Source organism: Somniosus microcephalus, unplaced genomic scaffold (genome assembly GCF_052327205.1).
Source record: "Somniosus microcephalus isolate GS21.2 unplaced genomic scaffold, FLI_Smic_1.0 unresolved_chr2, whole genome shotgun sequence".
NCBI classification, from domain to species: Eukaryota; Metazoa; Chordata; class Chondrichthyes; order Squaliformes; family Somniosidae; genus Somniosus; species Somniosus microcephalus.
The window spans coordinates 73635409-73706894 of NW_028225180.1; the positions used below are offsets into that span (position 1 = coordinate 73635409).

Here is a 71486-nt window from a genome sequence, read left to right on the forward strand (position 1 = left end):
CTGATTGGCTGTCAATGACATTCCCAGTTTGCAAAATCACGACCGGAAACAACTGCACTGAGGCAGATTTTCCAAGCCCGTGAATTCAGATCATACATTTGATCAGGAGTTTTGCACAATGGGAGTGAATGGGAAGGGGATGGGTCCATTGGGATTCTGTACAAGGTGAAGGGGTTGGATCCATTGGGAATTCTGTACAGTGGGAGTGAATGGGAAGGGGATGGATCCATTGGGATTCTGTACAGTGGGAGTGAATGGGAAGGGGTTGGGTCCATTGGGAATTCTGTACAGTGGGAGTGAATGGGAAGGGGATGGGTCCATTGGGATTCTGTAGTGGGAGTGAATGGGAAGGGGATGGTCCATTGGGAATTCTGTACAGTGGGAGTGAATGGGAAGGGGTTGGGTCCATTGAGAATTCAGTACAGTGGGAGTGAATGGGAAGGGGATGGTCCATTGGGAATTCTGTACAGTGGGAGTGAATGGGAAGGGGATGGGTCCATTGGGATTCTGTACAGTGGGAGTGAATGGGAAGGGGTTGGGTCCATTGAGAATTCAGTACAGTGGGAGTGAATGGGAAGGGGATGGGTCCATGAGAATTCAGTACAGTGGGAGTGAATGGGAAGGGGATGGGTCCATTGAGAATTCAGTACAGTGGGAGTGAATGGGAAGGGGATGGGTCCATTGGGAATTCAGTACAGTGGGAGTGAAGGGGATGGGTCCATTGGGAATTCAGTACAGTGGGAGTGAATGGGAAGGGGATGGGTCCATTGAGAATTCAGTAGTCGGAGTGAAGGGGATGGGTCCATTGGGAATTCTGTACAACGTGGAAGAGGTTGGATCCATCGGCAAATCCTGCGTGGGGCTCAGTACCACACCAGGTGAGATCAACTAACACAGCGCAGGTTGGGAATGATCCTGGGCTCTTCCTGCTCGGTGCGTGGGGCTCAGGGTATCTGCCCCCCGCCCCCCACCAGTTATCTGAAAAGCCTTCTATCATCTTGACACTTGCAATTGGCAGCAGACTGGGTCAGGCCTCAGTCCTCAAGAGCATGGTTAAGTGTGCGGTTTGGCTAGGCCCTGGCAGACAAGCTGGGCTGCGATTGGTTAGGTAAGGACAAAAAGATACAAGGGATCCCCCCCCCGCCTCGGTGGGGAATCTCAATCTTGTCGGCTCCCCCGTAATACAAAACCATATTGGATTGGCACAGGCCGGGTATTTGTTTTTAAGGCGGCTTAGCCTTGTAATCTGACTTAAGGCAGCTTTTAATAGCTCGGAGGGATCGTCTTAGTGCTGATCTTCTTATGATGAACCTGAAAGCCGGAATACAATTTAATCAGGACGGATGGGTTTAAATCGGCTGGCGAGAGCCTCTGCCAGTCACAGCCTGCAGGGCGTCTAATAAATAAGTAAAGGAGGAGGGGGAAAAGGTTGCGTCCAGGCCAGACGGAAGGTCACAAGTCAGCCAGGTGGTGACGAGGTGGGTGGAGGGCAACTCCCAGGCGAGGGCTGCCCAGCCTGGCTGGCTGAGTGGGGCAGGAGCGCGCGGAGTGAAGGATTACTCAGCGGGCGGTTCAATAAAAGGAGGGCCCCATGATGGGCGGGGGCAGCCCAGCCCCCCCCCCCCCCTCCACAGACCGGCCGCTCGCCCTCCTCACAGGCTGCTGGGACACTTGAAGAGTTCAGGGACGTCGCTGTCCAGCTTGCTGATCACCTTGTAGATGGGCTTCTTCCAGGAGGGGTCCGAGTCCCTGCCCTTCATGATGGCGTCAAAGAACTCCTGCAGGGTCGTCTGGGAGACCTCCAGAAACTTGTCCGGTACCTGCTAATACAGATCAAAGAATGACGAGAGGGTCCCGCTCTTCCTCTAGACTCTCCTGCACTCCACTCCCCTCCCCGAGGCACAGGCTCCTGCTCGGGGTGGGGGTGCTACACTGCCCCCCCAAAAGGCCTTTCCTTCACGCGAGAGATCTCACTGTTGGGGGGGGGGGCAGGTGTTACAGTCCCACCCAGTTCCTGTCCACGCACACCTTCCCCAGTAGGGGAAATCGCCGGATAGTGATCAGGAGTGGGAAGCCCGACTGACTTTGCCCCCTTGCCAACATCCCCCCCCCCACCCCGGACACTCACTGAGGGATTAGCCAAAGCGGCACAGGCCGGCGATGGAGCCTGGGGAGCCACGGGGTGGGTGTGCTGCTGGACACTTAACCTCGCGACTCCACTCCAGAGACTGGAGCCCCCAATGATCCAGGCCGACACTCCCAGTGCTGCACTGTCGGAGCTTTTCGGAGGAGGCATTAAGCCGACGATAAAAGATCGCACAGGAAGTTCTCCCCAGTGTCCTGGGCCAACATTCCTCCTCCCTCAACCAACGCCACCGAAAAAAAAATTAACTGGGCTTTTTCCTCATTTGCTCTTTGTGGGATCTTCCTGTGCTGCAGATTGGTCTCAATTATTTCAACTTCAGCCCCGCTTCAAGAATCGTAACCTCCTCCGCCAACGCCCGTTTACCGTTACCGCGAGTCTGTTTCAGTAAGGGGGGGGGGGGGTGGTAGGGGCTACACTTGGCCTCAGTGCCCCTGGGTTAGTGACAGTCGATCACCAGAGGTCGCTGCTTGCTCCCCATCCCCTGCCTTTGCTGCTCCCCGGTGCCACCTCAGACAACCTCCGCCTGGTCCCCTGGATGTGTAATTCCGTGACCTGCCACTAGAAGGTGGGCCGGGTCTCCGGTTGAGCGCCGTTGCCCACCGGGAGGACCTCAGAATCATAGAATGGTTACAGCATGGAAAGAGGCCATTCGGCCCGTCCCTCTGCAAGAGCACCTCAGCGAGTCCCACTGCCCCCGTCCTTTCTCCGTAGCCCTGCAAATTTTTTTCCCTTTCAGATACACAGGATTACGTCGGATATACGGCACAGAAACAGGCCATTCGGCCCAACCAGTCCATGCCAGCGTTTATGCTCCACTCGAGCCTCCTCCCGTCTTTCCTCATCTAACTCTATCAGCGTAACCCTCTATTCCCTTCTCCCTTGTCTAGCCTCCCCTTAAATGCATCTGTGCTATTCCACATTCTCACCACTCTCTGGGTAAAGAAGTTTCTCCTGAATTCCCTATTGGATTTCTTGGTGACGATCTTATATTGACGGCCTCTAGTTATACTCTTCCCCACAAGTGGAAACACTCTCTCTGTATCCACTCTATCAACACCTTTCATAATTTTAAAGCCCTCTATTAGGTCACCCCTCAGCCTTCTTTTTTCCAAGAGAAAAGAGCCCCAGCCTGTTCATCCTTTCCTGATATGTATACCCTCGCATTTCTGGTATCATCCTTGTAAATCTTCTCTGCACCCTCTCCAGTGCCTCTATATCCTTTTTATAATATGGCGACCAGAACTGTACGCAGTGCTCCAAGTGTGGTCTAACCAATCCAACTCCCTTTTGAAAGATAAGCTTGAATCTGCCCCCACCACCCTTTCAGGCAGTACATTCCAGATCTCAACCACTCTGAATAAAAAAGTTTTTCCTCACGTCGCCTTTGGTTCTTTTGCCAATCACCTTAAATCTGTGTCCTCTGGTTCTCGACCCTTCCGCCAATGGGAACAGTTTCTCTCTATCTACTCTGTCCAGACCCCTCATGATTTTGAGCACCTCTATCAAATCTCCTTTCAACCTTCTCTGCTCTAAGGAGAACAACCCAGCTTCTCCAGTAACTGAAGTCCCTCATCCCTGGAATAATTCTCGTAAATCTTTTCTGCACCCTTCCTAAGGCCTTCACATCCTTCCTAAAGTGCGGTGCCCAGAATTGGACACAATTCTCCAGTTGAGGCCGAGCCAGTGTTTTATAAAAGTTCATCATAATTTCCATGCTTTTTGTACTCTAAACCTCTATTCATGAAGCCCAGGATCCCGTATGCTTTTTTAGCCACTTTCTCAACCTGCCCTGCCACCTTCAATGATTTGCACACATATACCCCCAGGTCTCTCTGTTCATGCAGCCCTGGAAGATGACAAGAGTCTGGGGCAGGGGGCAGGAGGGTTTGGGGAATGAAAGGAGGGGGCGGCGGCGGAAGAGGGGGGAAATCCAGGGTCATTCGCGCCTCTCCTCCTGACCCAAGGAGGCCATTTGCAGGGTGGCACCCGAAGAGGTTCTCGAAGGGCCAAAAGCCTGACAAGGCCTCGAGCTGCAGTGGGCCGAGGGCTCGGGCCTACCAAATCCAGAGGTCCTGAAGCCTGGTCGCTCGGCAACCGACCGGTCTGTTGAAACGAAGAGGCTGGAAAGCTCCAAGGGAAGGCCCTCATACCTCAAACTCGCTGGACTTGTTGTAGTGTTGGTTCAAGGTGCGGAACAGGTCGGACTCCCGGTTCACGGTGAGCTGCTCTGAGCTGCTGGCCCCGTCGCTCTGCGCCTGGCGGGCAAACTTCTCCACCTGAATGTAGAAGAACTCCCGGAAGTTGCTGAACCATTTGATCAGCTGAGAGGTGATGCAGCGATTAAACTGGGGAAGGAAAGAAAGGAGGAGATGGAGTTGACAGCAGCTCATCGTGACACACCTTCAGCTCCCAGCATTCCCCGTGGATACACGTGGGACAGAGGCCTGGCAACTCTCGGGGACCCTCCCAACCCACACGGGTAGGTACAGCACGGGGTTAGATACAGAGTAAAGCTCCCTCTACACTGTCCCATCAAACACTCCCTGGGCAGGTACAGCACAGGATAGATACAGAGTAAAGCTCCCTCTACACTGTCTTATCACAGTAAAACCCCGCCACATTTTTTTTTTTTTTTTTTTACTGTATTCATTTATGGGATATGGGCATCGCTGGCAAGGCCAGCATTTAATACCTATCGCTAATTGCCCTCGAGAAGGTGGGGGGGGGGGGGGGGGGTGGGAGGGAGCCGCCTTCTTGAACCACTGCAGTCCGTGTGGTGAAGTTGCTCCCATAATGCGGTTAGGGAGGGAGTTCCAGGATTCTGATCCAGCAACGATGAAGGAACGGCCGATATATTTCCAAGTCACAAATGGTGATGTGCCTGCCCCCTTTGCCCTTCTAGGTGGTGGAGTTCACGGGTTTGGGAGGTGCTGCTGAAGAAGCCTTGGCAAGTTGCTGCAGTGCATCTTGTAGATGGTACACACTGCAGCCACGGTGCACCGGTGGTGGAGGGAGTGAATAGTTAAAGGTGGCGGATGGGGTGCCAATCAAGCAGGCTGGATGGTGTCGAGCTTCTTGAGTGTTGTTGGAGCTGCACTCATCCAGGCAAGTGGAGAGTATTCCATCACACTCCTGACTTGTGCCTTGTAGATGGTGGAAAGGCTTTGGGGAGTCAGGAGGCGAGACTCGCCACAGAATACCCAGCCTCTGACCTGCTCTTGTTGCCAGCAGTATTTATGTGGCTGGTCCAGTGGTGACCCCCAGGGTGTTGATGGTGGGGGATTCGGCGATGGCAATGCCATTGTATGTCAAGGGGCGGTAGTTAGACTCTCGCTTGTTGGAGACGGTGACTGCCTGGCACTTGTGTTGGGCGAATGTTACCTGCCACTTATCAACCCAAGCCTGGATGGCGTCCAGGTCGCGCTACATTCAGGCATGGTATGCTTCATTATCTGAGGAGTTGTGAATGGCACTGAACACTGTGCAGTCATCAGCGAACATCCCCATTTCTGACCTTATGATGGAGGGAAGGTCATTGATGGAGCAGCTGAAGATGGTTGGGCCTAGGACACTGTCCTGAGGAACTCCTGCAGCTACTGTCTATCACAGTAGATCCCGTCCCTCTACTGTCTATCACAGTAAAACCACGCCCTCCCCACCCCCCCTGCTCCTCACCTTGACGTCAGGAAAGTAGGTTTTGAGCGTGTTGGAGCTGGGGTACCTGCTGTACAAGAAGATCAGTTTGGCTTTTTTCAGGTGCCCGGGGGACAGCCCGTCCTGACCGTCGGTTAAAGAAAAGCAACGAGAGCAAATGGTACAGAAACAAACTCAATGGGGCTGTGGGGAACAGCCTGCCCCCCCGCTCTATTTCACCCTGCTCCACACAACCATCGTCCTGCCTCAGTGCAGCTCCCTGGCTCCTGCCCACTCCAGCCGGCATAACAGCCCAGCCAACCCACCCCCCCCAAAATCAGGTTCCCATGCCTATACCGAGTGTATCCCAGTGCTGTTCCCAATTTTAGGAGCGTAACGAAGCGAATCACTCGCTACCAGGTATCTGTTATTCGATATATATAACCCCCCCTGAACACCTCGATTAGATTCCAGCCTGTAACTCACTCCCGGATATCTGTTATTCTATATATAAACCCCTGAACCCCTCGATTAGATTCCAGCCTGTAACTCACTCCTGGTTATCCATTATTCTATATATAAAACCCCCAAACCCCTCGATTAGATTCCAGCCTGTAACTCACTCCCGCGTATCTGATATTCTATTTATAAACCAACCCGAACCCCTTCGATTAGATTCCAGCCTATGACTCACTCCCGGGTATCCGTTATTCTATATATAAACCCCCTGAATCCCTCGATTAGATTCCAGCCTGTAATTCACTCCCGGGTTATCCGGAGACCGGGAGGAGCGGACCTGGAGGGAGCACAGCAAGAGCGGAGCAATTAAAAGGAGCGGCAGCAACTCAACAGAGGCAGTTTTTGAAAAAGTGACATCAGAGTAAAAAAAAAGACATCGACACAAGGGAATGAGCTGATTAGTGAGTAGCTGGTGAGTGTATTTAAGTTTAAGTGTTTATTTCTGATAAGTTAGTTAATAGCCTATTAAATAGAGGGAAAGAGCTGATTGGCGAGTAGCTGGAGTGTGTTTTTTGTTAAGTTTTAAGTTTATTTCTGCTGGGTTAGTTCTTCGTCTATTAAATAGAGGCATGGCAGGGCAGCTCAGTCCCGTGGAGTGCACATCCTGTGCCATGTGGGAAGTCCTGGCCGATTCGCGTAGCCTGGACGACCATGTGTGCAGGAAGTGTCACCAGCTACAGCAACTCGGGCGCCGGGTTTCGGAGCTTGAGCGGCGGCTGGAGTCACTGCGGTGCATCCGCGAGGCTGAGAGTTACGTGGATAGCAGGTTTCTAGAGGTGGTCACCCCGCAGCTTAAGAGTGTGCAGGCAGAGAGGGAATGGGTGACCGCCAGGCAGAAGAGGAGGACCAGGCAGGTAGTGCAGGAGTCCCCGGAGTGCATTGTGCTCTCCAACCAGTATTGTGTTCCGAGTACTGGTGAGGGCGATGGTTCTTCTGGGGAGTGCAGCCAGAGTCAAGTCCACGGCATCACGGGTGGCTCAACTGCACGGAGGGGGGAGGGGGCGGGGAGGAAAAAGACTGGAAGAGCAATAGTGGTAGGAGATTCGATAGTTAGGAGAGCAGACAGGCGTTTCTGCGGCCGTAGACGTGACTTCAGGATGGTAGGTTGCCTCCCTGGTGCCAGGATCAAGGATACAGTCAAGCAGAGTCAGCATGGTTTTATGAAAGGGAAATCATGTTTGACAAATTTGCTGGAGTTCTTTGAGGATGTAACAAGCAGGGTGGATAAAGGGGAACCAGTGGATGTGGTGTATTTGGATTTCCAGAAGGCATTCGATAAGGTGCCACATAAAAGGTTACTGCACAAGAGCTCACGGAGTTGGGGGTACTATATTAGCATGGATAGAGGATTGGCTAACTAACAGAAAACAGAGAGTCGGGATAAATGGGTCATTTTCTGGTTGGCAAACGGTAACTATTGGGGTGCCACAGGGATCAGTGCTGGGGCCTCAACTATTTACAATCAACATTAATGACTTGGATGAAGGGATCGAGTGTAATGTAGTCAAGTTTGCGGATGATACAAAGATGGGTGGGAAAGCAAGTTGTGAAGAGGACACAAAGAATCTGCAAAGGGATATAGACAGGCTAAGTGAGTGGGCAAACATTTGGCAGATGGTGTATAATGTGGGAAAGTGTGAGGTTACTTTGGTAAGAAAAATAAAAAATAAAATTATTTAAATGGAGAGAGATTACAAAAATGCTACAGTTCAGAGGGACCTGGGGGTCCTTGTACATGAAACACAAAAGGTTAGCATGCAGGTACAGCAAGTAATCAAAAAGGCAAATGGAATGTTGGCGTTTATTGCAAGGGGGTTGGAGTATAAAAGCAGGGAAGTCCTGCTACAACTGTACAGGGTATTGGTGAGACCACACCTGGAGTACTGCGTACAGTTTTGATCTCCTTATTTAAGGAAGGATATACTTGCATTGGAGGCAGTCCAGAAACGATTCACTAGGTTAATTCCAGAGATGAGGGGGTTGACTTATGAGGAAAGGTTGGGCCTATACTCATTGGAGTTTAGAAGAATGAGAGGTGATCTTATTGAAACCTATAAGATACTGAGGGGGCTCGACAAGGTAGATGCAGAGAGGATGTTTCCCCTCGTGGGGAAATCTAGAACTCGGGGGCATAGTTTCAGAATAAAGGGTCGCCCTTTTAGAACTGAAATGAGGAGGAATTTCATTTCTCAGGGGGTCGTAAATCTGTGGAATTCTCTTCCCCAGAGAGCTGTGGAGGCTGGGTCATTAAATACATTCAAGGTGGAGATAGACAGATTTTTGAACGATAAGGGAGTCCAGGGTTATGGGGAGCGGGCAGGGAAGTGGAGTTGAGCCCGAGATCAGATCAGCCATGATCTCATTGAATGGCGGAGCAGGCTCGAGGGGCCGAATGACCGACTCCTGCTCCTAGTTCTTACGTCACTGAGCGGCTGCAAGACACTCTGAGGGAGGAGGGTGAACAGCCAGAGGTCGCTGTCCATATCGGTACCAACGACATAGGAAGAAAGAGAGATGAGGTCCTGCAGGCAGAGTTTAGGGAGCTAGGAGAGAGATTAAAAAGCAGGACCTCAAATGTAGCAATCTCCGGATCACTCCCGATGCCACGTGCTAGTGACTACAGGAATAGGAGGATAGAACAGATGAATGCGTGGCTAGAGAGATGGTGCAGGAGGGAGGGCTTTAGATTCCTGAGGCATTGGGACTGTTTCTGGGGAAGGTGGGACCTGTACAAGCTGGACGGGTTACACCTCAACAGAGCCGGGACCAATATTCTCGCGGGGAGGTTTGTTAGTGCAGTTCGGGAGGGTTCAAACTAACTTGGCAGGGGGGTGGGCACCAGCATATAGGAGTAGAAAATAGGAATAAGGTGCATATAAGAGTGAGTGTGTTGGATAGTACTAGAGAAGATAGTACTAGAGGCGGTAGTAGTGCCATATTAGATAGGAGCAGGCTAAGACAGACTACGAAAAATTCAAAAATGGGTTTAGAATGCATGTACTTAAACACACAAAATGTGGTGAATAAGGTTGGTGAGCTACAAGAAGCAATTAGCTGTGTGGCAATATGATGTGGCAATAACGGAAACATGGCTTAAAAACAGTGAGGACTGGGCACTTAATATTCAAGGGTACAAGGTGTTCAGAAAAGATAGGGAAGGAAAAAGGGAGGTGGGGTGCCAGTGCTGATTAAGGAAGATATTGTAGTGTTGGAAAGGGAGGATGTTCTTGAGGGGACAAGGACAGAATCCATTTGATTAGAGTCGAGGAGCAAAAAGGGTGCAATCACACTATTGGGGGTATTCTATAGGCCTCCAAATAGTGAGCGGGAGGTAGAGGAGCAAAACTGCAGGGAAATCGCAGAGATATGCAAGAGCATATTGGGGGACTTTAGTTACCCAAATATCGATTGGGATAATGCTAGGGTAAAGGGAAAGGAGGGGGAGGAATTTCTGAAATGTGTTCAGGAGAATTTCCTTGACCAATATGTTCTTGGCCCAACCAGGAAGGAGGCATTGCTGGATCTGGTGCTGGGGAATGAGGTGGGCCAGGTCGACCAAGTGTCTGTGGGAGAACACTTGGGTACGAGTGATCATCGTATCATAAGATTTAGATCAGCAATGGAGAGGAGCAAGGAACAATCTAGAGTGGAACTTCTAAACTGGAATAGGGCTAACTTCAATGGGATGCGAAAGGATCTAGCCAGGGTAAAATGGAACCAAAGACTGACAGGAAAAACTGTGATGGAACAATAGATGATCTTTAAGGAGGAGATGTTCCAAGTACAGGCTAGGTACATTCCAACAAGAGGGAAGGGTAAGGGAACCAAAGTAAGGGCTCCTTGGATGATGAGGGAGATAGAGAAGATGATAAAACAAAAAAACAAAAAAGAGGGTGTATGATGCATGTCAGGTGAATTCTTCAAGGGAGAACCAGACCAAATACAATAAGTTGAGAGGGGATGTGAAGATGAAAATAAGATTGGCAAAGAGAGAATGAGAGTAGAATGGCGGTTAACATAAAAGGGAACCCAAGAATCTTTGTGTAAACAGTAAGCGGGTAGTAAGAGGCGGGGTGGGGCCTATTAGAGACAAAGAAGGTGTTATATGCTTAGAGGCGCAGGGCAAGGCTAGAATACTCAATGAGTACTTTGTATCGGTGTTTACTAAGGAGGTGGATGCTGACAAAATATCGGTAGAAGTGGAAAAGGCAGAAGCAATAGAAGAGATGAAAATTGATAGACAGGATGTATTAGAAAGGCTGGGTATGCTTAGAGTGGACAAGTCGCCTGGTCCAGATGGCTTGCTAAGGGAATTGGGGGAGGAGATAGCGGAAGGGCTTGCCATAATTTTCCAATCTTCCCTAGATGCCGGGGAGGTGCCTGAGGAAAGGAAAGTGGCAACTGTGACACCATTGTTCAAGAAAGTGTGTAAGGACAATCCTAGTAACTACAGGCCAGTCAGTTTAACATCAGTGGTGGGTAAATTTTTGAAACAATAATCAAGGAAAAACTTAACAGGCATTTGGAGAGGTTTAAGCTAATTAAGGAGAGCCAACACAGGTTTGTAAAAGGCAGCTCGTGTTTGACTAATCTAATTGCATTCTTTGATGAAGTAACAGAGAGGATTGATGAAGGGAATGCAATGGATGTTGTCTACATGGATTTTCGGAAGGCGTTTGACAAAGTACCACATAGAAGGCTGGTTAACAAAATTGAGGCTCATGGAATAGGTGGATCAGTGGCAGCTTGGATAAGGAATTGGCTTAAGGACAGAAAACAGTGAGTTGTGGTAAATGGCTGTTTTTTAGACTGGAGGATGGTAGACAGTGGTGTTCCCCAAGGGTCAGTGCTGGGGTCACTGCTTTTTTTGATGTACATAAATGACCTGGATATTGGAATACAGAGTAGAATATCTAAATTTGCCGATGACACCAAACTTGGGGGTGTGGCAACAGTGACGATGATCTCAATCGACTGCAACAGGACATAAAAAAGGCTAACAGAATGGGCAGATGGAATTTAATACAGAGAAATGTGAGGTGATGCATTTTGGCAGAAGGAACAGGGAGAGGCAATATACACATATAATGGCACAGTTTTAAAGAGTGTGCAGAGACAGAGGAACCTGGGAGTTAATGTGCATAGGTCCCTGAAGGTGGCGGGACATATTGAGAGAGTGGTTAACAAAGCATATGGGATCTTGGGCTTCATAAATAGAGGTATTGAGTAGAGGTAGAGAAGTTATGCTGAACCTTTATAAAGTGCTGGTTAGGCCACAACTGGAGATTTGCATCCACTTCTGGTCACCACACTTTAGGAAGGATGTGAAGGCCCTTGAGAGGGTGCAGAGGAGATTTACCAGAATGGTTCCGGGGATGGGGGATCTTAGCTACAAGGACAGGTTGGAGAAGCTGGATTTGTTTTCATTAGAGCAAAAGGAGGTTGAGGGGTGATTTGATAAGAGGTGTACAAGAGTATGACAGGTTTGGATAGGCTAGACTGGGGAAAGGCTGTTCCCAGTAGTTGCTGGTACAAGGACTAGGGGACACAAATTTTGGGCAAAAGATACGGGGGGGGGGGGGGGGGGGGGGGAAATGTGAGGAAAAACTTTTTTTACATAGCGAGTGGCGAGAGTAGACGGAAGTGGTGGAAGCGGAGACACTCAAGTTTTCAAAGCGGGAGACTGGATAGGCACTTGAGGGAAATAAACTTGCAGGGCTACAGGGATCGAGCGGGGGAATGGGACTGACTGGATTGCTCTGCGGAGAGCCGGCACGGACTCAATGGGCCAAATGGCCTCCCTCTGTGCCATTATGACTATGAATGGCCTCTTACTGTGCAGTTATGGCTATGAATGGCCTCTTACTGTGCAGTTATGACTATGCATGGCCTCTTTCTGTGCAGTTATGGCTATGAATGGCCTCTTTCTGTGCCGTTATGACTATGCATGGCCTCTTTCTGTGCAGTTATGACTATGCATGGCCTCTTTCTGTGCAGTTATGACTAGGAATGGCCTCTTTCTGTGCAGTTATGACGATGAATGGCCTCTTTCTGTGCAGTTATGGCTATGAATGGCCTCTTTCTGTGCAGTTATGGCTATGAATGGCCTCTTTCTGTGCAGTTATGGCTCTATATATATATATATAAACCACCCCTGGATTAGATTGAAGGATACCGCACCGGCTCCATACACCTGGCCCTCTTGGAGGTCGAGACTTTCGCTCTTGGTGACGGGCGGGCAGGGCGGCTGGGGCCGGGGGTGAGCGGTGGAGACTTGAGTCCGGAGCCCGGGCCTCTCCCCGGAGGGCAGGGCCGGGCTCGGCTCCCGGCCGACCAGCGCCTGCCAGGGCAGCGGGCGCGGCCAGCCCGGGGTGGCCCCGGCGCCCAGCTCCCCGGGCGAGCTCCTCCGCACGACGAGGGGCAGGGCTTCGACTTGGGCCTGCGGGACGTGCCCGTTCGCGCCCAGCGGGCAAGGCCTGGGGCCCAACATCTTGACCACGGCGTCCACCGCCTGGGCCACCGCCGCGCTCAGCTCGGCCTTCAGGGCACGGCCCAGCTCCTCGGCCCCCGGGCGCCGAGCCCCAAGCCGCATGCCGGCCTCGGCCTCCCGGTGCCAGGCCCGCCCGATCCGGCCCTGCAGCTGCTGGATCCGCCTCCTCATCGCCTCCAGCTGGCGCTTCAGCCGCCGGCGCTCTTCCTCCCGGCGACCGGCGGGCGCTAGGACCCGGCGGCGCCCGCCCGGGCTGGGAGGCCGGAGGACTCCTCCCACCGCCCGCTCCACCCGGCCCCTCTTGACCCGCGGCGGCTCATCATCGTCGTCGTCGAAGAAGAAGCGGCGCTCCGCAAGATGGCGGCTGGCGGGCGACGCACTCTCCCGCTCGGACGAGCTGCTGCTGCTGCTGTCGCCGCCTGCTCCTCCTCCAGCCACCGCCTCCAGGCCAGGGTTCGGGATCCAGCGCGGTTCCCCCAACAACTCCCGCTCGCCGGCTCCAGCCCCGGCCTCCATCGCGCTCTTCCTCAGCAAGCGGCAGATGAGAGAGCCGGCCGGTCCATCCCGGTAACTCTTCCCCCGGCGCAGCAGCTCGCACAGCGCGGCCGGCCCGGACTGTTCCATTATCCACTCCCTGAGATTGGGGGGTGTCCTTCCGTCAGGCGGCGCTGCCGACCGCTGGTTCGGCTGATTTTCCCCCCCTCTCACTTCTGGCAACGAGTAAACTGTGCCTTCGCGGGTCAGATGTCACTGTAACACAAACACTAATTACATTACAGCCTGAAACACAAACTGTGTCCTCATATATAGAGAAACATAGATAGAAGAATAGGAGCAGGAGTCAGCCATTTGGCCCCTCGAGCCTGCTTCACCATTTAATGCGATCATGGCTGATCATCCAAATTCAGTACCCTGTCCCTGCCTTCTCCCCATACCCCTTAATCCCTTTAACCTTAAGAAATATATCTAACTCCTTCTTGAATATATTTAATGAATTGGCCTCAACTGCCTTCTGTGGTAGAGAATTCCACAGGTTCACCACTCTCTGGGTGAAGAAATTCCTCATCTCTGTCCTAAATGGCTTACCCCTTATCCTTAGACTGTGACCCCTGGTTCTGGACTCCCCGACCATCAGGAACATCCTCCCTGCATCTAGTCTGTCCAGTCCTGTCAGAATCTTATAAGTTTCAATGAGATCCCCTCTCATTCTTCTAAACTCCAGCGAGTATAAGCCCAATCGACCCAATCTCTCCTCATACGTCATTCCTGCCATCCCAGGTATCAGTCTGGTGAATCTTCACTGCACTCCCTCCATGGCAAGAACATCCTTCCTCAGATAAGGTGACCAAATCTCTTAGAATCTAGACATTTACAGCACAGAAGGAGGCCATTCAGCCCATCGTGTCTGTGCTGGTCGAGAAAGAGCTACCCTTTAACCTTCTAAATTCCAGGGAATACAACCCTAGTTTGTGTAATCGCTCCTCGTAACTTAACCCTTGGAGTCTGGGAATCATTCTGGTAAATCTAGGGTCTTCACCCTTCCCTCCCTATGACCATGACCCCTGCTCCTCCATATCCAAAATTCCCCTTAGGACTAGTGCCAGGATTCATAAAATCATAGAAATTTACAGCACAGAAGGAGGCCATTCAGCCCATCGTGTCCGTGCTGGTCGAGAAAGAGCTACCCAGCCTAATCCCACTTTCGAGCACTTGGTCCATAGCTTTGTAGGTTACAGCACTTAAAGTACATATCCAAGTACTTTTTAAATGTGATGAGGGTCTCTGCCTCTCCCACCCTTTCAGGAGGGGGTCGTTCGGCCCGATTGCCTGCCTCGCTTCCGCAGCTATGGGTGGCCCTGGAGATGGAGCACGCGGTGTCCGCCGGCACACTTGGGGGCCTTCCGAGACCGGTGGGCGCCACGGGGACTGGAGTGCATCATCACCCCAGCCAATGTAATTTTAATTAAATTTGATAAGTTTTATTTAAAGTTCTATTAATTTACAGTTAATTGGTTCAACAAAAGAGGACCACCCTTTCAGGCAGTGAGTTTCAGAACCCCACCATCCTCTGGATGAAAAAAATTCTCACCTCCAACCAATTACTTTAAATCTGTGCCCCCTGGTTATTGACCTCTACTAAGGGAAATAGGTCCTTCCTATCCACTCTAACTAGGCCCCTCATAATTTTATACACCTCAATTAAATCTCCCCTCAGCCTCCTCTGTTCCAAAGAAAACAGACCCAGCCTATCCAATCTTTCCTCAGAGCTAAGATTCTCTACTCCCGGCAACATCCTTGTAAATCTCCTCTGCAACCTCTCTAGTGCAATCACATCTTTCCTGTACGATAGCAAAATACTGCAGATGTTGGAAGTCCGAAATAACAGAAAATGCTGGAAAAACTCAGCAGGTCAGGCAACATCCGTGGAGAGAAATTTGAGTTGACGTTTCGGGTTTGACCCTTCTTCGGTGACCAGAACTGCACGCAGTACTCTAGCTGTGGCCTAACTAGTGTTTTATACAGTTCAAGCACAACCTCCCTGCTCTTATATTTTATGCCTCGGCTAATAAAGGCAAGTATTCCGTATGCCTTCTTAACCACCTGATCTACCTGTCCTGCTACCTTCAGGGATCTGTGGACATGCACTCCAAGGTCCCTCTGATCCTCTACACTTCTCAGTATCCTACCATTTATTGTGTATTCCCTTGCCTTGTTAGCCCTCCCCAAATGCATTACCTCACACTTCTCCAGATTGAATTCCATTTGCTACTTATCTGCCCACCTGACCAGTCCATTGATAGTTTCCTGCAATCTATAGCTTTTGTCTTCACTATCAACCACACGGCCAATTTTTGTATTATCTACAAACGTCTTAATTATACTCCCTACATTGAAGTCTAAATCACTGATATACAGTATAACAAAAAGCAAGGGACCTGTACTGAGCCCTGCGGAACAGCCTTCCAGTCACAAAAACACCCGGCGACCATTACCCTTTGCTTCCTGCCACTGAGCCAACTTTGGATCCCATGGGCTTTTACTTTTCGGACTAGTCTGCCATGTGTGGCCTTGTCAAAAGATCCATGTAGACTACATCAAACGTGCCGCCCTCATTGACCCTCCTGGTTACCGCCTCAAAAAATTCAATTAAGTTAGTTAGGCACGACCTTCCCTTAAGAAATCCATGCTGACTGTCCTTGATTAATCCGTGCCTTTCTAAAATGATGATTAATACTGTCCCTCAGAATTTTTTCCAACAATTTGCTCCCCACCGAGGTTAGGCTGACTGGCCTGTAATTACTCGGTCTATCCCTTACTCCCTTTTTAAACGATGGTACAACTTTAGCAGTCCTCTGGCTCCACAGCTATAGCTAGAGAGGACTGGAAAATGATGGTCAGAGCCTCCGCCGTTTCCTCCCTTGCTTCTCTTAGCCTTGTGTTACACATTCCACGCTGAGTGTCATCTTGTGCTACACGCTCCAATCTGCATTTGACATGCATGTGACAATATAACCACGGGTCTGTACGACAATGCAGTTTGAAAAATGACAGAGTTTGCCAGCTGAACTGATTGAGATGCTCACGCACTACATTTGGAGTCTCTCTAAAATTAGACCTCCTCTGGGAACATTCCCAGCATTTCTGTTAACCATTGTTACAAACACTGGCAATTTAAGATACTCATAGATATATGAGTATCTATGACACACATTATGATTAATTGATAAATTGGGTTTATATATAAATCTAATGGTGCTCTGTTGCTGTAATTAACACACTACCAGTCTGAAACTGACCACTGCCTCAGGACTGAGTCGGGCTGAAACTGACCACTGCCTCTACTTCTGAAACTGACCAGTGCCTCAGGACTGAGCCGAGCTGAAACTGACCACTGCCTCTGCTGCTGAAACTGACCACTGCCTCTGCTGCTGAAACTGACCACTGCCTAGGATTACATAGGATATACGGCACAGAAACAGGCCATTCGGCCCAACCAGTCCATGCCGGCATTTATGCTCCACTCGAGCCTCCTCCCGTCTTTCCTCATCTAAATCTATCAGCGTAACCCTCTATTCCCTTCTCCCTCTTATGCTTGTCCAGCCTCCCCTTAAATGCATCCATACTATTCGCCTCAACCACTCCCTGTGGTAGCGAGTTCCACATTCTCACCACTCTCTGGGTAAAGAAGTTTCTTCTGAATTCCCTATTGGATTTCTTGGTGACTTTCTTATATTGATGGCCTCTAGTTTTGCTCTTCCCCACAAGTGGAAACATTCTCTCTGTATCCACTCTATCAAAACCTTTCATCATTTTAAAGACCTCTATTAGGTCACCCCTCAGCCTTCTTTCAAAAGAGACCCAGCCTGTTCATCCTTTCCTGATATGTATACCCTCGCATTTCTGGTATCATCCTTGTAAATCTTCTCTGCACCCTCTCCAGTGCCTCTATATCCTCTTTATAATATGGCGACCAGAACTGTACGCAGTACTCCAAGTGTGATCTAACCAAGGTTCGATACAGGTTTAGCATAACTTCACTACTTTTCAATTCTGTACCTCTAGAAATAAACCCTAGTGCTTGGTTTGCTTTTTTTATGGCCTTGCTAACCTGTGTCGCAACTTTTAGTGATTTGTGTATTTGTACTCCCAGATCCCTTTGTTCCTCTACCCCACCTAGACTCGCACCCTCCAAGTGATAAGTGACCTCCCTATTCTTCCCACCAAAATGTAATACCTCACATTTATCTGTGTTGAACTTCATTTGCCAATTATATGCCCATTCTGCAAGTTTATTAATGTCCTCCTGTAACTTGTTGCAGTCCTCCTCAATATTGACTACCCCCCCCTAATTTGGTGTCATCTGCAAATTTAGAAATTGTGTTTTTGATTCCAAAGTCTAAATCATTAATGTAAATTGTGAACAACAGTGGTCGCAGCACTGATCCTTGTGGAACACCACTACCCACCTTCTGCCACTGTGAATAGCTACCCTTTACCCCTGCTCTCTGCTTTCTGTCTTGAAGCCAGCTAGCTATCCATTTGGCTACTTGTCCCGATTCCACATTCTCTGACCTTGTTCATCGGTCTATTATGTGGTACCTTATCGAAGGCCTTTTGAAAATCTAGATAAGTTACATCAACTGCATTACCCTTGTCTACTCACAGAAACCCCACAGTGCAGATAGAGGCCATTTCAGCCCATCGAGTCTGCACCGACACATATCCCACCCGATCCCCGTAACCCCACGTATTTAATCCCCCTAACACTAAGGGTCAATTTATCATAGCCAATCAACCTAACCCGCACATCTTTGGACTCTCTGTTACCTCTTCAAAAAATTAAATTAGGTTGGTCAAGCAAGACTTTCCCTTTTGAAATCTATTATGACTATTCATTATTATATTTTTGGTTTCTAGATGTTTTCTATTTTCTCCTTTAGTAGGGATTCCATTATGTTTCCTACCACCAATGTTAAGCTGACTGCTCGATAGTTCCTTGGACATGTTCTATCCCCCTTAAATATAGTTATTACGTTAGCTATCCGCCAGTCCTCTGGCACTATACCTTTTTCTAACAATAGGCGTAGTCTCAGTATTGAGCCGGGCTGAAACTGACCACTGCCTCAGGACTGAGCGGAGCTGAAACTGACCACTGCCTCTACCGCTGAAACTGACCACTGCCTCAGGACTGAGCTGAGCTGAAACTGACCACTGCCTCGGGACTGAGCTGAGCTGAAACTGACCACTGCCTCGGGACTGAGCTGAGCTGAAACTGACCACTGCCTCGGGACTGAGGCGAGCTGAAACTGACCACTGCCTCTACCGCTGAAACTGACCACTGCCTCGGGACTGAGCTGAGCTGAAACTGACCACTGCCTGGGACTGAGGCGAGCTGAAACTGACCACTGCCTCGGGACTGGGCCGGGCTGAAACTGACCACTGCCTCGGGACTGAGCCGAGCTGAAACTGACCACTGCCTCTACCGCTGAAACTGACCACTGCCTCGGGACTGAGGCGAGCTGAAACTGACCACTGCCTCGGGACTGGGCTGGGCTGAAACTGACCAGTGGCTCGGGACTGAGCCGAGCTGAAACTGACCAGTGGCTCGGGACTGAAACTGACCACTGCCTCGGGACTGGGCCGGGCTGAAACTGACCACTGCCTCGGGACTGGGCCGGGCTGAAACTGACCACTGCCTCGGGACTGAGCGGAGCTGAAACTGACCACTGCCTCTACCGCTGAAACTGACCACTGCCTCTACCGCTGAAACTGACCACTGCCTCGGGACTGAGGCGAGCTGAAACTGACCACTGCCTCGGGACTGAGCCGAGCTGAAACTGACCAGTGGCTCGGGACTGAGCCGGGCTGAAACTGACCAGTGGCTCGGGACTGAGCCGGGCTGAAACTGACCAGTGGCTCGGGACTGGGCCGGGCCGCCGACTGACCAGTGGTTCAGGACTGGGCCGGGCCGCCGACTGACCAGTGGCTCCGGACTGGGCCGGGCCGGGCCGCGGACTGACCAGTGGCTCAGGACTGGGCCGGGCCGCGGACTGACCAGTGGCTCAGGACTGGGCCGGCGCGCGGACTGACCAGTGGCTCAGGACTGGGCCGGGCGCGCGGACTGACCAGTGGCTCAGGACTGGGCCGGGCGCGCGGACTGACCAGTGGCTCAGGACTGGGCCGGGCGCGCGGACTGACCAGTGGCTCAGGACTGGGCCGGGCGCGCGGACTGACCAGTGGCTCAGGACTGGGCCGGGCCGCGGACTGACCAGTGGCTCAGGACTGGGCCGGGCCGCGGACTGACCAGTGGCTCAGGACTGGGTCGGGCCGGGCCGGGCCGCGGACTGACTCTCTCTCTCTCTCTCCCTGCTCCCACCGCCTCCGCTACTCGCAGCTTCCCCCCATCTCATTGCACCATTGCAGAGTTCGCACTCCCCAAAACCTCACCCACCACCCCCAAAAAAATAATCAGGGGGCTTTAGACCCAACAACACCCACCACAAAAAAACCAACCAGCTGGGATGTCTTGCATCAGCCGTCAGTCTGCGCTTTGCATCCGCTGCCTTCCCGCGACTGGGCGGATGCAGAGTGAGCACAACCAGCCCTAGGATCCTGCATCACCCTCCCCGACAGGTTTAAAGATTGCAAAGATTATTTAAATATGCACCTTGTGGGGGCAGTGCCTTTGCTTTGCTCTCCGCTCTGCTCTGGCCGCCGCAATCCCTGCCCTGCGCTGCGGCCGGCGGCCTGTCTCTTTAAGAGATGATTGACATGAGCTCCGCCCCCTAGCAACAGCATCCGCCCGGGCTTCCAACCCTTTGTGACGTCATAATCGCTGGGCACACACTCCACCCCCACGTGGGGGTCATTTCCCACCCCCTCACGCCACATCACCAATCACAGCCAGCCTGGCACAGACCTGCAGCTCTGATTGGGTGACTGCAGCCCAAGAGAGGGAGGGTAGGGGTGGTGCCATGCTGATTGGTGGAAGTGGCTCAGTGGGTATCACTCTCTCCTCTGGAGTAATGTAAGAAGTCACACGACACCAGGTTATAGTCCAACAGCTTTATTTGAAATCACAAGCTTTCGGAGCGCTGCTCCTTCTTCAGGTGAAGTGGAGAAATGCATAAAGACACAGCTTATATAGTCAGAGAATCATGTCAGATGTTTACAGGTAACCTTTCCAACTGCCATTTATCACACCTCGGCAGAGAGATAATCACAGCAGTCAAAGGTGTGAATGGTGTCCAAACAGGTCAGTCAGGGAAACATTACATCAAAGAACAATGAGGTGGGGTCACAAGGGGTCAAATATTGCAGATGCTGGGGTCTGTAAAAACAAAAAAACAGACAAAAAACATTTTTTTTGGCTGGAAATCACAGCAGGTCCGGCCGCATCTGTGTAGAGAGAACAAGCCAATGTCGACTTGAGTCTGGATGACCCTGCGTCAGGTGGGGTGACATGTAGCGTGACATGAACCCAAGATCTCGGTTAAGGCCGTCCTCATGGGTGCGGAACTTGGCTATCAGTTTCTGCTCGACGATTTTGCGTTGTCGTGTGTCTCGAAGGCCACCTTGGAGAATGCTTACCCGAAGATCGGAGGCTGAATGTCCTTGACTGCTGAAGTGTTCCCCGACTGGGAGGGAACACTCCTGCCTGGTGATTGTTGCGCGGTGTCCGTTCATCCGTTGTCGCAGTGTCTGCATGGTCTCGCCGATGTACCATGCTCCGGGGCATCCTTTCCTGCAACGTATGAGGTAGACAACGTTGGCCGAGTCACATGAGTATGTACCATGTACCTGGTGGGTGGTGTCCTCACGTGTGATGATGGTATCTGTGTTGATGATCTGGCATGTCTTGCAGAGGTTGCTGTGGCAGGGTTGTGTGGTGTCGTGGTCGCTGTTCTCCTGAAAGCTGGGTAATTTGCTGCGAACGATGGTCTGTTTGAGGTTAGGCGGCTGTTTGAAAGCGAGTAGTGGAGGCGTGGGGATGGCCTTAGCGAGGTGTTCGTCGTCATCGATGACATGTTGAAGGCTGCGAAGAACATGGCGTAGTTTCTCCGCTCCGGGGAAGTACTGGACGACGAAGGGTACTCTGTTGGTTGTGTCCCGTGTTTGTCTTCTGAGGAGGTCTATGCGATTTTTCGCTGTGGCCCGTCGGAACTGTCGATCGACGAGTCGAGCGTCATATCCCGTTCTTACAAGGGCGTCTTTCAGTGTCTGTAGGTGTCCATCGCGTTCCTCCTCGTCTGAGCAGTTGGAGTTGGAGTTGGGGGGCTTGCCCCCACAACTGTGCTTACTCCTCTGGAGTAAGCACAGTTGTGGGGGCAAGCCCCCCAACTCCAGAGACTTGAGCCCCATAATCCAGGCTGACACTCTACAGCGCCTTTCACAACCTCAGGACGTCCCAAAGCGCTTTACAGCCAATGAAGTACTTTTTGAAGTGTAGTCACTGTTGTAATGTAGGAAACGCGGCAGCCAATTTGCGCACAGCAAGCACCCACAAACAGCAATGTGATAATGACCGGATCATCTGCTTTTACTGTTGTTGATTGAGGTATAAGTACAGGCTCTTCTTCCCGTGGCCGTGGGATCTTTTATGTCCACCTGAGAGGGCAGACGTCTCATCTGAAAGATGGCACCTCCGACAGTGCGGCGCTCCTTCAGTACCGCCCCACCGACAGTGCGGCGCTCCCTCAGTACCGGCCCTCCTACAGTGCGGCGCTCCCTCAGTACTGCCCCTTCGACAGTGCGGCGCTCCCTCAGTACCGCCCCACCGACAGTGCGGCGCTCCCTCAGTACCGGCCCTCCTACAGTGCGGCGCTCCCTCAGTACTGCCCCTTCGACAGTGCGGCACTCCTCAGTACTGACCCTCCGACAGTGTGGCGCTCCCTCAGTACTGCCCCTCCGACAGTCTGGCGCTCCCTCAGTACTGCCCCTCCGACAGTCCGGCGCTCCCTCAGTACTGCCCCTCTGACAGTCCGGCGCTCCCTCAGTACTGCCCTTCCAACAGTGCGGCGCTCCCTCAGTACCGCTCCTCCGACACTGCGGCGCTCCCTCAGTACCACCCCTCCAACAGTGCGGCGCTCCCTCAGTACTGCCCCTCCGACAGTGCAGCGCTCTCTCAGTACTGCCCCTCCGACAGTGCGGCGCTCCCTCAGTACTGCACCTCCGACAGTGCGGTACTCCCTCAGTACTGCCCCTCCGACAGTGCGGCGCTCCCTCAGTACTGCCCCTCCGACAGTGCGGCGCTCCCTCAGTACTGCCCCTCTGACAGTGCAGCGCTCCCTCAGTACTGCCCCTCCAACAGTGCGACGCTCCCTCAGTACTTCCCCTCCGACAGTGCGGCGCACCCTAAGTACTGCCCCTCTGACAGTGCAGCGTTCCCTCAGTACTGACCCTCCGACAGTGCAGCGCTCCCTCAGAACTGGCCCTTCAACAGTGCAGCGCTCCCCCAGTACTGCCCCTCCGACAGTGCGGCGCTCCCTCAGTACTGACCGTCCAACAGTGTGGCGCTCCCTCAGTAATGCCCCTCCGACAGTGCAGTGTTCCCTCAGTACTGCCCCTCCGACAGTGCGGCGCTCCCTCAGTACTGCCCCTCCGACAGTGCGGTGCTCCCTCAGTACTGCCCCTCCGACAGTGCGGCGCTCCCTCAGTACTGCCCCTCCGCCAGTGTGGCGCTCCCTCAGTACTGCCCCTCCGACAGTGTGGTGCTCCCTCAGTACTGCGGAAGGTCTCACTGTGTCGCTTTTAGTTGTTTTGTCACTAAGTACCATTTCCTCGTCTCCCTCACCACCCTCATCCTCCACCCCTCCTTCAACCCCTCTTTTACTATAGAAAAATCTCCGCGCCCCCCAACTTTCTCAAATTCCCAAATCTGCTGCCACTGGTCCTGACACCGCTGCAGATGTGCCCACTTGCTCACCCCCACCGTTGATGCCCTTGTCTCTCTCTCAACCAAGTTATTCCCCCGGTAAACCCCTTGACCATTTATGGCGGACAACTGGTTTAGCCATTCATCGTCAGATCTGGCTGGACCACGTAAAGCACCATCGGGTCCTGCTCTCCACTGCCAAAACCGTCCATTACTCCAGGGTCACCCTGGAATGCAAAGATAACCCACAGCTTGTATTCTCCACTACCAAGCGTCTTCTGAAACCCCTCTCCCCTGTCTCCTCCACCCACACCTCCAACAACAAGTGTGAGGAGCTCATGGACTTCTTTGTCACTAAGATCGAGACCACCTGCCACGTCCTGCCAACCACGAGCACTCAGGAACTGCCCGCCCCCCCCCCCCCACTGGTCCCCACGCCCACTCCAGCCTGCACCCCCCAATTCTTTGATTCTCCCCCATCTCCCCTCATGCCCTCGCCGAGCTCATCTTGTCCGTGAGACCCATCTCCTGCTCACTGGAGACCATTCCTATTAAAATTCTGACCGCCCAACTTCCCTTCCTGGCCCCCATGTTAGCGGATATTGTTTCCTCTGTCCACCTCCCCTTTATATCTGCCATCATCACACCCCTCCTCAAGAGACTTATCCTCAACCCCTCTGTCCTTCCAAACAACCGTCCCATCTCCAACCTCCCATTCCTCTCCAAATTCCTTGAACGTGTTGTCACCTCCCAAATCCGTGCCCATCTTTCCTGCAGTAGCCCCAGTCCAATCCCACCAGCTGCTCCAGCCCAATCCCACCAGCCCAATCCCAGCAGCTCCTCCAGCCCAATCCCACCAGCCCAATCCCAGCAGCTCCGCCAGTCCAATCCCACCAGCTGCTCCAGCCCAATCCCAGCAGTCCAATCCCAGCTCCTCCAGTCCAATCCCACCAGTTTTATCCCAGCAGCTCTTCCAGCCCAATCCCACCAGCCCAATCCCAGCAACTCTTCCAGTCCAATCCCACCAGCTCCTCCAGCCTAATCCCACCAGCCCTATCCTAGCAGCTCCACTAGTCCAATCCCACCAGCTCCTCCAGCCCAATCCCACCAGCCCTATCCTAGCAGCTCTGCCAGTCCAATCCCGCCAGCTCCTCCAGTCCAATCCCACCAGTCTAATCCCAGCAGCTCCTCCGGTCCAATCCCACCAGTCCAATCCCAGCAGCTCTGCCAGTCCAATCCCGCTAGTCCAATCCCACCAGCTCCTCCAGCCCAATCCCACCAGCCCAATCCCAGCAGCTCCTCCAGCCCAATCCCAGCAGCCCAATCCCAGCAGCTCCGCCAGTCCAATCCCGCCAGTCCAATCCCACCAGCTGCTCCAGCCCAATCCCAGCAGTCCATTCCCAGCAGCTCCGCCAGACAATCCCACCAGCTCCTCCAGTCCAATCCCACCAGTCTAATCCCAGCAACTCTTCCAGCCCAATCCCACCAGCCCAATCCCAGCAACTCTACCAGTCCAATCCCACCAGCTCCTCCAGCCCAATCCCACCAGCCCTATCCTAGCAGCTCCAATAGTCCAATCCCACCAGCTCCTCCAGCCCTATCCAAGCAGCTCTGCCAGTCCAATCCCGCCAGCTCCTCCAGTCCAATCCCACCAGTCTAATCCCAGCAGCTCCTCCGGTCCAATCCCACCAGTCCAATCCCACCAGTTCCTCCAGCCCAATCCCAGCAGCTCTGCCAGTCCAATCCCACCAGTCCAATCCCAGCAGCTCCGCCAGTCTAATCCTGCCAGTCCAATCCCACCAGCCCCTCCAGCCCAATCCCAGCAGCTCCGCCAGTCCAATCCCACCAGTCTAACCCCAGCAGCTCCGCCAGTCCAATCCCACCAGCCCAATCCCACCAGCTCCTCCAGCCCAATCCCAGCAGCCCCTCCAGTCCAATCCCACCAGTCCAATCCCAGCAGCTCCGCCAGTCCAATCCCACCAGCCCAATCCCAGCAGCTCCGCCAGTCCAATCCCACCAGCCCAATCCCAACAGCTCCTCCAGCCCAATCCCAGCAGTCCAATCCCAGCAACTCTTCCAGTTCAATCCCACCAGCTCCTCCAGCCCAATCCCAGCAGCTCCGCCAGTCCAATCCCACCAGTCTAACCCCAGCAGCTCCGCCAGCCCAATCCCACCAGCCCAATCCCACCAGCTCATCCAGCCCAATCCCAGCAGCCCCTCCAGTCCAATCCCACCAGCCCAATCCCAGCAGCTCCACCAGTCCAATCCCACCAGCCCAATCCCAACAGCTCGACCAGTCCAATCCCGCCAGCTCCTCCAGTCCAATCCCACCAGTCTAATCCCAGCAGCTCCTCCGGTCCAATCCCACCAGTCCAATCCCAGCAGCTCTGCCAGTCCAATCCCGCCAGTCCAGTCCCACCAGCTCCTCCAGCCCAAGCCCAGCAGCTCCGCCAGTCCAATCCCACCAGTTCCTCCAGCCCAATTCCAGCAGCTCCGCCAGTCCAATCCCACCAGTCCAATCCCAGCAGCTCCGCCAGTCTAATCCTGCCAGTCCAATCCCACCAGCTCCTCCAGACCAATTCCAGCAGCTCTGCCAGTCCAATCCCACCAGCCCAATCCCACCAGCTCCTCCAGCCCAATCCCAGCAGCCCCTCCAGCCCAATCCCAGCAGCCCCTCCAGTCCAATCCCACCAGTCCAATCCCAGCAGCACCGCCAGTCCAATCCCACCAGCCCAATCCCAGCAGCTCCGCCAGTCCAATCCAACCAGCCCAATCCCAACAGCTCCTCCAGCCCAATCCCAGCAGCTCCTCCAGGCCAATCCCACCAGTCCAATCCCAGCAACTCTTCCAGTTCAATCCCACTAGCCCAATCCCAACAGCTCCTCCAGCCCAATCCCACCGGCTGCTCCGGTTCCAGTCTCCTCAGCCAAGGCTCTCCCCAGTGCAGTCCTGAGGGAGTGCCGCCAATTCAGTTTCCACAAATGCTGGCCGCCCCCCCAAACTTCGCCAAGTTGGTCATTCTTGACACATGGGACTAAACGATGTGTCTTCTGGCTATTTGACTCAGAGGGTGTTCAGAGTTAACCCTGATGAGGCCACTCTTCCAGCACGGGTCACTGGATAGTGAGCAGGAGGAGGAACCCCAGTAGCATTTTCCTCTCCCGAGTTCAAAGGCGCTGAGGCCAACTCCAGTGCCACCCACCCCCCGCCCAGCTGCTGCCTCGGCTGAGATCAGTTAACTCATCGCTGACCATTGCCTTGTCCCCCTGGATTGGGTGGGGGAGGGGGGTAACCCCCCTCTGGTAACTGTGGCAGTGACTCCTGCCGGAGGGTGTGTGTGTGTGTGTGTGTGAGGACCGGGTCAGGTCCGGGAGGGGTATGTGTGCCTCCCCTCACGGTCGAATATCCTGCCACCACTCACCGTCTCACTGTGGGGGGTGGGGGATTCACTGGGGCCAGGCTCCGGAGCTCATCATTACCCATGGGGGGAGGGAGGGGGTGCGATTTTAACACAGGTCGGGCACAGCCTGATTGCCGCCGCCTCCCCCACTCCTCCCTCGAGCCCTTTAAAGAGGACAAGCGTCAAAGCTTCTGTTTCCCCACCCCGTTAATCATGTCCCGAAATCCCTGAACGCGAGTTTGGTGGATGGGGAGGAGGGCGGGGCGAGCGAATCAAAATCAAAGACTGTCGGAGGAGCCGTTGAGAAAGGGAAATGCTCGGCTCAGCCACTCGGGAAAGAAAAAAACAACAATATGCGTAAACCAGGCGGGGGTCGGTGGGCGGTTCCCATCGCCACTGAGAGCTCCGATATGGGCCTGCGCCAGTGGAGAGGCTGTGATAGGAGCCGGACTGGATCTTGTTTATACAGGGCTCGGGATATCAATCAGCAATCACTGCCAGATCACAACATCCACACTGTGCCACCCTCAGATAGAAGATTCTGTCTGATTCATTCGCGAGAATAACAAGCCCGGCTTGTTGTGTCAGCCCTGGCTCGGGTGGTGTCTCTCTCGCTCTCTCTCTCACTCGCCTCTGAGTCAGAAGGTTCGAGTCCCCACTGCAGAGACTTGAGTGCAAATTCCAGGCCGACACTCCCAAGGCAGTGCTGAGGGAGCGCCCCTCCGACAGTGCAGCACTCCCTCAGTACTGCCCCTCCGACAGTGCAGCGTTCTCTCAGTCCTGCCCCTCTGACAGTGCAGCGCTCACTCAGCACTGCCCCTCCGACAGTGCGGCGCTCCCTCAGCACTGCCCCTCCGACAGCGCGGCGCTCCCTCAGTACCGCCCCTCCGACAGCACGGCGCTCCCTCAGCACCGCCCCTCCGACAGCGCGGCGCTCCCTCAGTACCGCCCCTCTGACAGCGCGGCGCTCCCTCAGTACCGCCCCTCCGACAGCACGGCGCTCCCTCAGTACTGCCCCTCCTGTAATGTATGTACCTTTAAGGGGGAGAACTACTTTTTACAGCTCATGTATACTGTAGTACCGGCAGTGACCACACCTGTATATAACGTTGAGTAGTAATCTGTACAGTTCAGTTGCAGTCTGAGCCACGTTGAGTAAACACTGTTTGTACCGTTCTCCGCAGTCTGTGTCTGATTATACACGGACATAACAGTGGCGACGAGGCAGATTCGAACCTACCTACAACTCTGCATCACCTCCCAGGGATTCGCTCCTGGAGAACAGTGGAGGAAGGTCGAGTCCAGAAGCACGGGCGTCAACCACGGGCAACTGCCCAGTCATCCAGCGGAGATTTGAGCATCGCTGGGGAGGCTGTCGAGAGCCAGGCTTGGCTTTCCAGTCACGGTGGTCCAGCGAAACGGGCTGGCAACAGGTACTGCGCAGACCCTTCCCGGACAGCGGCGGGCTAGAGCCCGACCGAGCGGCACAGAAAAAGGCCGAGCAGCGACAATGGGGGAGAGAGAGAGGGCAGAGCGCACAGGGCGCAGCCAGTGTTCAGGACTGAGCGGCGTCAACGGGGGAGAGAGACGAGAGAGAGCAGAGCGCAGCCGGTGTTCAAGGGCCGAGCAGCGTCAACGGGGGAGAGAGGCGCGCAGGAAAACGTGAGGCGCTGCCATTGCCATGAGGACCGCAGAGAGCGGCGTTGGCATCAGCGCAGAAGCAGCACGCGAAACCCACAGGGCGTCGCCATTTGCCACGAGGACCGCCGAGAGCGGCGTTGGCAGCAGCGCGGGAGACGCCATTTTAAGCCGCAGCGGGGAAGAAAGGAAAGCGCGGGAGACGCCATTTTAAGCCAGTCTAACCACACCCAAAAATGCCGAAGAGTGGCAGTATCACAGCGTTCGACAATGAAGTCGAAGATTGGACGACATATGTCGAACGCATAGAAGTATACTGCAAGGCGAATGAAGTGCCAGATGACAAGAAAGCGCTGGTATTGTTGAATTCAATGGGTGCAAAAATGTATGGCTTACTACGAAACCTAGTAACCCCAGAGAAGCCAGTAGAAAAGGATTTTGAAAACATAGTGTCAATCCTACAGGACCACTTAAACCCCACACCACTGCTGATAGCAGAAAGATTTAAGTTTCACAAAAGGAACCAGCATAAAGATGAAAGTAATGCTGAGTATTTAACGGAACTGCGCAAGCTATCGAAACACTGCCAGTCTGGAACGGGACTAGCAGATACTTTAAGGGACAAGTTTGTGTGTGGGCTTCAAAGTGAAGGAACCCAGAAACGGCTTTTATCTGAAAAAGACCTTACGCTGGAAAAGGCTTTCAGCATTGCGGTATCATATGAAGCAGCAGCATGGGGCGCTGCAGAGATACAACAGAGACCGCAAGAATATGGCACAAACGAAATGTCATATGGAACAGAGAAGTGCTATCGCTGCAGCAGAACAACACATGACCAGAATGATTGCTGGTTCAAAGACAAAGTGTGCAGACAGTGTGGAAAAGTAGGACACATAGCACGAGTCTGCAGGTCGGGAAAGAAAACCAGCAATAAGAAAGTACAAGAAGGTACATAAGATAACGGAGAATAGTTCAGATGAACAAAAGAGTGATAATGACTCCGAAAGCAGGGAACTGAGTTGTCTGAAACTACATAATGTGATCACAACAGAGGATCACCGAACCATTTGGGTCACTCTCAAGATAGCAGGAGTCCAGGTAAAGATGGAATTGGACACAGGATCAGCCCTAACAGTCATAAACTGACGGGACTACGAGCGGCTATTCTCACACATACCCTTGAGAGACACAAAAATTATTTTGAAAACGTACACGGGGCAAAAAGTCTACCCCAAAGGAAAAATAAGGGTGACCGTTATATATAACGGTAAGGAAACACCAAAACTAGACCTGTATGTATTGCAAGATGGAGGACCACCATTACTGGGAATACAACTGGATTGGCATTCCATACAGGCGCTGACTGTGGCTGACAAAAAGGATGACGACGTCACACCTGGGCGACTGTCAAAGATCCTAACTGACACGAAAGAAGTGTTCCAGCAAGGACTCGGAACACTAAAAGGCATGACAGCGATGATTAAAATTGAAGAAAACGCAAGTCCCAAATTTTTTAAGGCCAGACCGATACCTTATGCGATCCGCCCAGCCGTCGAAGCAGAGCTGGAGAGTCTGGAACGTTCAGGTGTACTGTCCAAGGTAGACTGGAGTGAGTGGGCTACACCCATCGTTCCGGTGATGAAAAAGTCGTTGAGCAGCACGCCTGGGGAACCAAGGAAGGTTCGCATCTGTGGGGACTTTAAGGTAACAGTGAACCCAGTCCTTCACACCGTACAATATCCACTTCCGCGGATTGAAGATATTTTCGCCTCACTATCTGGAGGGAAACGCTTCACTAAGATTGGTCTGGCCCAGGCGTATCTGCAAATGGAGGTAGAAGAAGCATCAAAAAAATACCTCACAATCAACACCCATAAAGGTCTCTACCAATACAACCGGCTGGTATTCGGGGTAGCATCAGCTCCGGCTATTTGGCAGAGGGCAATGGAACAAGTCCTGCAAGGGATCCCAGGGACCCAGTGTTATTTGGACGACATCCTGGTCACGGGCGAAAATGACAGTGATCACCTTGCCAACCTGGAGCAGGTGCTCACTAGATTGCAGGAATATGGGCTCCGAGCTAACCGCCCCAAATGCGAGTTTTTTAGAAAACAGATCTCGTATTGTGGCCACGTTATCGATAAAGAGGGGTTACATAAGTCCCCAGAGAAGATTGAGGCTGTAGTCAAGGCTCCAGCACCGGAAAATGTGTCACAACTGCGGTCGTTCCTCGGGCTGGTAAACTACTACCATAAGTTCTTGCCAAATTTGTCTACAATACTACACCCACTGAACACTCTACTGCAAACTGGGGTGCCATGGAAGTGGAGTGACGAATGTAGACGAGCTTTCCAGAAGAGCAAAACACTAATCACATCGAAAGAGGTATTGGCCCATTACAACCCAGCATTACCAATTCGGTTGGCATGTGATGCGTCATCCTACGGCATTGGAGCGGTGCTGTCGCACAAATTCTCGGATGGCTCAGAGAGGCCAATAGCCTTTGCGTCACGATCACTAACCTCAGCCGAGCGTAACTACGCCCAGATTGACAGGGAGGCCCTCAGCCTAGTGTGGGGAGTGAAAAAGTTCAATCACTATCTGCATGGGCAGAAATTCACCTTGCTGACTGATCACCAGCCTCTTGTCTCCATTTTTAATCCAAAGAAGGGCGTTCCGGTGATGACTGCGCAACGACTACAAAGATGGTCACTTTTTCTAGGGGCGCACCACTATGAGATTGAATATAAGGGCACGAAACAGCATGGAAACGCTGATGGGCTATCACGCCTGCCACTGCCTACTGCGGAGGAAGCACCAGCAGTGGATCCTGTCGAAATATTCCATTCGACTATAGTTGAATACCTACCGGTAACTAACGCTTGTATCGAAAAGGAAACCCGAAATGACCCGACACTGTCTCGGGTATATGATTTGACGGTGAAGGGATGGCCAGCACATGGCAACTCACTGTTGCCAGCATTCTCGACAAGGAGAGAACAGCCGTCAGTGTGCCGGGGGACCTTGATGTGTGGATCCCGAGTGGTAATTCCACCCAAGTTAAGGGGTAGAGTGCTCAATGAGCTTCATGAGGGTCATCTGGGAGGGGTAAAAATGAAAAGCCTAGCCAGGGCTTATGTGTGATGGCCGGGAATCAATAAACAAATCGAGGACCTGACCAAGAGCTGCTCAAGATGCCAGAAAGTCCAAAATGCTCCACCACAGGCCCCTCTACACCCATGGGAGTGGCCCTCATCTCCATGGCAACGGGTGCATATTGATTTTACTGGTCCATTCATGGACTCAATGTTTTTAATAGCCATGGATGCGCACTCGAAATGGCCTGAGGTCATCAAAATGTCCTCCACCACCACGGAGAAAACTATTGCAGTCCTACGGACCATTTTTGCCAGGAATGGCTTGCCAGAACAGATTTGCTCCGACAACGGACCACAGTTTGTGTCCGAAGAGTTCCGGAGGTTCTTGAAAAAGAATGGGGTAAGGCATTACACATCCGCCCCGTATCATCCAGCCACAAATGGATTGGCTGAGAGGTTCGTACAAACCTTTAAGAAGGCAATAAAGGCTATGTACAAGGGGCAGCACAAGGTGGACAATTTCCTGTTCGCATGCAGTCACCAACCAGGCCCCAGCCATGATGTTCTTTAACCGAAGGTTAAGATCTCGCCTGGATTTGCTCAGACCAAACGTACGAAGAGATGTTGAGAGTAAGCAATTCCAGCACATCCATGAGAAGCCAACAAGGAGCTTCAATGTAGGGCAACCAGTCTTGGCCCGCGACTACCAAACAGAAAAATGGCAGCCAGGAACGATATGCACACAGCAGGGCCCACTAATGTACACAGTGGACGTTGGGGAGAGCATCGTGAGACGCCATGCTGACCAGATCCTAGAGTCACAGGAACAAGTCAACCCCATGCCTTGCCCATACATACCTGGCGATGAACCTGATGTACAGGTCGCATCTACCCCAGAAACAGTAGCATCGGAAGCTGATGAACCAACCGACGACAGGGGGCCAGAATCGCCTCCGCACCAAGAGCAAGACAACTCGGGAAAGGCGCTATCCAGAAAGGATCAGGAAGCCTCCCCAAAGACTGAATTTATAAATAGACTATTTTCAGCTAATGTTGCATGTTAAAAGTGTTAATTGTAATTAGTTTGATATTTAATTGTTAAATGAGTGTTATGGTACTGTTAATCTAAAAGGGGAGGAATTGTAATGTATGTACCTTTAAGGGGGAGAACTACTTTTTACAGCTGATGTATACTGTAGTACCGGCAGTGACCACACCTGTATATAACGTTGAGTAGTAATCTGTACAGTTCAGTTGCAGTCTGAGCCACGTTGAGTAAACACCGTTTGTACCGTTCTCCGCAGTCTGTGTCTGATTATACACGGACATAACACCCCCGAAAGTGCGGCGCTCCCTCAGTACTGCCCCTCCGACAATGCGGCGCTCCCTCAGTACTGCCCCTCCGACAATGCGGCGCTCCCTCAGTACTGCCCCTCCGACAGTGCGGCGCTCCCTCAGTACTGCCCCTCCGACAATGCGGCGCTCCCTCAGTACTGCCCCTCCGACAATGCGGCGCTCCCTCAGTACTGCCCCTCCGACAATGCGGCGCTCCCTCAGTACTGCCCCTCCGACAGTGTGGCTCTCCCTCAGTACTGCCCCTCCGACATTGCGGCGCTCCCTCAGTACTGCCCCTCCGACAGTGCGGCGCTCCCTCAGTACTGCCCCTCCAACAATGCGGCGCTCCCTCAGTACTGCCCCTCCGACAATGCGGCGCTCCCTCAGTACTGCCCCTCCGAAAGTGCGGCGCTCCCTCAGTACTGCCCCTCCAACAATGCGGCGCTCCCTCAGTACTGCCCCTCCGACAATGCGGCGCTCCCTCAGTACTGCCCCTCCGACAATGCGGCGCTCCCTCAGTACTGCCCCTCCGACAGTGCAGCGCTCCCTCAGTACTGCCCCTCCGACATTGCGGCGCTCCCTCAGTACTGCCCCTCCGACAGTGCGGCGCTCCCTCAGTACTGCCCCTCCAACAATGCGGCGCTCCCTCAGTACTGCCCCTCCGACAATGCGGCGCTCCCTCAGTACTGCCCCTCCGAAAGTGCGGCGCTCCCTCAGTACTGCCCCTCCGACAATGCGGCGCTCCCTCAGTACTGCCCCTCCGACAGTGCAGCGCTCCCTCAGTACTGCCCCTCCGACATTGCGGCGCTCCCTCAGTACTGCCCCTCCGAAAGTGCGGCGCTCCCTCAGTACTGCCCCTCCAACAATGCGGCGCTCCCTCAGTACTGCCCCTCCGACAATGCGGCGCTCCCTCAGTACTGCCCCTCCGACAATGCGGCGCTCCCTCAGTACTGCCCCTCCGACAGTGCAGCGCTCCCTCAGTACTGCCCCTCCGACATTGCGGCGCTCCCTCAGTACTGCCCCTCCGACAGTGCGGCGCTCCCTCAGTACTGCCCCTCCAACAATGCGGCGCTCCCTCAGTACTGCCCCTCCGACAATGCGGCGCTCCCTCAGTACTGCCCCTCCGAAAGTGCGGCGCTCCCTCAGTACTGCCCCTCCGACAATGCGGCGCTCCCTCAGTACTGCCCCTCCGACAATGCGGCGCTCCCTCAGTACTGCCCCTCCGACAATGCGGCGCTCCCTCAGTACTGCCCCTCCGACAGTGCAGCGCTCCCTCAGTACTGCCCCTCCGACATTGCGGCGCTCCCTCAGTACTGCCCCTCCGACAGTGCGGCGCTCCCTCAGTACTGCCCCTCCAACAATGCGGCGCTCCCTCAGTACTGCCCCTCCGACAATGCGGCGCTCCCTCAGTACTGCCCCTCCGAAAGTGCGGCGCTCCCTCAGTACTGCCCCTCCGACAATGCGGCGCTCCCTCAGTACTGCCCCTCCGACAATGCGGCGCTCCCTCAGTACTGCCCCTCCGACAGTGCGGCGCTCCCTCAGTACAGCACTGGGAGCGTCGGCTTGGATTATGGGCTTGAGTCCCTGGAGTGGGGCTCGAACGCACGACCTTCTAACTCAGAGGCGAGGGAGAGAAAGAGCCAGGCCTGACACCACATTGTACCCTATGCATTGTCTCAATAGTGTTCCTAAAGTGTGGATCCCAATATTGCAGACAGTCCTCTAACTGAGGCCTTATTAAGGTTTTATATCGACTCATCATTGTGGGCATTTATATTCGAAAACCTCGCGTGATAAACCCCAGGATCCATTAGCTTTTTTTTTTACATCCTTATCAATGTGAGATGCTGCCTTTAATGTCAGGTGAACCTGTTGACCCCTATCCCACTGCTCTCTCTCAGCACCGAGCCTCCTGCCATTCAGGGTCTAATTACCGCTGCTATTTTTAACCAAATGCTTCACCTCGCACTTTCTGACAATGAATTCCGCCTTGTCGCGTTCAAACCACTCCCCTGTTGTGATGCAGAGCAGCTTTTCGGAACGGCTTAAAGTCTCACTTCGAGCTATTTGTGAAAATGATCGAAGGGAGCTCTGCCTGCGCTCGAAGGATTTCTCTTGTGCGGTATGAGTGTGCAATGCCACGCCAAAATCCACCCAAAGCGGGGTAGAGACAGGTTTTACAGAGGCCGTTCAGCCCCTCGAGCCTGTTCCGCCATTCAATCACACCATGGCTGGAATACTGCGTACAGTTTTGGTGGCCATACTTAAGAAAAGACATACTTGCTCTCGAGTCAGTACAAAGAAGGTTCACTCGGTTAATCCCGGGGATGAGGGGATGGACATATGAGGAGAGGTTAAGTAGATTGGGACTCTACTCATTGGAGTTCAGAAGAATGAGAGGCGATCTTATTGAAACATATAAGATTGTGAAGGGGTTGGATCGGGTGGATGCAGGGAAGATGTTCCCGATGATGGGTGAAACTAGAACTAGGAGGCATAGTCTTAGAATAAGGGGCTGCTCTTTCAAAACTGAGATGAGGAGGAACTACTTCACTCAGAAGGTGGTAGGTCCATGGAATATGCTGCCCCAAAAAGCTGTAGAAGCTACATCATTACATAAATTTAAAACAGAAATAGACAGTTTCCTAGAAGTAAAGGGAATTAAGGGTTACGGGGAGCGGGCAGGAATTTGGACATGAGTCTAGGTTCGGATCGGTCATGGCCCTGTGGGTAGCGGAGCGGGGCCAGGGGCCATGTAGCCTGATCCTGCTCCTATTTCGTGTGTCTAATTCTGTTCGATTCAGGAGATGGTTCTGTGATAGTGGATTGGCGGTTAGGATCAGATCAGCCATGATCTTATTGAATGGCGGAGCAGGCTCGAGGGGCCGATTGGCCTACTCCTGCTCCTATTCTTATGTTCTTATGATCTGTAGCTCACCTGCTGTTGTTCCGTATCCCTCAGTACCCTAGCCTAGCAAAAATCTGTCGATACCACTCTTGAAGATTTCGATTCACCCCACCCCAGCCTCGACAGCTTTTTGAGGGGGAGAGTTCCAGATTTCCACCACCCTTTGTGTGAAGAAGTGCTTCCTGACATCACCCCTGAACGGCCTGGCTCTAATTTTAAGGTTCCCCCTTGTTCTGGACTCCCTCCACCAGAGAAATAGTTTCTCTCCATCTACCCGATCAACTCCTTTAATCATCTTCAGCACCTCAATTAGATCGCCCCTTAATCTGCTAAACTCGAGGGAATACAAGCCCAGTCTGTCCTCCTAATTTAACCCTTTTAGCCCCCGGTATCATTCTGGTGAATCTGTGCTGATTAAAACATAATTAAAGGGACCTTGAGGAAGACAAACTAGGAGAAGATGCGATCACAAATGTCTCAGCAATTCAGAATCCCATTGAAATGTCTGTTCCCAGGAACAACAGTTAACGGATGTCTGGTCGTCAAAGGTGGGGATGTTCGCATTTCGCAACTCCCCAGATAATGAAGCAGTCTGTGCCCGCATGCAGCAAGGCCTGGCCAACCTTCAGGCTTGGGCTGAAAAGTGACAAGTGGGTAGGTGGGGTTGAGGGATATGGGGAGAAGGTGGGTAGGTGGGATTGAGGGATATGGGGAGAAGGTGGGTAGGTGGGATATGGGGAGAAGGTGGGTAGGTGGGGTTGGGGATATGGGGAGAAGGTGGGTAGGTGGGGTTGAGGGATATGGGGAGAAGGTGGGTAGGTGGGGTTGGGGATATGGGGAGAAGGTGGGTAGGTGGGGTTGAGGGATATGGGGAGAAGGTGGGTAGGTGGGGTTGAGGGATATGGGGAGAAGGTGGGTAGGTGGGGTTGAGGGATATGGGGAGAAGGTGGGTCGGTGGGATTGAGGGTTATGGGGAGAAGGTGGGTAGGTGGGGTTGGGGATATGGGGAGAAGGTGGGGTTGAGGGATATGGGGAGAAGGTGGGTAGGTGGGGTTGAGGGATATGGGGAGAAGGTGGGTAGGTGGGGTTGAGGGATATGGGGAGAAGGTGGGTAGGTGGGGTTGGGGATATGGGGAGAAGGTGGGTAGGTGGGGTTGAGGGATATGGGGAGAAGGTGGGTAGGTGGGGTTGAGGGATATGGGGAGAAGGTGGGTAGGTGGGGTTGAGGGATATGGGGAGAAGGTGGGTCGGTGGGATTGAGGGTTATGGGGAGAAGGTGGGTAGGTGGGGTTGGGGATATGGGGAGAAGGTGGGGTTGAGGGATATGGGGAGAAGGTGGGTAGGTGGGGTTGAGGGATATGGGGAGAAGGTGGGTAGGTGGGGTTGAGGGATATGGGGAGAAGGTGGGTCGGTGGGGTTGAGGGATATGGGGAGAAGGTGGGTAGGTGGGGTTGAGGGATATGGGGAGAAGGTGGGTGGGTGGGGTTGAGGGATATGGGGAGAAGGTGGGTCGGTGGGGTTGAGGGATATGGGGAGAAGGTGGGTAGGTGGGATTGAGGGATATGGGGAGAAGGTGGGTAGATGGGATTGAGGGATATGGGGAGAAGGTGGGTAGGTGGGATTGAGGGATATGGGGAGAAGGTGGGTAGGTGGGGTTGGGGATATGGGGAGAAGGTGGGTCGGTGGGGTTGAGGGATATGGGGAGAAGGTGGGTAGGTGGGGTTGAGGGATATGGGGAGAAGGTGGGTAGGTGGGGTTGAGGGATATGGGGAGAAGGTGGGTAGGTGGGGTTGAGGGATATGGGGAGAAGGTGGGTAGGTGGGGTTGAGGGATATGGGGAGATGGGCGGTAGATGCGATTGAGGGATATGGGGAGAAGGTGGGTAGGTGGGATTGAGGGATATGGGGAGAAGGTGGGTAGATGGGATTGAGGGTTATGGGGAGAAGGTGGGTAGGTGGGGTTGGGGATATGGGGAGAAGGTGGATGGGTGTGATTGAGGGATATGGGGAGAAGGTGGGTAGGTGGGGTTGAGGGATATGGGGAGAAGGTGGATGGGTGTGATTGGGGGATATGGGGAGAAGGTGGGTAGGTGGGGTTGAGGGGTATGGGGAGAAGATGGGTCGGTGGGGTTGAGGGATATGGGGAGAAGGTGGGTAGGTGGGGTTGGGGATATGGGGAGAAGGTGGGTAGGTGGGGTTGAGGGATATGCGGAGAAGGTGGGTAGGTGGGGTTGAGGGATATGGGGAGAAGGTGGGTAGGTGGGGTTGAGGGAAATGGGGAGAAGGTGGGTAGGTGGGGTTGAGGGATATGGGGAAAAGGTGGGTAGGTGGGGTTGAGGGATATGGGGAGAAGGTGGGTAGATGGGGTTGAGGGATATGGGGAGAAGGTGGGTGGGTGGGGTTGAGGAGTATGGGAGAAGGTGGGTAGGTGGGGTTGAGGGATATGGGGAGAAGGTGGGTCGGTGGGGTTGAGGGGTATGGGGAGAAGGTGGGTAGGTGGGGTTGGGGATATGGGGAGAAGGTGGGTAGGTGGGGTTGAGGGATATGGGGAGAAGGTGGGTAGGTGGGATTGAGGGATATGGGGAGAAGGTGGGTAGATGGGATTGAGGGATATGGGGAGAAGGTGGGTAGATGGGATTGAGGGATATGGGGAGAAGGTGGGTAGGTGGGGTTGGGGATATGGGGAGAAGGTGGGTCGGTGGGGTTGAGGGATATGGGGAGAAGGTGGGTAGGTGGGGTTGAGGGATATGGGGAGAAGGTGGGTAGGTGGGGTTGAGGGATATGGGGAAAAGGTGGGTAGGTGGGGTTGAGGGATATGGGGAGAAGGTGGGTAGATGGGGTTGAGGGATATGGGGAGAAGGTGGGTGGGTGGGGTTGAGGAGTATGGGGAGAAGGTGGGTAGGTGGGGTTGAGGGATATGGGGAGATGGACGGTAGATGCGATTGAGGGATATGGGGAGAAGGTGGGTAGATGGGATTGAGGGATATGGGGAGAAGGTGGGTAGATGGGATTGAGGGTTATGGGGAGAAGGTGGGTAGGTGGGGTTGGGGATATGGGGAGAAGGTGGGTAGGTGGGGTTGAGGGATATGGGGAGAAGGTGGATGGGTGTGATTGAGGGATATGGGGAGAAGGTGGGTAGGTGGGGTTGAGGGATATGGGGAGAAGGTGGGTAGGTGGGGTTGAGGGATATGGGGAGAAGGTGGGTAGGTGGGGTTGAGGGATATGGGGAGAAGGTGGGTAGGTGGGGTTGGGGGATATGGGGAGAAGGTGGGTAGGTGGGGTTGAGGGATATGGGGAAAAGGTGGGTAGGTGGGGTTGAGGGATATGGGGAAAAGGTGGGTAGGTGGGGTTGAGGGATATGGGAGAAGGTGGGTAGGTGGGGTTGAGGGATATGGGGAAAAGGTGGGTAGGTGGGGTTGAGGGATATGGGGAGAAGGTGGGTAGATGGGGTTGAGGGATATGGGGAGAAGGTGGGTGGGTGGGGTTGAGGAGTATGGGGAGAAGGTGGGTAGGTGGGGTTGAGGGATATGGGGAGAAGGTGGGTAGGTGGGGTTGAGGGATATGGGGAGAAGGTGGGTAGGTGGGGTTGAGGGATATGGGGAAAAGGTGGGTGGGTGGGGTTGAGGAGTATGGGGAGAAGGTGGGTAGGTGGGGTTGAGGGATATGGGGAGAAGGTGGGTAGGTGGGGTTGAGGGATATGGGGAAAAGGTGGGTAGGTGGGGTTGAGGGATATGGGGAGAAGGTGGGTGGGTGGGGTTGAGGAGTATGGGGAGAAGGTGGATGGATGGGTTTGAGGGATATGGGGAGAAGGTGGATGGATGGGTTTGAGGGACGTGGGGAGAAGGGAGTTGAGGTCAATGATCAGCCATTATCTTATTGAATGGCGGAGCAGGCTCGAGGGGCCGAGTGGCCAACTCCTGCCCCTAATTCTTATGTTCCTATGTTCTTATCTTAACCAGGCACAGACACGATTGTACTCACTAGTCCTTCTGTAAATGTAAACTTTTATGATTCTATGACGCTGTCGGTCCAGCCTCACAGGTGTGGAAGGGCCTCTTGTGTGAGCTATCGGAAGGTTGGAGTAAAATTGCGTACGGGTATGGCCAAAGGGTTCAGCTGGCAGTAAAGAACACAAGGATTAAGATTGACAAGCACCGACTGAGCAGATTAAAACAGGAGGCATTGTCCCAGTCAGGTCAGATAGCTGCTGCCAGCTTAACACATACTGTACGGGCTCCTCATTATCAGCTGTCGCTGCAGCACAGACTGAAGGTCACACACACATCACCATCACAACACACCAGCAGGGCCCCTGAGGCTGCCTCTCGCTCATTGTGTCTGGATTCTTGCTTCCCTGAAAGCCATGAGCAAGCTCTCTACAACACAGCGTCCCCTTTGTACTCCTGCAAAGGACAGAATCAAAGGACAGATTAATCCATTCTCAGCACGCACTGCACACAATCTCAAAGGGGCAGTCACTGCCTGAATCCTGTACATGTACAGTACACAGCGGGTAAAAGGGAACGATTCACTCCCGTCTGGTACTGTGCGGCCTGTGTGTGTCTCAGTGTCAGCTCCTGTACGTGTACAGTACACAACGGGTAAAAGGGAACGATTCACGCCCATCTGGTACTGTGCGGCCCGTGTGTGTCTCAGTGTCAGCTCCTGTACGTGTACAGTACACAACGGGTAAAAGGGAACGATTCACGCCCGTCTGGTACTGTACGGCCCGTGTGTGTCTCAGTGTCAGCTGCTGTACATGTACAGCACACAGCAGGTAAAAGGGAACAATTCACTCCCATCTGGTACTGTGTATGTGTCAACATCCAGGGGTATTCAATATTCAGGAAAGACAGGCAAAAAGGAAAAGGAAGTGGGGTAGCATTGCTGGTTAAAGAGGAGATTAACACAATAGTAAGGAAGGATATTAGCTCTGATGATGTGGAATCTGTATGGGTAGAGCTGAGAAATACCATGGGGCAGAAAACATTAGTGGGAGTTGTATACAGACCCCCAAACAGTAATGCTGAGGTTGAGGATGGCATTAAAGGGGAAATTAGAGACGCGTGCAATAAGGGCACAGCAGTTATCATGGGTGACTTTAATCTACATATAGATTGGGCTAACCAAATTAGTAACAATACTGTGGAGGAGGAATTCCTGGAGTGTAAAGGGGATGGTTTCCTGGACCAATATGTCAAGGAACCAACTAGAGATCAGGCCATCTTGACTGGGTACTATGTAATGAGAAAGGATTAATTAGCAATCTTGTTGTGCGAGGCCCCTTGGGGCGGAGCGATCATAATATGATAGAATTCTTAATTAAGATGGCGAGTGAAATATTTGACACAGAGACTAGGGTCCTGAATTTAAATAACGGAAACTATGATGGTATGAGGCGCGAGTTGGCTAGGATGGATTGGGGAACGTTACTTAAAGGGTTGATGGTGAATAGGCCATGGCAAACATTTAAAGATCGCATGGATGAACTACAGAATTTGTTCATCCCTGTTTGGCATAAAAATAAAACAAAAACGGTGACTCAACCGTGGCTAACAAGGGAAATTAGGGATAGCATAAGATCCAAGGAGAGGACATATAAATTGGCCAGAAAAAGCAGCAAACCTGAGGATTGGGAGCAGTTTAGGATTCAGCAAAGGAGGACAAAGGGATTAATTAAGAGGGGGAAAATAGAGTATGAGAGTAAGCTATCAGGGAACATAAAAACTGACTGTAAAAGCTTCTATAGATAAGTGAAGAGAAAAAGATTGGTGAAGTCACGCATAGGTCCCTTGCGGTCAGAATCAGGGGAATTTATAATGGGGAACAAAGAAATGGCAGGCCAATTAAATACATACTTTGGCTCTGTCTTCACAAAGGAGGACACAAATAACCTCCCAGAGATGTCAGGGAACATAGGGTCTAATGAGAGGGAGGAACTGAATGAAATCAGTATTTGTAGGGAAATGGTGTTAGGGAAATTGACGGGATTGAAGGCCAATAAATCCCATGGGCCTGATAATCTACATCCTAGGGTACTTAAGGAAGTGGCCCTAGAAATAGTAGATGCATTGCTGGTCATCTTCCAAAATTCTATAGACTCTGGAACAGTTCCCATGGATTGGAGGGTTGCTAATGTAACCCCACTATTCAAAAAAGGTGGTAGAGAGAAAACGGGGAATTATAGACCGGTAAGCCTGACATCGGTAGTGGGGAAAATGCTAGAGTCCATTATAAAAGATGTAATAGCAGAGCACTTGGAAAACAGTGACAGGATCGGACAAAGTCAACATGGATTTACAAAAGGTAAATCATGCTTGACTAATCTACTGGAATTTTTTGAGGATGTGACTGGTAGAATAGATAAGGGAGAACCAGTGGATGTGGTGTATTTGGACTTTCAGAAGGCTTTCGGTAAGGTCCCTCATAAGAGATTAGCGTGTAAAGTTAAAGCACATGGGATTGGGGTAAGGTACTGACTTAAATAAAGAACTGGTTGGCAGACAGGAAGCAAAGAGTTGGAATAAACTGGTCTTTTTCCGAGTGGCAGGCAGTGACTAGTGCGGTACCGCAGGGATCGGTCCTTGGACCCCAGCTATTCACAATATATATTAATGATCTAGACGAGGGAACTAGATGTAATATCTCCAAGTTTGCAGATGACACAAAGCTGGGTGGGCATGTGTGCTGTGAGGAGGATGCAGAGAAACTCCAGTATGATTTGGACAGGTTGGGTGATTATACTGCATCTGCCATGCATCTGCCCAATGTGGATAAATGCGATGTTATCCACTTTGGTGGCAAAAACAGGAAGGCAGATTATTATCTGAACGGCAATAGATTGGGAGAAGGGAAAGTGCAATGAGACCTGGGTGTCCTTGTGCACCAGTCGCTGAAGGTAAGCATGCAGGTGCAGCAGGCGGTTAAGAAGGCAAATGGTATGTTGGCCTTCATAGCGAGAGGATTCGAGTACAGGAGCAAGGATGTCTTGCTGTAGTTGTACATGGCCTTGGTGAGACCACACCTTGAGTATTGTGTGCAGTTTTGGTCACCTTATCTGAGGAAGGATGTTCTTGCCATGGAGGGAGTGCAGCTAAGATTCACCAGGCTGATACCTGGTGATGTGCCTCAATGAATCCGAGACTCAATGTTAGCGGAACAAAACAAGGCTTTTATGAACTTAGAAGGTAACACACAGTGGAGAGGTATCTTCCATCCAGAGGTCTGCTGTACTGGATGTGAGGCAGGCTGGGCCTGCTTACATAGGGGCCAGGTATGGGCGGAGCCCTACACACAATACAATACAATGGTGAGGAAACGGAACTGAGGTAAGGGAAATGAAACTGAAACCAAACCACAGTCACAGGCAGAGAATACCGATGAGTGATGAATGGCATATTTCATCACACCTGGGATGGCAGGAATGACGTGTGAGGAGAGATTGAGTCGATTGGGCTTATATTCGCTGGAGTTTAGAAGAATGAGAGGGGATCTCATTGAAACTTATAAAATTCTAACAGGACTAGACAGACTAGATGCAGGAAGGATGTTCCCAATAGCGGGGGAGTCCAGAACCAGGGGTCACAGTCTAAAGATAAGGGGGGAGAAATTTAGTTGTGAGCGGCACCCGTTAACGCCTTAAGAGGGCGATAAGTGGGGTGCTAACCAACTAGCGCCCGGGTGCGGCGTTACCTGCGCCTCTCGCGAAATTGAGTGGACATTTAACGGCGGCACTAAACCATACCGCCCGCTCTCCTGCGCACGCAGTTCTTGACGTCATTCCAGAGTGCAATGCCCTTGGGGCACCCCGGACCGGAAATTCAGTGGCGCCCCCCTCCTTTCCGCCTGTCACTACCAACGACAGGTTGACTGGAACGCTTCCCAGTCACTGTGGGGCTATTTAAAGGGGGCTCTTCCTGTCTTCTATGTGGCAGCCATTTTTGGACCACTCGTTCTGAGAGAGAGAGAGAGATTTGCTGTCTGAGGTAGTTTTGGCTTCTGACCATAACTTTGTAGTTGCTTTGCTTTTTCACCGGCATAACTTTGATTACCCGCATACTATGGGGGCTGCAATGGATGGGAACGTCGTGCTTCCCCATCACATTGAGAGGGCACAGAGACGCAGAGAGAGAGTGGCAATCATGGCCAGACGGAGGAGGGCCAACAGGCGTCGGTACAGGAGACCTTACCGTCCCAGGGCTTTTCGACAACAGTTCTCATATATCAACATCACAGAAATCACAGAATCACAGAAACCCCACAGTGCAGATAGAGGCCATTTCGGCCCATCGAGCCTGCACCGACACATATCCCACCCGATCCCCGTAACCCCTACACCAACACATATCCCACCCTATCCCCGTAACCCCACATATTTAATCCCCCTAACACTAAGGGTCAATTTATCATAGCCAATCAACCTAACCCGCACATCTTTGGACTGTGGGAGGAAACCGGAGCACCCGGAGGAAACCCACGCAAACACGGGGAGAATGTGCAAACTCCACACAGACAGTCGCCCAAGGCCGGATTCGAACCCGGGTCCCTGGTGCTGTGAGGCAACAGTGCTAACCACTATGCCACCGTGTCTGCCCATATGTCTGAGGAGCAGTGTTTGCAAAGGCTGCGATTCAGCAAGGAGGTGGTCACTGAGCTCTGCCACCTCCTCCAACCAGATCTGCAGCCTCAACTGAGGAGCAGGACATCTCTGTCTGTGGCAGTGAAGATAACAGTGGCTCTCAACTTTAATGCCACCGGCTCCTTTCAATCTGCTACTGGGGACATTGCCAATATCTCCCAGTTCGCGGTGCATTGCTGCATCCGTCAAGTCACAAATGCCCTCTTTAAAAGGAGTCGAGAGTTCATCTCTTTTCCCATGACCCCGGACAAGCAGCAAGAGCGCGCAGTGGGCTTTGCAAGAATAGCGGGCTTCCCCATGGTGCAGGGCGCCATTGACTGCACCCATGTGGCTTTGCGGGCGCCACAAGAGAATGCCGAGGATTTCCGCAACCGAAAGGGCTTCCATTCCTTGAACGTCCAGTTGTTCTGTGAATTCCCACTTTCCAGGCAGCAGCCACGATGCCTTCATCCTGCGCCAGACTTCTGTGGCAGACCTTTGAGGCCCCGCTTCACCCAGGAGGCTGGCTTCGTGGGGACAAGGGCTATCCTCTGTGCACGTGGCTGATGACCCCGCTCCATTCGCCAGTACCCCTGCAGAAGAACGATACAATGAGAGCCATCAAGCTACCAGGAACATCGTTGAGCACACAACTGGCGTGCTCAAGCAACGGTTCCGCTGTCTGGACCACTCTGGAGGAGCCCTGCAGTACTCGCCTGAGTGAGTCTCCCACTTCGTTGTTGTGTGCTGCATGCTGCCTAACCTGGGGAGGAGGAGGAGGAGAAGGAAGATGGGAGGGAGGCACAAAGTGCAAGGGCCATCCGTCAAAGGCTTATAGCAATTCGCTTCTAGGCCCCCTGAGGGAATGGCTTCTGCCATTCAAAGAACCTGAATGGAACCATGCCACAACCCCTAAGCCGGCCAAGGCAACAATGAGTGCAAAGAACAAACATGCACATTTTGAATAAAGACACTTCTTTATTTACAAAACTGTGTATCTTTCCCGCATGACAAAGTAATAGAAAGAAACACACAAAGAAACAGTCAATCACATAACTGGCTCTCACAACCTGGAGACAATGTCCAAAACAGTAACAAAAATATGACCACGATCCTCGGCCTTCAATAAAACAATGAACAACATTTTGCCACACCTTCTACTTTTTGCCCTTCGAGGGTGATCTGCTTCCCTTGCGAAATTGCCCCCTTCCCACCCTGCAGCTCCGCCGCACTGGGACCCCAGTGGCTGCAGCAAGGCTGGGGGAAGGCTGCTGAGTGTCAGAAACTGAGTCGGCAGATGCCCTTGAGGGACAGCCTGGACCAGCTCTGGGCCTGGAGGGCCCGGCTGCTGATTGCTCCAACTCTGCATGGGCGGCAGCAGTCTGTCCTACAGGTGGTGGCAACTGCAGTGGAGAAGTGACAGTGCTGGCAGCAGGAATGCTGTCATCCTGAGAGAGGACAGCAACTCCCTGCTCGACCGACACACTGGCACTCCCACGGGGCAGCACTTCAGCATGCGGAGCAATCTGCGGGAGCACAGATTGCTGGCCTGCTGCGGCGCGGGGAGAGCCCCAGGGAAATCTGCCCGATCCAGCGAGGGTGACATCAGTTAGTGCTCGCGTGGCCTCAATCTACGTCTGCATGAGACCAGCCACTGACTGCATTGCAGCACTTAGCATTTGCGTGGCAGACGCCTGTGCTGCACCGAAGTCCTGGACACTCCTTGCCAGTGACTCAATGGCTCAATGGATTCGGGCATCCTTGCCACTGCAGCCATGAGCTCAGTGTGCCTTTGCTCCGCCTGGGCGCTCATTTCATCGAGGAGCCGCACCTCTTCTGCACTCACTGTAGCAGGACTCGAGGCCATACTCTCCCTCCGGTTAGAAGGTCCCTGAGCTTCCCTACCCCCCTCGCGTTGCTGCAGCCCGCTGGGTCCTGGAGCTTCACCCTCATCAGACCATTCCCCCCCGCTCCCCTCCAGGGAAGGCATGTCCCCAGTATGGCCATGGGCTGCCTCGGCAGAGGGTTGCGCTGATGGTCCGGCTTCCTCTTCCTCCTCGCCTTCAGGTTCACCCCCAGTGGCAGCTTGAGGGCCCGCCTCCTCACCTGGTGAATCAGCATCTGAAAGCAGGGAGGTACAAGAGTGGCTTTAGCGTGAGGACAGGGTGGTAGCAAGGGAGGCATGAGTGCAGCGATTTACTGATTTGGATTGAGAGTGTCAAAGGATGCTGTTGTGAGGAACAAGTGGAAGGAGAGAGGTCAAAAAGGTGATGACCTTACCATTGCTGGCCAGAACGGGGTCGGCGTCTCCAGTGGCGACGGGGCCAAGTATCCGGCTTGCCACAATCTGGTGGACTCGCTGCTCCAGATCGGTCAGGGCTTGAAGGTGAGGCCGGCCTCCCCCGGTCCGTTGCTGCTGTCTCCTATTATGCGCCAGCTTGCCCTGCAAGAAAAAGGACGGGGTCCGAGTAAAGATGCAGCCATGATCTTGGCTGAAATGCCTCCCATGGTTGAATAGCCCTTACTGTGTGCAGCCATGATCTTAGCTGACATGCCTCCCATGGTTGAATAGCCCTTACTGTATGCAAAGTGCTGAAAGTGCGTGTGAGTTTCCTGAAAGGGTCATAGGTGTTGGAGGAGTGCTGGGCATTGGGACTTTCAAGACCCTTTGGCCATAAAGCGAGGTCGAGATGGAAGGATGAAGAGGTTTCTGAAAAAGGCACTCACCCTGACGACCCGAGTGAGGTCGTTGAACTTCTTCCTGCATTGCACAGGGGTCCTAGGCACCATGCTGCTGGAGGTCACTCTGTGAGCCACCTCCCTCCAAGCTTTTCGGTACTCGCTGGGCAGAGGCCTCCTGCCACTCTCCGGGTACAGGAGAGATCGCCTATGCTCCACCGCGCCAACCAGAGCCTCCAAGGCCCCCTCGCTGAAACGCTGCGCTCGCTCCCTGGCCCTCACCATGGTCCTTGGTTGCAGGATTTGGCAACAGGTCTGTCCAGGCCGAGATTCAGGGCTCCAATGCGCAGGGTGTGGCTGCAATCCAAGATCGACCCTCCCCTTTAAGAGCTGACCGGCGCCAGCGTGTCTGTGTGCAATCGCTAACTGACAGCACCTGCGCTGCGCCCGCCCTCTGAGTTAGCGCCTCGCTCCTCCGGCTTAGCGCCTTAAGAGCATCGTGCAGCGCCTGATTTAGCGCTGCAATCAGCTCCGGGGCGAAACAGACCAATTTCGCAGTAGGTGGCGATAATTTGCGTCGGGCGCAAAACTTTGCACCCGGCCGAGAATTGCGCCCCAAATGGGGCGATACTGAGTTTCTCCCCCAAGGGGTAAGCCATTTAGGACAGAGATGAGGAGGAATTTCTTCACCCAGAGAGTGGTGAACCTGTGGAATTCTCTACCACAAAAGGCAGTTGAGGCCAATTCATTAAATATATTCAAAAAGGAGTTAGATATATTTCTTAAGGCTAAAGGGATCTGGAGAGAAAGCAGGGACAGGGTACTGAATTTGGATGATCAGGCTCGAGGGGCCGAATGGCCTACTCCTGCTCCTATCTTCTATGTTTCTATGTTATGGCCCATGTGTGTCTCAGTGTCAGCTCCTGTACATGTACAGTACACACAGCGGGTAAAAGGGAACGATTCACTCCCGTATGGTACTGTACGGCCCGTGTGTGTCTCAGTGTCGGCTCCTGTACATGTACAGTACACAGCGGGTAAAAGGGAACGATTCACTCCCGTCTGGTACTGTACGGCCCGTGTGTGTCTCAGTGTCGGCTCCTGTACATGTACAGCACACAGCGGGTAAAAGGGAACGATTCACTCCCGTCTGGTACTGTACGGCCCGTGTGTGTCTCAGTGTCAGCTCCTGTACATGTACAGTACACAGCGGGTAAAAGGGAACGATTCACTCCCGTCTGGTACTGGGCGGTGCTCTCCTGCTCTCCGGGGCTCAGTCCCACACCAGGCGGTGCTATCCTGCTCCCCGGTGCTCACCGTGTTCTACCTCAGAATCAGATTTAAACACACTGGAATTCAAGCTGAACTCCGTGCTTCACTCCGGGAATCGGCCCCTGTGATCGAGGGCTGCGAACCACTCCCACGTTAAAAGTTACGAGTTCAAAACACACGCCATGATTAATGTCCAAATCAGCCAGCAAGTTCGGGGGGATCGAGAGACGCAGCGTGAGTTGCGAATCTCCGGGAATTGCTGGTCGATTTACACCGCTCTGTCGTTAGCTTCACGCGATCGTTATCGCGCCCTTAAACCTCCCCGTTATTAATAAGAATCTGCTGGATTACCCCTTTATACTCACCGCAGGACATTACGGCCCATAATAAACAGCGTAAGTACCTTTAACGATGTGATAATGCAATACCAATCAATCTCTCCAACCCAGACAGGGAACAATTTAAACTGTGAGCCTCATTCCTGCAGGTAGTAAATTCTTCTTAGAGATTTCAAAATGTCAAATTAAATTTTTTTTTTTCTTGCTTTACCCCTCTCTCTTTTTTTCTCTCTCTTAATCCAATCTTTCTTTCCCTCTCTTTATTTCTGTTTCTGCACCGGCTTTGACTCTTGAAGAAGATTTCCTTCTCCGTCGTTTCTCGGTTTCTTTCTCAATGCTTAAATCTCACGGGTTTCGGAGACAGACTGTCGGTCCCGTCGTTCACCCAGGTCCCATTGCCCTTACCGCCCCGTTATCAGCTCGCACTCTAGTAATCTGGAGACGTGAGTTCAAATCCCACTGCGGCAGCTGGGGAAATTTAAATTCACTTAATTAAATAAATCTGGAATAAAAAGCTAGTCTCAGTAATGGTGACCATGAAACGACCGGATTGTCGTTAAAAACCCATCTGGCTCACTAAAATCTGCCGTCCTTACCCGGTCTGACTCCTAGGCCCACAGCAATGTGGTTGACTCTTAACTGCCCCTCTGAAATGGACTAGCAAGCCAACACCTTCTCAAGGGGCAATTAGGGATGGGCAATAAACGCTGGCGTTGCCAGCGACGCCCACATCCTGTGAATGAATATTTAAAAAAAAGTTACTGTACAAACTGTCGAACTAAAACAGTCAGGTCATGAGTTGCCCCGTTCCAGGAGACTCTGGGTCAGTATTTTGTGTTTTTCGCTCTGGATCCCTTTCATCTCCTGTCCTGTCCCTGGGGAGTTCCTTTTGTTTTTAATTTTGCAAAGTTCCAGGAACGCTTGCGAACAAAAATTATTTCTCCAGCTGTCTGAGCGTCGGTGAGCTGCGAGGGAATCGTGGGGGAGAAGGTATCGTAAGAAATCCCGGGGGCAGCGCTCTCCTGGACTGTGTGGGGTTCAGACCCACACCGGGCATTGCTCTCCTGGTCTCAGTGGGGCTCAGTCCCACACCGCGGGCGGCGCTCTCCTGGACTGTGTGGGGTTCAGTCCCACACCGGGCATTGCTCTCCTGGTCTCAGTGGGGCTCAGTCCCACACCGGGCACTGCTCTCCTGGACTGTGTGGGGTTCAGTCCCACACCGTGGGCGGAGCTCTCCTGGACTGTGTGGGGTTCAGTCCCACACTGGGCACTGCTCTCCTGGACTGTGTGGGGTTCAGTCCCACACCGGGCACTGCTCTCCTGGTCTGTGTGGGGTTCAGTCCCACACCGGGCACTGCTCTCCTGGTCTGTGTGGGGTTCAGTCCCACACCGGGCGCTGCTCTCCTGGTCTGTGTGGGGTTCAGTCCCACACCGGACACTGCTCTCCTGGACTGTGTGGGGTTCAGACCCACACCGGGCGCTGCTCTCCTGGACTGTGTGGGGTTCAGTCCCACACCGGGCATTGCTCTCCTGGTCTCAGTGGGGCTCAGTCCCACACCGGGCACTGCTCTCCTGGACTGTGTGGGGTTCAGTCCCACACCGGGCACTGCTCTCCTGGACTGTGTGGGGTTCAGTCCCACACCGGGCGCTGCTCTCCTGGACTGTGTGGGGTTCAGACCCACAGCGGGCACTGCTCTCCTGGACTGTGTGGGGTTCAGTCCCACACCGGGCACTGCTCTCCTGGACTGTGTGGGGTTCAGTCCCACACCGGGCACTGCTCTCCGGGACTGTGTGGGGTTCAGTCCCACACCGGGCACTGCTCTCCTGGACTGTGTGGGGCTCAGTCCCACAGCGGGCACTGCTCTCCTGATCTGTGTGGGGTTCAGTCCCACACCGGGCACTGCTCTCTTGATCTGTGTGGGGTTCAGTCCCACAGCGGGCACTGCTCTCCTGGACTGTGTGGGGTTCAGTCCCACAGCGGGCACTGCTCTCCTGATCTGTGTGGGGTTCAGTCCCACACAAGGTGTGGTAAACCACTGTTATTGTTGTTCACCGTTGTTGTTGTTGTTGCACACTGTTGTACCTATGCATGCCTCAGCATGTCTCTGCTGGCTCCGCCCCTGGCTCCACCCACAGGCCCAGGTATAAAGGTGATAGCTCTGCAGCCCCCTGCCTTCTTGGAACCCAGTCAACCACAAGAGGCATGCTCTGTTCTTTGCTAATAAAAGCCTTTTAGTTACTCTCCTAACTCTACGTCTTTTATGAGTAATTGATAGCGCATCAATTTTATTAGCAAAAACAAAATGTCGACAACAAACGCTGAGCAGCAGGCTGCTGCACCAAACGCTGAGCAGCAGGAGCTGCTGCGAGCCCTCAGACCAACATGCCTGGACCTAGACCCCCAAGAATCGGGTTCGGCTACCAAATTCGCGCATTGGCTGCGTTGCTTCAAGGCCTATCTGCAAGCCTCAACTGTGACCCTGGACGAAAACAAGCTGGAAATCCTGGCCTCAAAGGTGAGCCACCAAGTTTATACAATATTCCAGGACGCGACGACCTACGCGGCGGCTATCGATCTGCTAAAAGGGCAATACGCACGCCCGGTAAATACGGTCTATGCCAGGCACCTCTTAAGATCCCGCAGACAGCAGCCCGGGGAATCGGTGGAGGCCTTCCTACGGGCACTACGGATACTCGGCCGAGACTGCGATTGCAAAGAAGTTTCAGCCGCAGCACACACGGAGGGACTGATCCGAGATGCTTTCGTTGCGGGTCTAAGGTCCGACTACTCCTGGCAGAGACTGTTGGAAAAGGGAGAAATGGACCTAAGAAAGGCAGTGTCCCTCGCGCTCTCGCTCGACGCGGCCCACAGGAATATGGACGCCTTCTCCCCTAACCGCTCCGCAACGTGGACCCCACAACCTTGGGTCATGGGACCGCCACCTTCAACTGCTGCTGCGATGTCCAAGGCACAGAAATGCTATTTTTGTGGCCAGGCAAAACACCCCAGAGCACGCTGCCCGGCGAGAAACGCTACCTGCTCTGGCTGCAGGAAGAAAGGACACTATGTCAGCGCCTGCAAAGGTAAAACCGCTAACGCCAGCAGCGCCGCGTGCGAACCGTGGGGGCAGCCATCTTGGGCTCCCCCAGCCGCGTGGGGATCGGGATCATGGGCGCCGCCATTTTGTCCGCCATCTTGGACGCCTCCAACTTCAACCACGGGGGACCCAGACTCAACCACCACCTCATCTGACGACCACATCAACTCACTCGACCATACGCTGGCCTCCGTGACGCTGGACCAATCTCTCCCTCATCAACTGTCCAGGTCCATGATGGACATTACGGTAAACGGCCGCGCCACTACCTGCCTTTTTGACAGCGGGAGCACGGAGAGCTTTATCCACCCCGACACGGTGCGCAATTACTCTCTCCCGGTCCTGCCGACGCGCCATCGGATCTCTTTGGCTTCCAAAGCCCAGTCAGCGGACGTCGTTGGCTACTGTGTAGTGACCCTTTCAGTACGGGGCACAGAATACAAAAATTTTAAACTTCTGGTCATGCCACATCTCTGCGCTGCCGTTCTACTGGGGTTGGATTTTCAGTGCCACCTTAAGAGTGTCACATTAGCGTACGACGGACCCCTCCCCCCACTCACAGTCTGCAGCCAGCAGCTTTTAAATCGCCCGCCGCGCACCATTTGCAGCCTCTCCACCCTTAAAGTCCCCCCCCCTCCTTGTTCGCTAACCTCACCCGCGACTGTAAGCCCATCGCTACCAAAAGCAGGCGTTACAGTGCCGGGGATAGGAGCTTCATTAAATCTGAGGTAGCGAGACTCCTGAAGGAAGGGATTATTGAAAGTAGCACCAGCCCATGGCGAGCACAAGTGGTGGTAGTGAAGACTGGCGAAAAACAGTGCCTAGTTATTGACTACAGCCAGACGGTCAATCGCTACACCCAGCTAGATGCATACCCACTCCCCCGCATATCTGACATGGTCAATCAGATAGCACAATACCGGGTGTTCTCGACGATTGATCTGAAGTCGGCATACCACCAGCTCCCCATCAGGGCTGAGGACCGCCAGTACACGGCTTTTGAAGCTGACGGTAGTCTCTACCACTTCCTCAGAGTTCCCTTCGGCGTCACCAACGGGGTTTCAGTCTTCCAACGGGAGATGGACCGGATGGTTGACCAGAACGCGCTCCAGGCCACTTTCCCCTATCTAGACAATGTCACCATCTGCGGCCACGACCAGCAGGACCATGATGTTAATCTAGAGAAATTCCTCCGTACGGCCCAGCGGCTGAACCTAACATACAACAAGGACAAGTGTATGTTTCGTACCATGCGCCTTGCCATTCTTGGCTGTGTAGTGGAGAACAGAGTCATCGGCCCCGACCCCGACAGGATGCGCCCCCTTATGGAGCTCCCCCTCCCCCACTGCCAAAAAGCACTGAAGAGATGCCTAGGGTTTTTCTCGTACTATGCTCAGTGGGTGCCCAACTATGCGGACAAAGCCAGACCCCTCATCAAGTCCACCTCCTTCCCCCTGACAGCAGAGGCCCGTGCAGCCTTCACTCTCATAAAAAGAGATATTGCAAGGGCCACGATGCACGCAGTGGATGAGTCCATCACTTTCCAAGTGGAAAGCGACGCATCCGACTTTGCCCTAGCTGCAACCCTTAACCAGGCGGGGAGACCCGTGGCCTTTTTCGCAAGGACCCTCCAGGGCCCCGAGATTCGACACTCCTCTGTCGAAAAGGAGGCCCAGGCCATTGTGGAAGCTGTGCGACATTGGAGGCATTACCTGGCCGGAAAACGATTTACCCTGCTCACTGACCAGCGTTCAGTAGCTTTTATGTTTAATAATAAGCAGAGGGGCAAAATCAAGAACGACAAGATCTTGAGGTGGAGAATCGAACTCTCCACCTACAATTATGATATCTTGTACCGGCCCGGGAATCTCAATGAGCCCCCAGATGCCCTATCACGTGGTACATGCGCCAACGCGCAGGTTGATAGACTGAAGACCCTCCACAATGACCTCTGCCACCCGGGGGTCACCAGGTTTTTTCACTTCATCAAATCCCGTAACCTGCCCTACTCCATCGAGGAGGTCAGGACCATGACCAGGAACTGCCAAATCTGTGCCGAGTGCAAACCGCATTTTTATAGGCCAGACAGAGCAAGCCTGATCAAAGCCACGCGCCCCTTTGAACGGCTGAGCGTCGATTTTAAAGGGCCCCTCCCCTCCTCCGACCGCAATGTGTACTTCCTCAACATAATTGACGAGTACTCCCGTTTCCCGTTTGCTATCCCTTGCTCAGACATGACCAGTACCACGGTCATTAAATGTCTGAATGACCTCTTCGCCTTGTTCGGTTTCCCTAGCTATATTCATAGCGACAGGGGCTCATCCTTTATGAGCGACGAACTTCGGCAGTACCTGCTCGCGAGAGGTATTGCTACAAGCAGGACCACCAGCTACAACCCCTGGGGGAATGGCCAGGTGGAAAGGGAGAATGCGACAGTCTGGAAGGCAGTCCTTTTAAACTTGAAATCTAAGGGCCTTCCGACCTCTCGCTGGCAGGAAGTCCTCCCTGCGGCGCTCCATTCCATTCGGTCACTGCTCTGTACAGCCACCAATGCTACCCCTCACGAGAGAATGTTCTCCTTCCCCAGGAAGTCCACATCGGGGATCTCGTTACCGACATGGCTGACTTCTCCAGGACCCGTCCTACTGCGGAAGCACGTGAGGTCCCATAAGACGGACCCCCTGGTCGAGAGGGTGAGCCTCCTCCATGCCAACCCTCAGTGTGCTTACGTGGTGTACTCGGACGGGCGGGAGGACACTGTCTCCATACGAGACCTCGCACCTTCGGGTGCTCCCGAAACACCTCCCTCGCCACCCACCACTACCCACGCCTACCCCCAGTACGCTTACGTAGCGTACCCGGACGGGCGGGAGGACACAGCCCCCACATGAGATCTCGCACCTTCGGGTGCCCCTGAAACACTACCATTGCCTTCTACCACTACCCACAACCCAACCCCGCTAGACGGCATGCCGCAGCCCCAGGACCCGTCATTGACCACCCAACCACTCAATGAGACGCCAGATTCAACGTTGGATGCTGCACCATCACCGCCGCCACCACGACGATCAGGACGGCATACAAGGCCGCCTGATAGACTTACTTACACGAACCTTTAGTACACTTCACCCCGCCGGACTCAATTTTAAACAAGGGGTGAATGTGGTAAACCACTGTTATTGTTGTTCACCGTTGTTGTTGTTGTTGCACACTGTTGTACCTATGCATGCCTCAGCATGTCTCTGCTGGCTCCGCCCCTGGCTCCACCCACAGGCCCAGGTATAAAGGTGATTGCTCTGCAGCCCCCTGCCTTCTTGGAACCCAGTCAACCACGAGAGGCATGCTCTGTTCTTTGCTAATAAAAGCCTTTTAGTTACTCTCCTAACTCTCCGTCTTTTATGAGTAATTGATAGCGCATCACAAGGGCACTGCTCTCCAGGTCTGTGTGGGGTTCAGTCCCACACCGGGCCCTGCTCTCCTGGACTGTGTGGGGTTCAGTCCCACACCGGGCACTGCTCTCCTGGACTGTGTGGGGTTCAGTCCCACACCGGCCGCTGCTCTCCTGGACTGTGTGGGGTTCAGTCCCACACCAGGCACTGCTCTCCTGGACTGTGTGGGGTTCAGTCCCACAGCGGGCACTGCTCTCCTGGGCTGTGCGGGGTTCAGTCCCACACCGGGGCGGTGCTCTCCTGGACTGTGTGAGGTTCAGTCCCACACCGGCCGCTGCTCTCCTGGACTGTGTGGGGTTCAGTCCCACACCGGGCACTGCTCTCCTGGACTGTGTGGGGTTCAGTCCCACAGCGGGCACTGCTCTCCAGGACTGTGTGGGGTTCAGTCCCACACCGGCCGCTGCTCTCCTGGACTGTGTGGGGTTCAGTCCCACACCGGGCACTGCTCTCCTGGACTGTGTGGGGCTCAGCTCTCCTGGACTGTGTGGGGTTCAGTCCCACAGCGGGCACTGCTCTCCAGGACTGTGTGGGGTTCAGTCCCACACCGGCCGCTGCTCTCCTGGACTGTGTGGGGTTCAGTCCCACAGCGGGCACTGCTCTCCTGGACTGTGTGGGGTTCAGTCCCACACCAGCCGCTGCTCTCCTGGACTGTGTGGGGTTCAGTCCCACACCGGGCACTGCTCTCCTGGACTGTGTGGGGTTCAGTCCCACACCGGGCACTGCTCTCCTGGTCTGTGTGGGGTTCAGTCCCACACCGGGCACTGCTCTCCTGGACTGTGTGGGGTTCAGTCCCACAGCGGGCACTGCTCTCCTGGACTGTGTGGGGTTCATTCCCACACCGGGCACTGCTCTCCTGGACTGTGTGGGGTTCAGTCCCACACCGGGCACTGCTCTCCTGGACTGTGTGGGGTTCAGTCCCACACCGGGCACTGCTCTCCTGGACTGTGTGGGGTTCAGTCCCACAGCGGGCACTGCTCTCCTGGACTGTGTGGGGTTCAGACCGACACCGGGCACTGCTCTCCTGGACTGTGTGGTGTTCAGTCCCACACCGGGCACTGCTCTCCTGGACTGTGTGGGGTTCAGTCCCACACCGGGGCGGTGCTCTCCAGGTCTGTGTGGGGTTCAGTCCCACACCGGGCACTGCTCTCCTGGACTGTGTGGGGTTCAGTCCCACACCGGGCACTGCTCTCCTGGACTGTGTGGGGTTCAGTCCCACACCGGGCACTGCTCTCCTGGACTGTGTGGGGTTCAGTCCCACACCGGGGCGGTGCTCTCCTGGACTGTGTGAGGTTCAGTCCCACACCGGGGCGGCGCTCTCCTGGTTTGTGTGGGGCTCAGACCCACACCGAGCACCTTCCGAGTGGCAATAGGTGATACAGCAACATCTCCCAGTTAGCAGGCCACCGCTGTATCAGAGAGGTCACCCAGGCTCTCTACACCAGGGGGAACACCGAGACGGTTGATTCCTGAGATGAGGGGGTTAACTTATGAAGAAAGGTTGAGCAGGTTGGGCCTATACTCATTGGAATTTAGAAGAATGAGAGGTGATCTTACTAAAACATTATAAGATACTGAGGGGGCTCGACAGGTAGATGCAGAGAGGATGTTTCCCCTCGTGGGGAAATCTAGAACGCAGGGGCACAGTTTCAGGATAAAGGGTCGCCCTTTTAGAACTGAGATGAGGAGGAATTTCTTCTCTCAGAGGGTCGTAAATCTGTGGAATTCTCTGCCCCAGAGAGCCGTGGAGGCTGGGTCATTAAATACATTTAAAGTGGAGATAGACAGATTTTTACAAGATAAGGGAGTGAAGGGTTATGGGGAGCGGGCAGGGAAATGGCTTTGAACCCAAGATCAGCCATAATCTTATTGAATGGCGGAGCAGGCTCGAGGGGCCAAGTGGCCTATTCCTGCTCCTATTTCTGATGTTCTTAGGTTCTACACTGATGTGCCATCAATAACTCAAAGACAAGGAGTTTAAAGGATTCAACTGAAGGCTTTTAATCACTAAGAACATTGCAGGTCTTTCCACATCGGGTTCGTCTGATAGAATGACTCATACAGCTCTTGAGACCTTTATATGACAAAAGACAGGGGCGTAGCCAATACACACAATAGGAAAAAGGGGGCGATACACACACAATACAAAGCAGGTAAAACACAGGGGCTGATGAAGGCATATATTTCATCACATTCACCCCTTCTACAGATTTAGTCTGTCCGGGGGTGTGATAGTCCTTCCTGAATGTCGCAGCAGTACCTCGGGTTCCGACCGGGAGTCCGTGGTGCCCTCCTGGGCCTACCCATGTGTTGGGGGTGTTGCAGGTACTTCTGGGGGTGGTGAGCCTGGGGATGGTGGAGGTTCTTCTGGGGGTGGTGGTGATGGGTCGTCGTCGCTTCCTGCCGAGGCGAGGTCCTTTATGGACACGGTGTCCTCACGCCCGTCGGCGTGCTTGACATACGCGTACTGTGGGTTTGCGTGGAGTAGGTGTACTGCCTCCACGAGGGGATCCGTTTTGTGGCCCCTCATATGCTTCCGTAATAGGACTGTCCCTGGGGTGGAGAGCCACGAGGGTAGGGACACTCCGGAGGTTGATTTGCGGGGAAAAACAAACATCTTCTCGTGAGGAGTGGCGTTAGTAGCAGTACACAGCAGCGACCTTATCGAGTGGAGTACGTCTGGGAGGACCTCTTGCCAGTGGGAGGTGGGGAGGCCTTTAGACCTTAGTGCTAAGGTGACCGCCTTCCACACTGTCGCGTTCTCCCTCTCCACTTGCCCATTACCCCGGGGGTTATAACTAGTGGTCCGACTCGTGGCTATCCCCTTCGACAGCAGGTATTGGCGCAGTTCGTCGCTCATGAACGACGCCCCCCTGTCAGTGTGGATGTAGTTAGGCATGCCGAACGTGCAAAACAGGTTGCCGAGGCACTTGATGACTGTGGCACTGGTCATGTCTGGGCAGGGGTAGGTGAATGGGAAGCGGGAGTACTCGTCCACAATGTTGAGAAAGTACACATTGCGGTCGGTGGAGGGGAGTGGTCCCTTGAAATCTAAGCTCAGGCGCTCGAATGGCCGTGTAGCTTTGATCAGGTGGGCTCGGTCGGGCCTGAAAAAACGGGGCTTGCATTCCGCACAGGTGCGGCAGTCCCTGGTCATCGACCGGACCTCCTCGATGGAATAGGGGAGGTTACGGGATTTTATAAAGTGAAATAGCCGGGTGACCCCCGGGTGGCAGAGGCCATTGTGGAGGCCCTGTAGCCTGTCCCCCTGGATGCTGGCACACATCCCTCGTGATAGGGCGTCGGGGGATTCGTTGAGGGCCCCTGGCCCTATATATTATGTCGTACTCAAACGTGGAGAGTTCGATCCGCCACCTGAGAATTTTGTCGTTCTTGATCTTCCCCCTCTGTTTGTTGTTAAACATGAAGGCTACCGACCGCTGGTCGGTAAGCAGGGTGAAGCGTTTGCCGGCTAGGTAGTGTCTCCAGTGCCACACTGCCTCCACTATGGCCTGGGCCTCCTTCTCTACCGAGGAGTGCCTGATCTCGGGCCCTTGGAGGGTTCTTGAGAAAAAGGCTACGGGCCGCCCATCCTGGTTGAGGGTGGCTGCTAAAGCGAAGTCGGACGCATCGCTTTCGACCTGGAAAGGGATGTTTTCGTCCACTGCCTGCAGCGCGGCCTTCTCAATGTCGTGTTTAATGCTGTTGAAGGCGGCGTGGGCCTCGGCCGTGAGCGGGAAGGATGTTGATTTCAGGAGGGGACGGGCCTTGTCGGAATAATTGGGGACCCATTGGGCGTAATAGGAGAAGAACCCCAAGCACCTTTTTAGGGCCTTGGGAGTGTTTGGTAGGGGTAGCTCCCGTAGGGGGCGCAATCGGTCGGGGTCCAGACTGATTTCCCCGTTTTCCACCACGCAGCCCAGGATACAGAGACGCGTGGTGCTAAAGACACACTTATCCTCGTTATAGGTGAGATTGAGTCTGAGGGCGGTTTTCAGAAATCTCGCGAGGTTCGAGTCGTGGTCTTGCTGGTCGTGGCCGCAGATGGTGACGTTGTCTAGGTATGGGTAGGTGGCTGTTAACTGGTTCTCATCGACCATGCGGTCCATCTCCCGCTGGAAGACCGAGACCCCATTCATTACCCCAAAGGGGACTCTGAGGAAGTGGTAGAGGCGTCCGTTCGCCTCGAAGGCGGTGTATGGACGGTCCTCCGGCCTAATGGGGAGCTGGTGGTATGCCGATTTTAGGTCGATGGTGGAAAACACCCGGTATTGCGCGATTTGGTTAACCATATCCACTATGCGGGGCAGAGGGTAGGCGTCTAGCTGGGTGTATAGATTAACCGTCTGGCTATAATCTATCACCATCCGCTTCTTTTCGCTACCCTTAACTACTACTACCTGGGCGCGCCACGGGCTGGTACTGCATTCGATGATACCTTCCCGCTTGAGTCTTTCTACTTCCGACGCAATGAACCGTCTGTCCTCCCAGCTGTACCGCCTACTCTTGGTCGCTATGGGTCGACAGTTGGGTGCAAGGTTGGCGAACAGAGAGGGCGGCTTGACCTTCAGGGTAGCCAGACCGCACACTGTGAGGGGCGGCTGGGACCCACCGTAGGTAAGCGTGATACTTTGGTGGTGGCACTGGAAGTCCAGACCCAAGATCACGCTTACACAGAGATCTGGCATTATCAATAGTTTAAGATCTCTGTAATCATTGCCTTTTACCGACAACATAACCGCACAGAAACCTGTAATTTTTGAGGTATGAGTCTTATCGGCCATGGCGATTTTGCCCTGTGTGGGGACTATCGTTAGTGAAAGTCGTTTTACCAGGCTAGGATGAATAAAGCTTTCGGTGCTCCCGCAGTCAATCAAGCATTTAACCTTGTTCCCGTTTACCTCTATGTCCATCATCGATCTAGACAACGGATGCGGCCTGGATTGATCCACTGTGATCGAGGCCACCAGTGGGTCCTGGAGGTCCGTGTAGTTGGGGCAAGATGGTGGACTCCATGAGGGTGGACAAGATGGCGTCCAAGATGGCCGCCCCCACGGCGCGCACGCGGCGGTGGCGGAGTTGGAGGCGGGGTTCCCTCTGCAGACTTTGCTGAAATGTCCTTTCTTCCCGCATTTAAAACAGGTGGTGCCCTTCGCTGGGCACAGATGCCTGGAGTGTTTGTCCTGGCCGCAGAAGTAGCATTTCGGGCCCCGATGCATCGCGGCAGTAGTGGGGCTCCTGGGTGGGGGCTGGGGCTCCGATGGTGCTGGGCTGGCCTGAGACCTGGGAGGTGAAGATGGCTTCCAAGATGGCGGCCCCCACGGCGCGCACGAGGCGGAGTGGGCCGCGTGGCCTGAGGAACAGGATTCAGAGTTCCTCTGGGCCATATCCAGCGATCGCGCTATGCCCATAGCCTGTTTTAAGTCCAGTCCCTCCTTTTCAAACAGTTTCTGCCGAATGTAATTTGAACTGAGGCCCGCAATAAAGGAGTCTCGGATCAGCTCCTCCGTGTACACGATGGCAGACACGGCCTTACAGTTACAGTCTCTGCCCAGTACTTTTAGGCTTAGCATGAAGTCCTCTAGTGACTCACCATGCCGCTGCGTGCGGGTAGTCAGAAGATGCCTGGCGTACACCTCGTTTATTGGCCGCACGTAGTGGGCCTTCAGAATGGTGCAGGCATCCCTGTAGCTGGTGGCATCTTGGATGAGAGGGGAGACCCGATGGCTCACCCAGTTTCGCAGGATTCCCAGTTTCACGTCTCCGGTGGCGGTTGCGGCTGCTATGGCGGTGGATGAGTTTGCGATGAAAAATTCGAAGCATTGGAACCAGTATCCGAACTGTGTGGCTGCGTCTGAGGCATGGGGGTCCAGATCCAAGCGCTCTGGTTTCAGGAGTTGATCCATCTTGGTGTTTTAGTGATTAAAATTGATGTGCCATCAACAACTCAAAGACAAGGAGTTTAAAGGATGCAACTGAAGGCTTTTAATCACTAAGAACATTGCAGGTCTTTCCACATCGGGTTCGTCTGATATAAAGGTCTCGAGCTGTATGAGTCATTCTATGACAAAAGACAGGGGCGTAGCCAATGCACACAATAGGAAAAAGGGGGCGGTACACACAATACAAAGCAGGTAAAACACAGGGGCTGATGAAGGAATGTATTTCATCACATACACCACCTTCCCCATGGACAGAGAGAAGCAGGACGAGAGAGCACGAGGGTTTGCCCGCATGGCAGGCTTCCCCCTGGTGCAAGGTGCTATTGGCTGCAGCCACGTTGTCCGGCACCCTCCCCAGAACCTACCTGGCATCATCAACAGAAAGGGATTCCACTCCCTCAATGTACAGCTGGTTTGTGACCAAAGGCAGCGTATCGTGCAGGTCTGTGCCCACTATCCTGGCTACAACCAGAGCCGCGCAGCCAGGAGGAACATCATCGAGCAAGCAATCGGTGTCCTCGAGCAACGCTTCCGCTGCCTGGACTGTTCGGGAGCACTCCTGCAGTCCAAGACGTTTCAGATTGAAACAATGAATGGACATAGGAATGGCCGGACGTAAAAAAAATCTAGCTCACTTTCTACCATCCTGATAGTCGCACGATACAACAATAATGGAGTTATTGACTGTCAGCCGTGGCTCAGTGGGTATCATTCTCGCCTCTGAGTCAGAAGGTTGTGGGTTCGAGTCCCACTCCAGAGACTTGAGCACATAATCCAGGCCGATACTCCCGGTGCAGTGCTGAGGGAGCGCCGCACTGTCGGAGGGGCAGTACTGAGGGAGCGCCGCACTGTCGGAGGGGCAGTACTGAGGGAGCGCCGCACTGTCGGAGGGGCAGTACTGAGGGAGCGCCGCACTGTCGGCGGGGCAGTACTGAGGGAGCGCCGCACTGTCGGCGGGGCAGTACTGAGGGAGCGCCGCACTGTCGGCGGGGCAGTACTGAGGGAGCGCCGCACTGTCGGAGGGGCAGTACTGAGGGAGCGCCGCACTGTCGGCGGGGCAGTACTGAGGGAGCGCCGCACTGTCGGAGGGGCAGTACTGAGGGAGCGCCTCACTGTCTGACGGGCCGTCTTTCAGATGAGACGTTAAACCGTCTGCCCTCTCAGGTGAACGTAAAAGATCCCACAGCCACTATTTTGAAGAAGAGCAGGGGGAGTTCTCCCCGGTGTCCTGGGGCCAATATTTATCCCTCAACCAACATCACTAAAACAGATTATCTGGTCATTATCCCATTGCGTTTGTGGGATCTTGCTGTGTGCAAATTGGCTGCCGCGTTTCCTACATTACAACAGTGACTACACTTCCATCCTACAAGGAGAGCCGGGAAGCCATTCAGCCCATCATACTTATGAAGGATATTGGGACATCCTAAGAGACCTGACACGGAGCAAGATCTGTAGATCATAGCATGCAAGACCCACCCACTCCCCCTCTCTCTGCCCCTCCTCCCAGCCTTTCTCACTCTGTCTGTCTCTCTCTCCCACTCTCTCATTCTCTCTCTCTCTCCCAACCTCTCCCTCTCACCCCACCACTCTCCCACCCTTTCTCACTCTCTCTCTCACCCAACCTCCGACCCTCTCCCACCCTCCGACCCTCTCTTACTCTCCCCCCACACCACCCCCCCATCCGCCTGCCGGTAAACACACATTGAATAAGACAGAGCGACTCTGGGCTGGGTTCAGGCGGCGATGGGTTAATCGCTCAGTGTTGGTGACTGGTGATTGGCGGGTCTATCACCGGGTCTGTCGTGCGTGACGTGACTGGGAGTCGATTTCCTCTCAGCACTTTGTACAAACAGTAAGGTTCATCCCCTCCCTCCGTGTGTTCAGGAAGGCCAGGCCCCGAGGGGCAGTTGGCCGATTCTTACACAGTCCGGTCCCTCTCTCCACACCTTGCAGCCCTGTTTGAGGTGGAGATGTTTTCATTGCACCGAACGAAACACGGGCACAGCGCTTGGGGGAGAGCGAGAGGGAAGGGCGAGATTTCCGCTCTTTAAAGAGAGTTTAACTTCCGTTAATCTGCACTCAACTGGAAAACACTCTCAGCAGGGGGTCCCCCACCCACTCCTCCCATATTCTTTGCGGGAAGCTAGCATTTATAAAATGACATAAAACGACATCGAGTCTACAGCACAGAAACAGGCCATTCGGCCCAACTGGTCCGGGCCGGTGTTTATGCTCCACTCGAGCCTTCTCCCATCCCTCTTCATCTCACCCCATCAGCATAACCCTCTACTCCTTATGAATGTAGGAGGTATGATCAGTAAGTTCGCAGATGACATGAAAATTGGTGGAGTGGTAAATAGCGAGGAAGGAAGCCTCAGGCTACAGGACGATGTAGACGGGTTGGTCAGATGGGCAGAACAGTGGCAAATGGAATTTAACCCTGAAAAGTGTGAGGTGATGCATTTTGGGAGGACTAACAAGGCAAGGGAATACACAATGAATGGTAGGACCCTAGGAAGGACAAAGGATTAGAGGGACCTTGGTCTGCATGTACATAGATCCCTGAAGACAGCAAGACAGGTAGATAAGGTGGTTAAAAAGGTATATGGGATACTTATATTCTATGCCTCAGCTAATGATGGAGCTGTACAAAACGCTAGTTAGGCCATAGCTGGAATAGTGTGTGCAGTTCTGGTCGCCACACTATAGGAGGGATGTGATTGCATTGGAGAGGGTGCAGAGGAGATTCACCAGGATGTTACCTGGGCTGGAGCGCTTCAGCTATGAAGAAAGACTGGACAGGCTGGGGTTGTTTTCCTTAGAGCAGAGGCTGAGGGGGGACCTGATTGAGGTGTACAAAATTATGAGGGGCATAGATAGGGTAGATAGAAAGGAACTTTTCCCCTTAGTAGAGGGGTCAATAACCAGGGGGCATAGTTTCAAGGTAAGGGGCAGGAGGTTTAGAGGGGTTTTGAGGAAAAACTTTTTCACCCAGAGGGTGGTTGGAATCTGGAACTCACTGCCTGAAAGGGTGGTAGAGGCAGGAACCCTCACAACATTCAAGAAGCATTTAGATGAGCACTTGAAACGCCATAGCATACAAGGCTACGGACCAAGTGCTGGAAAATGGGATTAGAATAGACAGGGCTTGATGGCTGGCCAGACACGATGGGCTGAAGGGCCTCTCTCTGTGCTGTATAACTCTATGACTCCTTTCGCCCTCATGTGCATATCGAGCCTCCCCTTAAATGCATCTATACTATTCGCCTCAACCACTCCCTGTGGTAGCGAGTTCCACATTCTCACCACTCTCTGGGTAAAGAAGTTTCTCCTGAATTCCTATTGGATTTATTAGTGACTATCTTATATTGATGTCCTCTAGCTCTGGTCTCCCCCACAAGTGGAAACATCTTCTCTACGTCTACCCTATCGAACCCTTCATAATTTTAAAGACCTCGATCAGGTCACCCCTCAGCCTTCTCTTTTCTAGAGTAAAGAGCCCCGGCCTGTTCAGTCTTCTCTGATAGTTATAACCTCTTAGTCCTGGTGTCATCCTTGTGAATCTTTCTTGCACCTTCTCCAGTGCCTCTATATCCTTTTTATAATAGGGAGAGTAGAACTGATTTCTTTCCTGCCGTTCTCTCCTACCACCCCCTGCTTGAAGAAGCGTTTCCTAACTTCTCTCCTGAACAGCCTGGCTCGGATTTTAAGGTCATGTCCCCTTGCCCTGGACTCCCTCCAACCAGCGGGAAAAAGCTTCTCTCTATCTACCCCTTTCAAAATCCTAAAAACCTCAATCAAATCACCCCTTAACCTTCAATATTCCAGGGAATACAAGCCTAGTTGATATAATCTCTCCCTGTAATTAAACCCTTGGAGCCTTGGTATCATTCTGGTGAATCTGTGCTGAACTCCCTCCAAGGCCAAGGTATCCTTTCTAAGGTGCGGGGCCCAGAACTGTACACCGTACATTTCAGCTAACAGTCTATTATGTGGAACCTTATTGAATGCCTTCTGGAAGTCCATATAAATGACATCCATTGACATTCCCCCTGTCTACTACGTTAATTACTTCCTCAAAAGGTTCAATTAGGTTCGTTAGACATGACCTACCCTTTACAGATCCATGTTGGCTCACTCTAATCAGCTCAAATTTCTCCAAGCGCTCAGTCACTTTGTCCTTAGTTACTTCCCCACAACAGATGTTAGACTAACAGGGCTATAATTCCCTGGTTTCTCTCTCTCACCTTGCTGAAATAATGGAGTTACATTTGCAATTTTCCAATCTAAAGGGACAATTCCTGAATCAAGAGAGCTTTGGAAGATTATGGTTAAAGCACCTGCAACATCCTCACCGACTTCCTTTAAAACCCTGGGGTGGAAACCATCAGGTCCTGGGTATCATAGAATGATACAGCATAGAAGGCAGCCATTCGGCCCATCCTGCCTGTGCCGGCTCTTTGAAAGAGCTCTCCAATCAGTCCCACTCCCCTGCTCTTTCCCCGTAGCCCTGCAAATTTCTCCTTTTCAAGTATTTATCCAATTCCCTTTTGAAAGTTACTATTGAATCTGCTTCCACCGCCCTTTCAGGCAGCGCGTTCCAGATCACAACAACTCGCTGTGTAGAAAAAATTCTCATCTCGCCTGTTTTTTTTTGCCTGTGTCCTCTGTTTACCGACCCTCCTGTCACTGGAAACAGTTTCTCCTAATTTACTCCATCAACACCATTCTTGATTTTGAACACCTCTATTAGAACATAAGACATAGGAGCAGGAGATGGCCATTCGGCCCCTCGAGCCTGCTCCGCCATTCAATAAGATCACGGCTGATCTGATCTTGGCCTCAACTCCACTTCCCTATCTGCTCCCCATAACCCTCGACTCCCTTATCGTTCAAAAATCTGCCTATCTCCACCTTAAATATATTCAGTGACCCAGCCTCCACAGCTCTCTGGGGAAGAGAATTCCACAGATTCACCACCCTCTGGGAGAAGAAATTCCTCATCTCTGATTTAAAATAATGCCCCTTTATTCTGAAATTATGCCCCCGAGTTCTAGATTCCCCCACGAGGGGAAACATCCTCTCTACATCCACCCTGTCAAGCCCCTTCAGAATCTTATATGTTTCAATAAGATCACCTCTCATTCTTCTAAACTCCAATGTATTTAATGAATGACCATGTATGCTGCTCACCGACAGCACCACCTGGTGGGCACAGCACAGCCTGCAGCGAGTGGGACAGTGCCCAACAACAAACAGAGCCATGGGATGGCTGACCAAAGCCAGATTAGGCTCCCCCCAACACATAATAATACACACGGGCACAAATGACCTAAAGACCCAACAGAAAGAAGTAGCAACATCGCTCAGAGCAATGATTAGGAAAGCAAGCAGTACATTTCCAAACACTAGAATCACTGTTTCCACAATATTGCCGAGAACAGACTTCAACAACAACACAATTCATGAGATAAATGCCAGCATAGCAAGAGACTGCGAATCAAACCACAACGTACACCTGGCCCAACACCCCACCCTCGATGAGGAATGTCTTTACGACCACGTCCACATCCAAAGGCAAAGAATATCGATCCTTGCTAAAGCCCTGAAGGACGTCGCTTTTAACCGGGTCCATACCCAGACTCCAAGAGGACCCCCCCCCGACCACCAGAGATCAGCGGGGTACATATCAGGAACACTACAAGGACCACCAACACACCAACCGAGACCAGAGAGGATCCCCATGCAAAACAACAATGTCAGACCTGCACCACTCCTGTCCCACAGGGGAATAGGACTGCTCCCAGCCAGACAGAGGGAGAGATGCACAGGACGTACGCAATACCTCAGACAGAAACAATCCATTAAGAGACAATAAGCAGATGTGCAGCAGCATCTACTTCCGCCTTATGGATCAAGGGCTAATTAATAGAAAGAACTGTAACCAAATTGTATTAACTTTTGTAGACAACTGATGTGATCTTTTTTTTCCCACACTTAGACACGACAAACACGTACCACTCTTTAACCTATCATAGTAAAAGATCAAACTTAACATGAAATCCTTATATATTTCGACCTGGAATATCCAAGGTCTACGCTCTTCACTGCGAGAAGTGAAAAGTAGGACCCCAGAGTTCATAGATGAAACTAAAGACCTAGATATTATCATTTTACAGGAAACTTGGTATAAAGGAAAAGGACACACTGGCTGTCCCCAAGGGTACACTGAGCTGGTGGTGCCCTCCAATAAATTACCAAGTGTAACCCAAGGCAGAGACTCCGGAGGCATACTGATCTGGTTTAAAACAGAACTTAAGAATTACATCAAATTTATAAAAAAGGGCGAAAACCATATGTGGCTCAAACTTGAGAGGGAGATTATCTCAAACACCCAAGATGTTTACATTTGCGCACTTTATATCCCTCCAATCGATTCCCCGTACTTTAAAGAGGACACCTTCTCCAACATGGAGGGGGAAATTATCCAATACCAGGCCCAGGGGAACGTGTTGATCTGTGGGGACCTCAATTCAAGAACGGGCGAAGAACCAGACTTCACCAATAATCAGGGAAACAATTATGTTTTCGGGAATAACCACTTTGACATCCCTTCCCTTCCATACAGGCATAACTGCGACAAGCAGTCAAATACCAACGGAAAACAGCTACTACAGCTCTGTCGAAACCTGGGTCTGTACATTGTCAATGGTAGGTTCATAGGAGACCTCCTAGGAAGATCGACCTATTGCTCACCTCTTGGCTGCAGCACAGTAGACTATATGATTACAGACTTAGACCCATCCTCTTTCAGAGCATTCACAGTCAAACCACAAACAACACTGTCAGATCACAGTCAAATTACTATGTTCCTCAAAAAGACAGAAACAAACAACATAGAAACACAACCCAGTAAACTGTACAACACCAAAAAATCGTACAGATGGGCCAAAAACGACACGGAAAAATACCAGAAAACAATTAGCAATGCATCAACTCAAGCTCTCTTAGACACCTTTCTGGATAACATATACACTCACAATAAAGAAGGCGTAAACCGGGCAGTTAGTAAACTAAACAATATTTTTGATAATTTGGCAACAAATGCAAACTTGAAAGCTCGCAAGAACAAACCCAAAACAAAAAACTATGAAAAATGGTTTGACCGAGATTGCCATAACATGAGGAAAAAACTTAGAAAAATATCAAACCAAAAACACAGACATCCAGAAAACGAGGAACTACGCCTTACTTATTGTCAGACACTAACACAATACAGAAACACACTCAGAACCAAAAAAGAGCAATATATTAAGAATACACTCAGCTCCATGGAGGAATCCATTGATTCCAATTGTTTCTGGGAAAACTTGAAAACACTACACAAAAAACAACACGACGATTTGGCCATTCAAAATGGGGACACATGGGTAAACCACTTTGAAAAATTATACCAGAAAAAAACACTAAGACCAGAGCAACACCAAATATGCAAAAAACTGGAAAAGCTAGAAATGGCCATAAAAGATAACCAAAACCCGCTGGACGCCATAATAACAGAAAAAGAACTTCTTGAAAAACTCAAGGACCTGCGACCAGGAAAAGCCTGCGGGACAGATGGCATACTAAACGAGATGATTAAACACACAGACAACAAAATGAAACTGGCTATCCTAAAACTCTTCAACTTGGTTCTGAGTGTCGGTTATTTCCCTGATATCTGGAACAAAGGACTCATAACGCCCATATACAAAAGTGGGGACAAAATCGACCCAAACAACTATCGAGGCATCTGTGTAAACAGTAACCTGGGGAAGGTATTCTGTAGCATCATAAACAAAAGACTTATAAACTTCCTTGAGGAGCACAATGTATTGAGTAAAAGCCAAATTGGATTCCTGCCAAACTATAGAACATCCGATCATATCTTCACCCTACAGACCCTAATTGACAAACACGTTCAAAATAACAAAAGCAAAATCTACGCATGCTTTGTAGATTTCCAGAAGGCTTTCGACTCCATCTGGCATGACGGTTTATTCCTGAAACTTATCGAAAGTGGGGTAGGAGGGAAAACATATGATGTAATTAAATCAATGTATACAAACAACAAATGTGCAGTTAAAATTGGAGACAAACAAACAAAATACTTCCCACAGGGGCGGGGGGTGACGCAGGGCTCGCCAATCTCACCGACACTCTTTAATATTTACATAAATGGATTGGCAAAACTACTTGAACAATCTACAGCACCCGGCCTCACCCTATATGAATCCAAGGTTAAATTCCTCCTCTATGCAGACGACCTGGTTCTGCTGTCACCTACTAAAGAGGGGCTACAGCAAAACCTGGACCTGCTGGAGTCGTACTGCCAGACTTGGGCCCTGACAATAAATCCCCAAAAAACCAAAGTCCTTGTGTTCCAGCAAAGATCCAAACATCAGGGACCCAAAATAAATTTCACAGTAGGAACAACCAAAATTGAACAAACCACTAACTACACATACTTGGGCTTAAAAATCAGTTCTACGGGAAACTTCAAACTGGCTGTGAATGAACTGAAAGAGAAAGCAAGAAGGGCTTTCTATGCCATCAAAAAATCAATCCAAATAGAAATCCCAATTAGCATTTGGCTCAAAATTTTCAAATCAGTAATTGAACCAATTGCACTCTATGGCAGTGAGGTATGGGGACCGCTAACTCAACAAGAATTTGCAAAATGGGACAAACACCCAATTGAGATCCTACATGCAGAATTCTGTAAAAGTATCCTCCGGACTCAAAGGAAAACAGTAAACAATGCATGCAGGGCGGAACTAGGCCAATATCCATTAATAATCACTATCCAAAAAAGAGCCACCAAATTTTGGAATCACCTACAAATGAGCAATCCCCAATGCTATCACTACGACGCCCTGAAATGCCAAGAGCTGACCATAAAGAAGAATACCCTCAGTCAACTAGTCCTGGGACTCAATAAAGTAACTACTAACAATACTAACAATAACCAGCCCCAGGACAGTGACAGGGTAACACAAAGAATTCGACCCAACACAATCGTCGCTAAGCAAAAGGAAAAATATCTGACATATTGGGCAGAAACAACAAAAACCCAAAGCAAACTCAATTGCTACTTGGCCCTAAACAGACAATACAACATAGCTGATTACCTGACCATGGTAAAGGATAACAAACTGAGAAGAACCTTGACAAGGTACAGACTTAGCGAACATAGCCTAGCGATTGAAAAAGGCAGACACAGGCAGACCAGGCTGCCAAGAGAGGACAGGATATGCTCTCACTGCAGTCAGGGAGTGGTGGAGACAGAGATGCACTTCCTCACAGCTTGTGGAAAATATCAGGGCATCAGGGAGAATTTCTACCAAAAATTCTCACAAATATGCCCTGATTTCAGAAATCTGAATGACAACCAAAAACTCCCATTCCTACTGGGAGAGGAGAGAAGCTGTATAACACTGGCGGCGCACTATGTTACAGCTTGCCATGAACAGAGGGACAACCAGTAAACTAAGAAAAAAATATATATAAACAATGCGAATGTATATTTATACACTCAGGGATATACCTGTTTATACACTGTATGAATAGAACTGCGTTTATGTGCGAAACCATAAATGTATTTTGATGCTTTGGCAACATAAGATGTAACTTATCATGCCAATAAAGCGATTTAAATTGAAAAAAAAAAAAATTGACAGTGCGGCTTGCTGTCCGCACACTGTCCAGCACCAACCTCCGAGCTCGCCAACACAGGTCAGGCCCAACCTGCTCAACCTTTCCTCATAAGACAACCCCCTCATCTCCGGAATCAACCTAGTGAACCTTCTCTGAACTGCCTCCAATGCAAGTATATCCCTCCTTAAATAAGGAGACCAAAACTGTACACAGTGCTCCAGGTGTGGTCTCACCAATGCCCTGTACATTTGTAACAGGACTTCCCTACTTTTATACTCCATTCCCTTTGCAATAAAGGCTAACATTCCATTTGCCTTCCTAATTACTTGCTGTACCTGCATGTTAACTTTTTGTGATTCATGTACAAGGACCCCCAGATCCCTCTGTACCTCAGCATTTTGTAATCTCTCCACATTTAAATAATAATTTGCTTTTTTATTTTTTCTACTAAAGTGGATAACCTCGCATTTTCCCACATTATACTCCATCTGCCAGATTTTTGCACACTCAGCCTGTCTATATCCCTTTGCAGATTCTTTGTGTCCTCCACACAATTTGCTTTCCCACCTATCTTTGTATCAGCAGCAAATTTGACTACATTACACTCGGTCCCTTCATCCAAGTCATTAATATAGATTGTAAATAGTTGAGGCCCCAGCACTGATCTCCGCAGCACCCCACTAGTTAGTTTGCCATCCTGAAAATGACCCATTTATCCCGACTCTGTTTTCTGTTAGTTAGCCAATCCTCTATCCGTGCCAATATATTACCCCCAACCCCGTGAGCTCCTATCTTGTGTAGTAACCTTTTATATGGAACCTTATCGAATGCCTTGTGAAAATCCAAATACACAT

The 71486-nt window shown here is 52.4% G+C and overlaps 1 protein-coding gene across 4 annotated transcripts; it reads right to left on the bottom strand.

The window, feature by feature from the left end:
- Window positions 1-423: 423 nt before the first annotated feature.
- LOC147092817 (prospero homeobox protein 1-like) lies at window positions 424-20059 on the bottom strand. 4 transcript variants are annotated; one of them, XM_085976058.1, is made up of 5 exons: window positions 19957-20059; window positions 12474-13538; window positions 5822-5923; window positions 4297-4491; window positions 424-1823 (listed from the first exon to the last, which is right to left on the bottom strand). In XM_085976058.1, the coding sequence occupies exons 2-5, from the start codon at window positions 13410-13412 to the stop codon at window positions 1653-1655; spliced, it is 1407 nt and encodes a 468-aa protein (XP_085832184.1). In that variant the 5' UTR covers window positions 13413-13538; window positions 19957-20059; the 3' UTR covers window positions 424-1652. The 4 variants fall into 4 exon arrangements, with proteins under 4 accessions (XP_085832184.1, XP_085832185.1, XP_085832183.1 ...); XM_085976059.1 differs by lacking the exon at window positions 19957-20059 and adding an exon at window positions 19803-19940; XM_085976057.1 differs by lacking the exon at window positions 19957-20059 and adding an exon at window positions 19788-19940.
- Window positions 20060-71486: the final 51427 nt, after the last annotated feature.

Bases quoted from the DNA above. Each gene is read 5' to 3' on its own strand.
- LOC147092817 (XM_085976058.1), bottom strand. From the start codon at position 13,412: ATGGAACAGTCCGGGCCGGCCGCGCTGTGCGAGCTGCTGCGCCGGGGG. The intron at 5,924-12,473 runs GTATCCTTCAAT...ACCGACGGTCAG, and splicing joins AGGTGTATGGAGCCGGTGCG to GACGGGCTGTCCCCCGGGCA. The intron at 1,824-4,296 runs GTATGAGGGCCT...GATCTGTATTAG, and splicing joins ACAAGTCCAGCGAGTTTGAG to CAGGTACCGGACAAGTTTCT.